Genomic DNA, 72089 nt, shown 5'->3' with positions numbered 1-72089 from the left:
GATGCTTCTCCGATCCTTTGGGTATTTCATCCTTTAAACTTCCCTCTTTTAAAACTCCTTGTTGCGCCTCCTTTATTTGAGTAGTAATGTTATTATGAATCATTATATTCATAGATTTTACTCGAATGGGTTCTCTGTCCTTCCTGCTCAAGGCATCGGCTACCACATTTGCCTTCCCCGGGTGGTAACGAATCTCAAAGTCGTAATCATTCAACAATTCAATCCACCTACGCTGCCTCATATTCAGTTGTTTCTGATTAAATATGTGTTGAAGACTTTTGTGGTCGGTATATATAATACTTTTGACCCCATATAAGTAGTGCCTCCAAGTCTTTAATGCAAAAACAACCGCGCCTAATTCCAAATCATGCGTCGTATAATTTTGTTCGTGAATCTTCAATTGTCTAGACGCATAAGCAATCACCTTCGTTCGTTGCATTAATACACAACCGAGACCTTGCTTTGATGCATCACAATAAATCACAAAATCATCATTCCCTTCAGGCAATGACAATATAGGAGCCGTAGTTAGCTTTTTCTTCAATAACTGAAACGCTTTCTCTTGTTCATCATTCCATTCAAATTTCTTCCCTTTATGCGTTAATGCAGTCAAGGATTTTGCTATTCTGGAAAAGTCTTGGATGAACCTTCTGTAGTAACCAGCTAGTCCTAAAAATTGGCGTATGTGTTTCGGAGTTTTCGGGGTTTCCCACTTTTCAACAGTTTCTATCTTTGCCGGATCCACCTTAATACCTTCTTTGTTCACTATGTGTCCGAGGAATTGAACTTCTTCCAACCAAAATGCACACTTTGAAAACTTAGCGTACAATTCTTCCTTCCTCAATAATTCTAACACCTTTCTCAAATGTTCACCGTGTTCTTGGTCATTCTTTGAGTAAATAAGTATGTCATCAATGAAAACAATGACAAACTTGTCAAGGTATGGTCCACACACTCGGTTCATAAGGTCCATGAACACAGCTGGTGCATTAGTTAAACCAAACGGCATGACCATAAACTCGTAATGACCGTAACGTGTTCTGAAAGCAGTCTTTGGAATATCATCTTCTTTCACCCGCATTTGATGATACCCGGAACGTAAGTCAATCTTTGAATAAACAGACGAGCCTTGTAGTTGATCAAATAAGTCGTCGATTCTCGGTAGTGGGTAGCGGTTCTTGATGGTAAGTTTGTTCAACTCTCGGTAGTCGATACACAACCTGAATGTACCATCTTTCTTCTTGACAAACAAAACAGGAGCTCCCCACGGTGATGTGCTTGGTCGAATGAAACCACGCTCTAAAAGTTCTTGTAATTGGCTTTGTAGTTCTTTCATCTCGCTGGGTGCGAGTCTGTAAGGAGCACGAGCTATTGGTGCAGCTCCTGGTACAAGATCTATTTGAAATTCAACGGATCGATGTGGGGGTAATCCCGGTAATTCTTTCGAAAATACATCAGGAAATTCTTTTGCGACGGGAACATCATTGATGCTCTTTTCTTCAGTTTGTACTTTCTCGACGTGTGCTAGAACAGCATAGCAACCTTTTCTTATTAGTTTTTGTGCTTTCAAATTACTAATAAGATGTAGCTTCGTGTTGCCCTTTTCTCCGTACACCATTAAGGGTTTTCCTTTTTCTCGTATAATGCGAATTGCATTTTTGTAACAAACGATCTCCGCTTTCACTTCTTTCAACCAGTCCATACCGATTATCACATCAAAACTCCCTAACTCTACTGGTATCAAATCAATCTTAAATGTTTCGCTAACCAGTTTAATTTCTCGATTCCGACATATATTATCTGCTGAAATTAATTTACCATTTGCTAATTCGAGTAAAAATTTACTATCCAAAGGCGTCAATGGACAACTTAATTTAGCACAAAAATCTCTACTCATATAGCTTCTATCCGCACCCGAATCAAATAAAACGTAAGCAGATTTATTGTCAATAAGAAACGTACCCGTAACAAGCTCCGGGTCTTCCTGTGCCTCTGCCGCATTAATATTGAAAACTCTTCCACGGCCTTGTCCATTCGTGTTCTCCTGGTTCGGGCAATTTCTAATAATGTGGCCCGGTTTTCCACATTTATAACAAACTACATTGGCATAACTTGCTCCGACACTACTTGCTCCGCCATTACTCGTTCCGACACCATTTGTTCCTTTCGTTCTATTAACCCCTGGTCCGTAGACCTCACACTTCGCCGCGCTATGACCATTTCTTTTACACTTGTTGCAAAATTTGGTGCAGAACCCCGAGTGATTCTTTTCACACCTTTGGCATAGCTGCTTCTGATTGTTGTTGTTGTTGCGGTTATTATTGTTGTTGGGATGATTGTTGTAGTTGCTGTTGTTGTTGTTGTTGTTGTTGTTGGGCCGTTTGTTGTAGTTGCGATTGATGTTGCGATTGTTGGGATAATTGTTGCGATTATTGTTGTAATTGCTGTTGTTGTTGTATTGGTGATTCTTATCACCGTTTTCCTCCCACTTTCTTTTGACTTGCTTCACATTGGCCTCTTCAGCAGTCTGTTCTTTAATTCTTTCTTCAATCTGGTTCACGAGTTTGTGAGCCATTCTACATGCCTGTTGTATGGAGGCGGGCTCGTGTGAACTTATATCTTCTTGGATTCTTTCCGGTAATCCTTTCACAAACGCGTCGATCTTCTCTTCCTCATCTTCGAATGCTCCCGGACACAATAGGCACAATTCTGTGAATCGTCTTTCGTACGTGGTAATATCAAATCCTTGGGTTCGTAACCCTCTAAGTTCTGTCTTGAGCTTATTGACCTCGGTTCTGGGACGGTACTTCTCGTTCATCAAGTGCTTGAATGCTGACCACGGTAGTGCGTACGCATCATCTTGTCCCACTTGCTCTAGATAGGTATTCCACCATGTTAACGCAGAACCTGTGAAGGTATGCGTAGCGTACTTTACTTTGTCCTCTTCAGTACACTTACTTATGGCAAACACCGATTCGACCTTCTCGGTCCACCGTTTCAATCCGATCGGTCCTTCGGTTCCATCAAATTCCAAAGGTTTGCAGGCAGTGAATTCTTTGTAGGTGCATCCTACACGATTTCCTGTACTGCTAGATCCAAGGTTATTGTTGGTATGTAGCGCAGCCTGTACTGCGGCTATGTTTGAAGCTAGAAAAGTACGGAATTCCTCTTCATTCATATTCACGGTGTGTCGAGTAGTCGGTGCCATTTCCTTCAAAATAGTTAAATGGAACAAGTTAATCATACAGAATATTAAGAGTAGTTAATAGTATTTCGTAGCATAATATGAACTCATTTATAAAAGCTTTTTCTTCATATTAGCGTTTTATAAGTTTAAATTCGGGTAGTACCTACCCGTTAAGTTCATACTTAGTAGCTAATATACAATTCAACTACTACAATTCTATATGAAAAACTGATTATAATAATATTTCGCGTTCAAACTTTTATACAATATTTTACAAACTTACAATACCGCTTATTTTACATAAAGCATGAAATATAGCACACAATAACTTTGATACAAGATAGTTGTGAAGATAATTCTAGCTAGTACACAAGTCGTTCAGCAAAGGCAATAAAGACACGTAATTCATACGTCCAGAAACAAGTCATGCATTCTGGTTTTACTAGGACTACTTCCCATCCTTGGTCTTGTGCAACATAACCGTTATGGCCGTTGATAAGACAGCGTGTTGTAATGTCGTCAAAGGGACGAGGGTTACGTAATGTCCAACAGTCCCGTAATAATCTAAAAACCTCATTTCTTACCCCAATTACCGACTCCGTCACTTGTGGAAACGTTTTGTTTAATAGTTGTAGCCCGATGTTCTTGTTCTCACTTTGGTGAGAAGCGAACATTACTTATCCGTAAGCATAACATGCTTCTTTATGTTGCATGTTAGCCGCTTTTTCTAAATCACGAAGTCCAATATTCGGATATATTGAGTCAAAATAATTTCTTAACCCGTTGCGTAAAATAGCATTTGGGTTCCCCGCAATATATGCGTCAAAGTAAACACATCGTAACTTATGGGTTTCCCAATGTGATATCCCCCATCTTTCAAACGAAAGTCTCTTATAAACCAAGACATTCTTGGAACGTTCTTCGAATGTCTTACAAACTGATCTCGCCTTAAATAGTTGTGCCGAGGAATTCTGGCCGACTCTAGACAAGATTTCATCAATCATGTCTCCGGATAGGTCTCTTAAAATATTGGGTTGTCTATCCATTTTGTGTTTTTAAACTGTAAAATAGACAAGAGTTAGATTCATAAAAAAAAAATACTTATTAATACAAGCAATTTTTACATATATCATAAAGCATACGAACACTATATTACATATATTACACCACACGAATACAACTATCTTATTCCGACTCGCTCGTTTCTTCTTCTTCAGTTTTGGTTCGTTTTGCCAAGTTTCTAGGGTTATATGATGATCCCCTAATACGAGCAGTCGTGATCCACATTGGTTTAGAAAAACCTGGTGGTTTAGAGGTTCCCGGGTCATTGTTACAACTTAAGGACTTCGGGGGTTGACGATACATATAAAGTTCATCGGGGTTGGAATTAGATTTCTCTATTTTTATGCCCTTTCCCTTATTATTTTCTTTTGCCTTTTTAAATTCAGTTGGGGTAATTTCTATAACATCATCGGAATTCTCGTCGGAATCCGATTCATCAGAGAATTGGTAATCCTCCCAATATTTTGCTTCCTTGGCGGAAACACCATTGACCATAATTAACCTTGGTCGGTTGGTTGAGGATTTTCTTTTACTTAACCGTTTTATTATTTCCCCCACCGGTTCTATTTCTTCATCCGGTTCCGATTCTTCTTCCGGTTCCGATTCTTCTTCCGGTTCCGACTCTTCTTCCGGTTCCTCTTCGGGAACTTGTGAATCAGTCCACAAATCATTCCAATTTACATTTGACTCTTCATTATTATTAGGTGAGTCAATGGGACTTGTTCTAGAGGTAGACATCTATCACATAATATCAAACGTGTTAAGAGATTAATATATCACATAATATTCACATGTTAAAAATATATAGTTTCCAACAAAATTTGTTAAGCAATCATTTTTCAAGTAAACACGGTCGAAGTCCAGACTCACTAATGCATCCTAACAAACTCGATAAGACACACTAATGCAAAATTCTGGTTCTCTAAGACCAACGCTCGGATACCAACTGAAATGTCCCGTTCTTATTGATTAAAAACGTTCCATATTAATTGATTTCGTTGCGAGGTTTTGACCTCTATATGAGACGTTTTTCAAAGACTGCATTCATTTTTAAAACAAACCATAACCTTTATTTCATAAATAAAGGTTTAAAAAGCTTTACGTAGATTATCAAATAATGATAATCTAAAATATCCTGTTTACACACGACCATTACATAATGGTTTACAATACAAATATGTTACATCGAAATCAGTTTCTTGAATGCAGTTTTTACACAATATCATACAAATATGGACTCCAAATCTTGTCCTTATTTTAGTATGCAACAGCGGAAGCTCTTAATATTCACCTGAGAATAAACATGCTTTAAACGTCAACAAAAATGTTGGTGAGTTATAGGTTTAACCTATATATATCAAATCGTAACAATAGACCACAAGATTTCATATTTCAATACACATCCCATACATAGAGATAAAAATCATTCATATGGTGAACACCTGGTAACCGACATTAACAAGATGCATATATAAGAATATCCCCATCATTCCGGGACACCCTTCGGATATGATATAAATTTCGAAGTACTAAAGCATCCGGTACTTTGGATGGGGTTTGTTAGGCCCAATAGATCTATCTTTAGGATTCGCGTCAATTAGGGTGTCTGTTCCCTAATTCTTAGATTACCAGACTTAATAAAAAGGGGCATATTCGATTTCGATAATTCAACCATAGAATGTAGTTTCACGTACTTGTGTCTATTTTGTAAATCATTTATAAAACCTGCATGTATTCTCATCCCAAAAATATTAGATCTTAAAAGTGGGACTATAACTCACTTTCACAGATTTTTACTTCGTCGGGAAGTAAGACTTGGCCACTGGTTGATTCACGAACCTATAACAATATATACATATATATCAAAGTATGTTCAAAATATATTTACAACACTTTTAATATATTTTGATGTTTTAAGTTTATTAAGTCAGCTGTCCTCGTTAGTAACCTACAACTAGTTGTCCACAGTTAGATGTACATAAATAAATCGATAAATATTATCTTGAATCAATCCACGACCCAGTGTATACGTATCTCAGTATTGATCACAACTCAAACTATATATATTTTGGAATCAACCTCAACCATGTATAGCTAACTCCAACATTCACATATAGAGTGTCTATGGTTGTTCCGAAATATATATAGATGTGTCGACATGATAGGTCGAAACATTGTATACGTGTCTATGGTATCTCAAGATTACATAATATATAATACAAGTTGATTAAGTTATGGTTGGAATAGATTTGTTACCAATTTTCACGTAGCTAAAATGAGAAAAATTATCCAATCTTGTTTTACCCATAACTTCTTCATTTTAAATCCGTTTTGAGTGAATCAAATTGCTATGGTTTCATATTGAACTCTATTTTATGAATCTAAACAAAAAAAGTATAGGTTTCTAGTCGGAAAAATAAGTTACAAGTCGTTTTTGTAAAGGTAGTCATTTCAGTCGAAAGAACGACGTCTAGATGACCATTTTAGAAAACATACTTCCACTTTGAGTTTAACCATAATTTTTGGATATAGTTTCATGTTCATAATAAAAATAATTTTCTCAGAATAACAACTTTTAAATCAAAGTTTATCATAGTTTTTAATTAACTAACCCAAAACAGCCCGCGGTGTTACTACGACGGCGTAAATCCGGTTTTACGGTGTTTTTCGTGTTTCCAGGTTTTAAATCATTAAGTTAGCATATCATATAGATATAGAACATGTGTTTAGTTGATTTTAAAAGTCAAGTTAGAAGGATTAACTTTTGTTTGCGAACAAGTTTAGAATTAACTAAACTATGTTCTAGTGATTACAAGTTTAAACCTTCGAATAAGATAGCTTTATATGTATGAATCGAATGATGTTATGAACATCATTACTACCTTAAGTTCCTTGGATGAACCTACTGGAAAAGAGAAAAATGGATCTAGCTTCAATGGATCCTTGGATGGCTCAAAGTTCTTGAAGCAAAATCATGACACGAAAACAAGTTCAAGTAAGATCATCACTTGAAATAAGATTGTTATAGTTATAGAAATTGAACTAAAGTTTGAATATGATTATTACCTTGTATTAGAATGATAACCTACTGTAAGAAACAAAGATTTCTTGAGGTTGGATGATCACCTTACAAGATTGGAAGTGAGCTAGCAAACTTGAAAGTATTCTTGATTTTATGAAACTAGAACTTTTGGAATTTATGAAGAACACTTAGAACTTGAAGATAGAACTTGAGAGAGTTCAATTAGATGAAGAAAATTGAAGAATGAAAGTGTTTGTAGGTGTTTTTGGTCGTTGGTGTATGGATTAGATATAAAGGATATGTAATTTTGTTTTCATGTAAATAAGTCATGAATGATTACTCATATTTTTGTAATCTTATGAGATATTTCATGCTAGTTGCCAAATGATGGTTCCCACATGTGTTAGGTGACTCACATGGGCTGCTAAGAGCTGATCATTGGAGTGTATATACCAATAGTACATACATCTAAAAGCTGTGTATTGTACGAGTACGAATACGGGTGCATACGAGTAGAATTGTTGATGAAACTGAACGAGAATGTAATTGTAAGCATTTTTGTTAAGTAGAAGTATTTTGATAAGTGTATTGAAGTCTTTCAAAAGTGTATAAATACATATTAAAACACTACATGTATATACATTTTAACTGAGTCGTTAAGTCATCGTTAGTCGTTACATGTAAGTGTTGTTTTGAAACCTTTAGGTTAACGATCTTGTTAAATGTTGTTAACCCAATGTTTATAATATCAAAAGAGATTTTAAATTATTATATTATCATGATATTATGATGTACGAATATCTCTTAATATGATATATATACATTAAATGTCGTTACAACGATAAACGTTACATATATGTCTCGTTTAAAAATCATTAAGTTAGTAGTCTTGTTTTTACATATGTAGTTCATTGTTAATATACTTAATGATATGTTTACTTATCATAGTATCATGTTAACTATATATATATCCATATATATGTCATCATATAGTTTTTACAAGTTTTAACGTTCGTGAATCACCGGTCAACTTGGGTGGTCAATTGTCTATATGAAACATATTTCAATTAATCAAGTCTTAACAAGTTTGATTGCTTAACATGTTGGAAACATTTAATCATGTAAATATCAATCTCAATTAATATATATAAACATGGAAAAGTTCGGGTCACTACAACTAGTACATTTTGACCCATTTTATCTCACTTAAACTCACAATCAAGTCAAACTTACCCATTAACCCTTCTTTCATAAATCTTAAAGTGCATTAGTGACTAACAACACCAATTGACACTTACAACCTCAAATCACAAGGCCAATACCCTAGATTATGGCTATTAGGGTTTAATTACAACAACATAACCCAGCCTCACCCATTTTACCCTCAAATGGGTCATACAAATCTCTAGTAACCCAAACCCTAGCCATTAACCAATTAAAACTCGAAACATAAAGTTAGAATTTACCGAGACTATCTTCTTGTAGCTAGTAACAAGGAGAACAACTTTAAATCTCGCTCCTAGGTTTGGTTCACAAATCTCCAACTCCAAATCTCAAGATTAAACTAAGTTGGTTTTGTGTTTTGGGAGAGAAATAGGAAAGAAAAAGGAAAAGGAAATGAAATAAATGAATATGTGGTGGAGAGTTAATGCTCCCATCAGATCCACATGTCAATTTACCATTTTGCCCCTTGAAAACCCTTAAAATGAGCTAAATTCGACACCAGTTCAGCAGAACTGTCGCGGCGCGACCTTACTCGTCGCGGCGCGACACATAAAGGGAAATTAGACCCTTCTTAAACCAACTTCTGATCCAAATTTGCTTGTTATGCCGCGGCGCGGACCCAAATGTCGCGGCGCGGCCTAAGGCTAGAACTGGACAGCTCGACCAACTTAAACACTTTTCGAGTTTATTTAATTTGTTCAATCCAAACTCGCTCCCTATATTCTCCTAGACTTAAACAATAGTCTCACAAGACTTAACGCTATCAAAGCCCATGTATAAACTTGTAGGCGCACACATTATCAAGTATACATATATGTGTGTGTATACATATATATATATATATATATATATATATATATATATATATATATATATATATATATATATATATATATATATATATATATATATATATATATATATATATATATATATATATATATATCTACACATTTATTCATACATTTGTGCATAAGCTAACGAGTTATAAACGTACAAATGATTAAGTATGTACCTTTCGATACGTACGAGAAAACGAGGTGTTATAACCGAACCACCCTTCACGCACATGTGGTCTCCATCGCACAAAAGAGTAGTGAATCCACACGCCCAGATAGCACTATAGTGAATCCACACACCTGGATAACACTAACCACAAGCCCGCAAGCAAATACACTATATACGCATATATATAATTATTCCACTCACCTCAACGCCTTCGATGAATGAGAGATCAAGCTTGCGACCTTCAAAGTAATGTTCCTATTACATTACGCATATAATCAATCACACAATCAAGTTGGTCAACCAACTCACTCACTATCTTAGTGTCATTTTGACCCATAGTGCAAATCTTGACCCATTTGCACTCTTAACCCTAGATTAGGTCAACTTCGCCAAAACCCTAACACTAGCCAAATATGGTCTTAACACACTTATTAATGCAAGGTTATCGCATCCACACACTCATTTTACAACTTAGGTCACCCAAGACTCATTTGACCCATTTCAAGGTTAACACACTCATTTGGGTCACACACAACCCAAATAACACCCATTTACTTACCCATAAAGTGTGCTAGTAATTAACTAACCAATTTAAGACTCGAAAACACATTTATTACCTCAAAACCCTAGGTTAGTCATCTTTGAGTCCTCATGGCCCAAACTTACCCAAAAACCCCCAAATCGCTAGCAAATGGGTTTTATGCTCATCACTAACCCAAACCCTAACCCTTAAACTAATTTAAAGTAAGGAAGTCAAGATTAGGACTTACCACAATAATCACAACGTAGCTAGGGACTAGACGAACAATTTTAAAACCCGTGCTTTGACCCGAAACAACCTTCTTCCTCCTTGATTTAAGCTCTCTCACTCTAGAACTATTCTCTCTCTATAGAATTTAAGTGGAAAGATGAAGGTAGGTGATAATGGAGTTATGACACCCCACTAACTGATCTTGTGGCCTTAAATTCGTCCCAAGTGTGAAATTACCAAAAAGCCCTTTTTTATAACTTAAAATAAAACAGCTGGTCGCCAGTTCATCTAGACGGCATCCTATATTCTGGACGGCGTCCAGTCCTTCAATGTTGGACGGCATCCTCTGTCTTGGACGACGTCCCACTTAGCTGGAAAAACAGGATCTTACAATCCATTAGAGTTCTAAGGTGATTTGGAGGAAGAAAGTTCAAGTTTCATCTTCATTATTGCCAGATCTTTCTATTGTCATCATTTTTTGGTTGTAATCTTCACTTTACTTTTACATATTTTGCATCAATTAGTTGTAATCTTCACTTTATCTTCATCTAGTTTGAATATTTGCTTGTAATCTCTCAAGATGATGTTTATTGATGTTTTTATGATTATTGCTAGTGTTTTTTTTTGCTATGAGTAGCTAAATCACTTGTGTTTGTTTATCTATGAATCTTTAATGCATAAGATGTGCCCTTAATCTATTTAATGAGGTTGTTTTGAATGAAAATACATGAGCTAGTGTTATTGAGTTAGCCATGAGGTCCATTGCTATGTTTGTTATTGGTTTTACTTTGATTACATAGGTTGAGTAGCTCTCTAAGTGATTTGAGAAGTGAATCAATTTGTGCTTCAACACCTTTGGTGATCTAGACAACTAGATTAGGAATTTCAAGTGACTGTGCTTCTAGGCTAAGTTGGTTTTCAATTGACCTTTGTTCATCATAGTGGTTTTTGACTATCTTAGGTGACTTTGATGGTTAAAGGGTTTTAAGTGATTTTAACCCGGTCATAATCTCAATAATCAACTCATACATTGCTTGATCTTATGATACTAAGTTTATGTGAATTTGCAAGGTAAAATTGGTTTAAGAATATTTACTAGTTCAAACAACTTAAGTGATAACAATTTGGATAAAACAAGGGTCATCTAAGCATAAAGAGGATTAGATAAGTGAACACTCTCTATCATATTGCTTTATTCTCATTTCGTAATTACTTGCTACTTGTTGCTAGTTAAGTTTTAGTTTGTCCATTATAAAGTTTAGTTGTTAGTTGAGATCTCTCGCAAAACCCCCCCAATCAAACAAACCCCCTAGGATAACTATTAGTTTCAAATACATAAACTTACACCGCTCTCACGGGAAAAACTTGATAAGAATACTTACATTAAGTGCTATAATAACCGGGTTTTAAGTGCTCTATAGATTGTGCGTGCTTTTTGTATAAATTTAGAGAGTTATGTTTGGTATATCCACGCCCCATCACACTTCAAAGGGAGTTGGGTTTGTTTTAGTTAACTGAGGTCCCATATACCAGATCGTGGTGTCTTGCCACAGATGGTTTGTTCTTGGTCAGTTGTACTAGGGCCTACAACGACGAACATAGCCTTCCAAGGTCGGACGTGTGTACTACATGGTCGAAAATCGTCCCCAAAATGATCAATATTTTTTATTGGTGTTTATCAATTGACATGTTACCGTCTAGGAAAAATCTTTCAAGACGGGTCTTGGAAATCAATGACATTTCTTGCCCGATTTTTAGGTTCACCACTGAATCGATTAGCCACATTTTGTTTCATTGCGAGGTGGTTGGTGATATTTGGAGGAAAGTAAAGCTTCGAACGATGATGAACTTTTCATTTTTCCCTAGATTGGGCTTTATACAACCAGTGGCTAGATGATTGGCGCACGTCCAATAGAAGGAAGGAAAAGCTTCATAGTATCTTTGCAGCATTTGTGTGGATGCTTTGGAAACACGGGAATGGGGTTGTATACCCATCGTCTCAAGTCAGAAGAGCGACTATGTTTGATTTTATTTGTAATTTTTCACACTTTGACTTAAGTATAGAGGTAGTTTTTATGTTAATTGGAATGATTGGATTGTAAATCCTTTGTATTATTATAGCATCTTGCTAGTACTTGATTTTAATAAATTGGTTGTAATAAAGGAAAAGCTTCATACGACCTTTGCAACGACTATGTGGATGCTTTGGAAACACAGAAACGGGGTTGTATACCAATCGTCTCAAGTCAGAAGAGCGACCGTGTTTGATTTTATTTGTAGTTTTTCGTACTTTTGACTTAAGTATAAAGGTAGTTTTTATGTTAATTGGAACGACTTGATTGTGAATCCTTGTATTGTTATAACATCTTGCTAGTACTTGATTTTTAATAAATTTGTCGTAGTAAAAACTAATTAGCAATACTTTCAAGGTAGATAATCTAAAACTAAGCTTTTCTAAAAGAAAAGATACTATAAAATTTACGATTTAATTATAACATATAATACTATAAAATTTAGTAGGTAGAAACTGTTAAGCTAAATAGTAGGAGAAACAAATATACCTCTATGTGGCTATGCAGATTCTTCCGCGATAATTCGGAGCTACTCGCAAAGCCGGTGATCGTCTTGAAATTAGTCGGTTTGCAAAATAGTCGTCCCAAGATTAAATGACTTATGCGTCGTCAGTGAAATGTATATATATACCATACATTTAATAACCACTTTTAAATTATTTAATATTGAGATATGCATGCTAATGATATTATAGTAAAAAAAGAAAAAAGTTATCCTTATACTTTTTTTTTGAACAGCAATTGGGATCACCCGAAGGGAATTAAACCACTCGTTGCGATCATCTCCCGTTTTGACTATGCCGATGCAGCGATAATAACCCCGTCCCCACCGCTGCCCGAGAGGAAACCTTGAAACCGATCCAAGGGCACGGCCAAGTAAAACCCCCTCCCCTTTACCTCCCAAACAATATGAGAAAAGTGCCAGAGGTGGATACTTCATGGCAAGGATGAAATTTAGTGTTCATTGTTTTTTTTTTTTATTGTTCTAAATTAATTATTCATTATTATAAATTGATAAAAATAGTAAGGCAAATTTTGTATCTTTATTTTATATATGTAAAATAAAAGTTAAGATAAAAAGTAAAGGTAACCATCATTTTTTTTGGAGGTGATTCTCACACACCACTTTTTAATCCATACACATTATTTTACATGAAATTCCAATCCTACCCTTATATTAGTTAACATTATCATCTTTGAAATGTCCCGTTCTTATTAATTAAAAACGTTCCATATTAATTGATTTCTTTGCGAGGTTTTGACCTCTATATGAGACGTTTTTCAAAGACTGCATTCATTTTTAAAACAAACCATAACCTTTATTTCATAAATAAAGGTTTAAAAAGCTTTACATAGATTATCAAATATTGATAATCTAAAATATCCTGTTTACACACGACCATTACATAATGGTTTTTACAATACAAATATGTTACATCGAAATCAGTTTCTTGAATGCAGTTTTTACACAATATCATACAAATATGGACTCCAAATCTTGTCCTTATTTTAGTATGCAACAGCGGAAGCTCTTAGTATTCACCTGAGAATAAACATGCTTTAAACGTCAACAAAAATGTTGGTGAGTTATAGGTTTAACCTATATATATCAAATCGTAACAATAGACCACAAGATTTCATATTTCAATACAAATCCCATACATAGAGATAAAAATCATTCATATGGTGAACACCTGGTAACCGACATTAACAAGATGCATATATAAGAATATCCCCATCATTCCGGGACACCCTTCGGATATGATATAAATTTCGAAGTACTAAAGCATCCGGTACTTTGGATGGGGTTTGTTAGGCCCAATAGATCTATCTTTAGGATTCGCGTCAATTAGGGTGTCTGTTCCCTAATTCTTAGATTACCAGACTTAATAAAAAGGGGCATATTCGATTTCGATAATTCAACCATAGAATATAGTTTCACGTACTTGTGTCTATTTTGTAAATCATTTATAAAACCTGCATGTATTCTCATCCCAAAAATATTAGATTTTAAAAGTGGGACTATAACTCACTTTCACAGATTTTTACTTCGTCGGGAAGTAAGACTTGGCCACTGGTTGATTCACGAACCTATAACAATATATACATATATATCAAAGTATGTCCAAAATATATTTACAACACTTTTAATATATTTTGATGTTTTAAGTTTATTAAGTCAGCTGTCCTCGTTAGTAACTTACAACTAGTTGTCCACAGTTAGATGTACAGAAATAAATCGATAAATATTATCTTGAATCAATCCACGACCCAGTGTATACGTATCTCAGTATTGATCACAACTCAAACTATATATATTTTGGAATCAACCTCAACCCTGTATAGCTAACTCCAACATTCACATATAGAGTGTCTATGGTTGCTCCGAAATATATATAGATGTGTCGACATGATAGGTCGAAACATTATATACGTGTCTATGGTATCTCAAGATTACATAATATACAATATAAGTTGATTAAGTTATGGTTGGAATAGATTTGTTACCAATTTTCACGTAGCTAAAATGAGAAAAATTATCCAATCTTGTTTTACCCATAACTTCTTCATTTTAAATCCGTTTTGAGTGAATCAAATTGCTATGGTTTCATATTGAACTCTATTTTATGAATCTAAACAGAAAAAGTATAGGTTTATAGTCGGAAAAATAAGTTACAAGTCGTTTTTGTAAAGGTAGTCATTTCAGTCGAAAGAACGACGTCTAGATGACCATTTTAGAAAACATACTTCCACTTTGAGTTTAACCATAATTTTTGGATATAGTTTCATGTTCATAATAAAAATCATTTTTACAGAATAACAAATTTTAAATCAAAGTTTATCATAGTTTTTAATTAACTAACCCAAAACAGCCCGCGGTGTTACTACGACGGCGTAAATCCGGTTTTACGGTGTTTTTCGTGTTTCCAAGTTTTAAATCATTAAGTTAGCATATAATATAGATATAGAACATGTGTTTAGTTGATTTTAAAAGTCAAGTTAGAAGGATTAACTTTTATTTGCGAACAAGTTTATAATTAACTAAACTATGTTCTAGTGATTACAAGTTTAAACCTTCGAATAAGATAGCTTTATATGTATGAATCGAATGATGTTATGAACATCATTACTACCTCAAGTTCCTTGGATAAACCTACTGAAAATGAGAAAAATAGATCTAGCTTCAAAGGATCCTTGGATGGCTTGAAAGTTCTTGAAGCAGAATCATGACACGAAAACAATTTCAAGTAAGATTTCCACTCGAAATAAGATTGTTATAGTTATAGAAATTGAATTAAAGTTTGAATATGATTATTACCTTGTATTAGAAAGATAACCTACTGTAAGTAACAAAGGTTTCTTGATCTTGGATGATTACTTGGAATGGATTTAGAAAACTTGGAAGTAAACTTGCAATCTTGGAAGTATTCTTGATTTTATGAAACTAGAACTTTTGGAATTTATGAAGAACACTTAGAACTTGAAGATAGAACTTGAGAGAGATCAATTAGATGAAGAAAATTGAAGAATGAAAGTGTTTGTAGGTGTTTTTGGTCGTTGGTGTATGGATTAGATATAAAGGATATGTAATTTTGTTTTCATGTAAATAAGTCATGAATGATTACTCATATTTTTGTAATTTTATGAGATATTTCATGCTAGTTGCCAAATGATGGTTCCCACATGTGTTAGGTGAATCACATGGGCTGCTAAGAGCTGATCATTGGAGTGTATATACCAATAGTACATACATCTAAAAGCTGTGTATTGTACGAGTACGAATACGGGTGCATACGAGTAGAATTGTTGATGAAACTGAACGAGGATGTAATTGTAAGCATTTTTGTTAAGTAGAAGTATTTTGATAAGTGTCTTGAAGTCTTTCAAAAGTGTATGAATACATATTAAAACACTACATGTATATACATTTTAACTGAGTCGTTAAGTCATCGTTAGTCGTTACATGAAATGTTGTTTTGAAACCTTTAGGTTAACGATCTTGTTGAATGTTGTTAACCCATTGTTTATTGTAACAAATGAGATGTTAAATTGTTATATTATCATGATATTATGATATATAATATATCTTAGTATGATATATATACAGTTAAATGTCGTTACAACGATAATCGTTACATATATGTCTCGTTTCGAAATCATTAAGTTAGTAGTCTTATTTTTACATATGTATTTCATTGTTAATACACTTAATAATATATTTACTTATCATTTAAAATAATTAACCAAGTGTATCAATATCTTAATATGATTCATATGTACCTAGTAAGACGTTGTTATAACGATAATCGTTATATATATCGTTTTCGAGTTTCTTAAATTAATAGTCTCATTTTTATGTATATAACTCATTGTTAAAATACCTAATGAGATACATACTTATAATAAAATCATGTTAACTATATATATAATCATATATATGTCATCGTATAGTTTTTACAAGTTTTAACGTTCGTGAATCACCGGTCAACTTGGGTGGTCAATTGTCTATATGAAACCTATTTCAATTAATCAAGTCTTAACAAGTTTGATTGCTTAACATGTTGGAAACACTTAATCATGTAAATAACAATTTCATTTAATATATATATAAATATGAAAAAGTTCGGGTCACTACAATACCTACCCGTTAAATAAATTTCGTCCCGAAATTTTAAGCGGTTGGAGGTGTTGACGTATCTTCTGGAAATAAATGCGGGTATTTCTTCTTCATCTGATCTTCACGCTCCCAGGTAAACTCGGGTCCTCTACGAGCATTTTATCGAACCTTAACAATCGGTATCTTGTTTTGTTTAAGTCTCTTAACCTCACGATCCATTATTTCGACGGGTTCTTCAATGAATTGAAGTTTTTCATTGATTTGGATTTCGTCCAACGGAATAGTGAGATCTTCTTTAGCAAAATATTTCTTAAAATTTGAGACGTGGAAAGTGTTATATACAGCCGCTAGTTGTTGAGGTAGCTCCAGTTGGTAAGCTACTGGTCCGACACGATCTATAATCTTGAATGGTCCAATGTACCTTGGATTTAGTTTCCCCCGTTTACCAAATCGAACAACGCCTTTCCAAGGTGAAACCTTAAGCAAGACCATTTCTCTAATTTCAAACTCTATATCTTTTCTTTTACTGTCCGCGTAGCTCTTTTGTCGACTCTGGGTGGTTTTCAATCTTTGTTGAATTTGGATGATTTTCTCGGTAGTTTCTTGTATTATCTCCGGACCCGTAATCTGTCTATCCCCCACTTCACTCCAACAAATCGGAGACCTGCACTTTCTACCATAAAGTGCTTCAAACGGTGCCATCTCAATGCTTGAATGGTAGCTGTTGTTGTAGGAAAATTCTGCTAACGGTAGATGTCGATCCCAACTGTTTCCTAAATCAATAACACAAGCTCGTAGCATGTCTTCAAGCATTTGTATCGTCCTTTTGCTCTGCCCATCAGTTTGTGGATGATAGGCAGTACTCATGTCTAGACGAGTTCCCAATGCTTGCTGTAATGTCTGTCAGAATCTTGAAATAAATCTGCCATCCCTATCAGAGATAATAGAGATTGGTATTCCATGTCTGGAGACGACTTCCTTCAAATACAGTCGTGCTAACTTCTCCATCTTGTCATCTTCTCTTATTGGCAGGAAGTGTGCTGACTTGGTGAGACGATCAACTATTACCCAAATAGTATCATAACCACTTGCAGTCCTTGGCAATTTAGTAATGAAATCCATGGTAATGTTTTCCCATTTCCAATCTGGGATTTCAGGTTGTTGTAGTAGACCTGATGGTTTCTGATGTTCAGCTTTGACCTTAGAACACGTCAAACATTCTCCTACATATTTAGCAATATCGGCTTTCATACCTGGCCACCAAAAATGTTTCTTAAGATCCTTGTACATCTTCCCCGTTCCAGGATGTATTGAGTATCTGGTTTTATGAGCTTCTCTAAGTACCATTTCTCTCATATCTCTAAATTTTGGTACCCAAATTCTTTCAGCCCTATACCGGGTTCCGTCTTCCCGAATATTAAGATGCTTCTCCGATCCTTTGGGTATTTCATCCTTTAAATTTCCCTCTTTTAAAACTCCTTGTTGCGCCTCCTTTATTTGAGTAGTAAGGTTAGTGTGAATCATTATATTCATAGATTTTACTCGAATGGGTTCTCTGTCCTTTCTGCTCAAGGCGTCGGCTACCACATTTGCCTTCCCCGGGTGGTAACGAATCTCAAAGTCGTAATCATTCAACAATTCAATCCACCTACGCTGCCTCATATTCAGTTGTTTCTGATTAAATATGTGTTGAAGACTTTTGTGGTCGGTATATATAATACTTTTGACCACATATAAGTAGTGCCTCCAAGTCTTTAATGCAAAAACAACTGTGCCTAATTCCAAATCATGCGTCGTATAATTTTGTTCGTGAATCTTCAATTGTCTAGACGCATAAGCAATCACCTTCGTCCGTTGCATTAATACATAACCGAGACCTTGCTTTGATGCGTCACAATAAATCACAAAATCATCATTCCCTTCAGGCAATGACAATATAGGTGCCGTAGTTAGCTATTTCTTCAATAATTGAAACGCCTTCTCTTGTTCATCCTTCTATTCAAATTTCTTCCCTTTATGCGTTAATGCGGTCAAGGGTTTTGCTATTTTGGAGAAATCTTGGATGAATCTTCTGTAGTAACCAGCCAATCCTAAAAATTGACGTATATGCTTCGGAGTTTTTGGGGTTTCCCACTTTTCAACGGTTTCGATCTTTGCCGGGTCCACCTGGATACCTTCTTTGTTCACTATGTGACCGAGGAATTGAATTTCTTCCAATCAAAATGCACACTTTGAAAACTTAGCGTACATTTTTTCTTTCCTCAATACTTCTAGCACTTTTCTCAAATGTTCTTCGTGCTCTTGATCATTCTTTGAGTAAATAAGTATGTCATCGATGAAAACAATGACAAACTTGTCAAGATATGGCCCACACACTCGGTTCATAAGGTCCATGAACACAGCTGGTGCGTTAGTCAATCCAAACGGCATAACCATAAACTCGTAATGACCATAACGCGTCCTAAAAGTAGTTTTTGGAATATCATCCTCCTTTACTCGCATTTGATGATATCCAGAACGTAAATCGATCTTCGAATAAACCGACGAGCCTTGTAGTTGATCAAATAAGTCGTCAATTCTCGGCAGTGGATAACGATTTTTGATGGTAAGTTTGTTCAACTCTCTGTAGTCAATACACAACCTAAATGTACCATCCTTCTTCTTGACAAACAAAACAGGAGCTCCCCATGGCGATGTGCTTGGTCGAATGAAACTACGTTCTAATAGTTCTTGCAGTTGGCTTTGCAGTTCTTTCATCTCACTGGGTGCGAGTCTATAAGGAGCACGAGCTATTGGTGCAGCTCCTGGTACAAGATCTATTTGAAATTCAACAGATCGATGTGGAGGTAGTCCCGGTAATTATTTCGGAAATACATCGGGAAATTCTTTTGCGACGGGAACATCATTGATGTTCTTTTCTTCAGTTTGTACTTTCTCGACGTGTGCTAGAACAGCATAGCAACCTTTTCTTATTAGTTTTTGTGCCTTCAAATTACTAATAAGATGTAGCTTCATGTTGCCCTTTTCTCTGTACACCATTAAGGGTTCTCCTTCTTCTCGTACAATGCGAATTGCATTTTTATAACATACGATCTCTGCTTTCACCTTCTTCAGCCAGTCTATGCCAACTATTACATCAAAACTCCCTAACTCTACTGGTATCAAATCAATCTTAAATATTTCGCTACCCAGTTTAATTTCTCGATTCCGGCATATATTATCTGCTGAAATTAATTTACCGTTTGCTAATTCGAGTAAAAATTTACTATCCAACGACGTCAATGGACAACTTAATTTAGCACAAAAATCTCTACTCATATAGCTTCTATCCGCACCCGAATCAAATAAAACGTAAGCAGATTTATTGTCAATAAGAAACGTACCCATAACAAGCTCCGGGTCTTCCTGTGCCTCTGCCGCATTAATATTGAAAACTCTTCCGCGGCCTTGTCCATTCGTGTTCTCCTGGTTCGGGCAATTTCTAATAATGTGGCCCGGTTTTCCACATTTATAACAAACTACATTGGCATAACTTGCTCCGACACTACTTGCTCCGCCATTACTCGTTCCGACACCATTTGTTCCTTTCGTTCTGTTAACCCCTGGTCCGTAGATCTCACACTTCGCCGCGCTATGACCATTTCTTTTATACTTGTTGCAAAATTTGGTGCAGAACCCCGAGTGATACTTTTCACACCTTTGGCATAGCTGCTTCTGATTGTTGTTATTGTTGCGGTTGTTATTGTTGTTGGGATGATTGTTGTAGTTGTTGTTGTTGTTGTTGTTGTTGTTGTTGTTGTTGTTGTTGGGCCGTTTGTTGTAGTTGCGATTGATGTTGCGATTGTTGGGATAATTGTTGCGATTATTATTGTAATTGCTGTTGTTGTTGTATTGGTGATTCTTATCATCGTTTTCCTCCCACTTTCTTTTGACTTGCTTCACATTGGCCTCTTCAGCCGTCTGTTCTTTAATTCTTTCCTCAATCTGGTTCACTAGTTTGTGAGCCATTCTACATGCCTGTTGTATGGAGGCGGGCTCGTGAACTTATATCTTCTTGGATTCTTTCCGGTAATCCTTTCACAAACGCGTCGATATTCTCTTCCTCATCTTCGAACGCTCCCGGACACAATAGGCACAATTCTGTGAATCGTCTTTCGTACGTGGTAATATCAAATCCTTGGGTTCGTAACCCTCTAAGTTCTGTCTTGAGCTTATTGACCTCGGTTCTGGGACGGTACTTCTCGTTCATCAAGTGCTTGAATGCTGACCACGGTAGTGCGTACGCATCATCTTGTCCTACTTGCTCTAGATAGGTATTCCACCATGTTAACGCAGAACCTGTGAAGGTATGCGTAGCGTACTTCACTTTGTCCTCTTCAGTACACTTACTTATGGCAAACACCAATTCGACCTTCTCGGTCCACCGTTTCAATCCGATCGGTCCTTCGGTTCCATCAAATTCCAAAGGTTTGCAGGCAGTGAATTCTTTGTAGGTGCATCCTACACGATTTCCTGTACTGCTAGATCCAAGGTTATTGTTGGTATGTAGCGCAGCCTGTACTGCGGCTATGTTTGAAGCTAAAAAAGTACAGAATTCCTCTTCATTCATATTCACGGTGTGTCGAGTAGTCGGTGCCATTTCCTTCAAAATAGTCAAATGGAACAAGTTAATCATACAGAATATTAAGAGTAGTTAATAGTATTTCGTAGCATAATATGAACTCATTTATAAAAGCTTTTTCTTCAAATTAGCATTTTATAAGTTTAAATTCGGGTAGTACCTACCCGTTAAGTTCATACTTAGTAGCTAATATACAATTCAACTACTACAATTCTATATGAAAAACTGATTATAATAATATTTCGCGTTTAAACTTTTATACAATATTTTACAAACTTACAATACCGCTTATTTTACATAAAGCATGAAATATAGCACACAATAACTTTGATACAAGATAGTTGTGAAGATAATTCTAGCTAGTACATAAGTCGTTCAGCAAAGGCAATAAAGACACGTAATTCATACGTCCAGAAACAAGTCATGCATTCTGGTTTTACTAGGACTACTTCCCATCCTTGGTCTTGTGGAACATAACCGTTATGGCCGTTGATAAGACAGCGTGTTGTAACGTCGTCAAATGGACGAGGGTTACGTAATGACCAACAGTCTCGTAATAACCTAAAAACCTCATTTCTTACCCCAATTACCGACTCCGTCACTTGTGGGAACGTTTTGTTTAATAGTTGTAGCTCGATGTTCTTTTTCTCACTTTGGTGAGAAGCGAACATTACTAACCCGTAAGCATAGCATGCTTCTTTATGTTGCATGTTAGCAGCTTTTTCTAAATCATGAAGTCCTATATTCGGATACATTGAGTCAAAATAATTTCTTAACCCGTTGCGTAAAATAGCATTTGGGTTCCCCGCAATATATGCGTCAAAGTAAACACATCGTAACTTATGGGTTTCCCAATGTGATATCCCCCATCTTTCAAACGAAAGTCTCTTATAAACCAAGACATTCTTGAAACGTTCTTCGAATGTCTTACAAACTGATTTCGCCGTAAATAGTTGTGCCGAAGAATTCTGACCGACTCTAGACAAGATTTCATCAATCATGTCTCCGGGTAGGTCTCTTAAAATATTGGGTTGTCTATCCATTTTGTGTTTTTATACTGTAAAATAGACAAGAGTTAGATTCATAAAAAAAAATACTTATTAATACAAGCAATTTTTACATATATCATAAAGTATAAGCACACTATATTACATATATTACACCACACGAATACAACTATCTTATTCCGACTCGCTCGTTTCTTCTTCTTCGGTTTTGGTTCGTTTTTCCAAGCTTCTAGGGATATATGATGTTCCCCTAATACGAGCTGTCGTTTTCCACAACGGTTTAGAAAAACCTGGTGGTTTAGAGGTTCCCGGGTCATTGTTACAACTTAAGGGCTTCAGGGGTTGACGATACATATAAAGTTCATCGGGGTTGGAATTAGATTTCTCTATTTTTATGCCCTTTCCCTTATTATTTTCTTTTTTCTTTTTAAATTCAGTTGGGGTAATTTCTATAACATCATCGGAATTCTCGTCGGAATCCGATTCATCGGAGAATTGGTAATCCTCCCAATATTTTGCTTCCTTGGCGGAAACACCATTGACCATAATTAACCTTGGTCAGTTGGTTGAGGATTTTCTTTTACTTAACCGTTTTATTATTTCCCCCACCGGTTCTATTTCCTCCTCCGGTTCCTCCTCTTCTGGTTCTGATTCTTCTTCCGGTTCTTCTTCGGGAACTTGTGAATCAGTCCAATATATATTCGACTCTTCGTTATTATTAGGTGAGTCAATGGGATTTGTGCTAAAGGTAGACATCTATCACACAATATCAAACATGTTAAGAGATTAATATATCACATAATATATACATGTTAATAATATATAGTTTCCAACAAAAATGTTAAGCAATCATTTTTAAAGAAAGCACGGTCGAAGTCCAGACTCACTAATGCATTTTAACAAACTCGATAAGACACACTAATGCAAATTTCTGGTTCTCTAAGACCAACGCTCGGATACCAACTGAAATGTCCCGTTCTTATTGATTAAAAACGTTTCATATTAATTGATTTCGTTGCGAGGTTTTGACCTCTATATGAGACATTTTTCAAAGACTGCATTCATTTTTAAAACAAACCATAACCTTTATTTCATAAATAAAGGTTTAAAAAGCTTTACGTAGATTATCAAATAATGATAATCTAAAATATCCTGTTTACACACGACCATTACATAATGGTTTACAATACAAATATGTTACATCGAAATCAGTTTCTTGAATGCAGTTTTTACACAATATCATACAAACATGGACTCCAAATCTTGTCCTTATTTTAGTATGCAACAGCGGAAGCTCTTAGTATTCACCTGAGAATAAACATGCTTTAAACGTCAACAAAAATGTTGGTGAGTTATAGGTTTAACCTATATATAACAAATCGTAACAATAGACCACAAGATTTCATATTTCAATACACATCCCATACATAGAGATAAAAATCATTCATATGGTGAACACCTGGTAACCGACATTAACAAGATGCATATATAAGAATATCCCCATCATTCCGGGACACCCTTCGGATATGATATAAATTTCGAAGTACTAAAGCATCCGGTACTTTGGATGGGGTTTGTTAGGCCCAATAGATCTATCTTTAGGATTCGCGTCAATTAGGGTGTCTGTTCCCTAATTCTTAGATTACCAGACTTAATAAAAAGGGACATATTCGATTTCGATAATTCAACCATAGAATGTAGTTTCACGTACTTGTGTCTATTTTGTAAATCATTTATAAAACCTGCATGTATTCTCATCCCAAAAATATTAGATTTTAAAAGTGGGACTATAACTCACTTTCACAGATTTTTACTTCGTCGGGAAGTAAGACTTGGCCACTGGTTGATTCACGAACCTATAACAATATATACATATATATCAAAGTATGTTCAAAATATATTTACAACACTTTTAATATATTTTGATGTTTTAAGTTTATTAAGTCAGCTGTCCTCGTTAGTAACCTACAACTAGTTGTCCACAGTTAGATATACAGAAATAAATCGATAAATATTATCTTGAATCAATCCACGACCCAGTGTATACGTATCTCAGTATTGATCACAACTCAAACTATATATATTTTGGAATCAACCTCAACCCTGTATAGCTAACTCCAACATTCACATATAGAGTGTCTATGGTTGTTTCGAAATATATATAGATGTGTCGACATGATAGGTCGAAACATTGTATACGTGTCTATGGTATCTCAAGATTACATAATATAAAATACAAGTTGATTAAGTTATGGTTGGAATAGATTTGTTACCAATTTTCACGTAGCTAAAATGAGAAAAATTATCCAATCTTGTTTTACCCATAACTTCTTCATTTTAAATCCGTTTTGAGTGAATCAAATTGCTATGGTTTCATATTGAACTCTATTTTATGAATCTAAACAGAAAAAGTATAGATTTATAGTCGGAAAAATAAGTTACAAGTCGTTTTTGTAAAGGTAGTCATTTCAGTCGAAAGAACGACGTCTAGATGACCATTTTAGAAAACATACTTCCATTTTGAGTTTAACCATAATTTTTGGATATAGTTTCATGTTCATAATAAAAATCATTTTCCCAGAATAACAACTTTTAAATCAAAGTTTATCATAGTTTTTAATTAACTAACCCAAAACAGCCCGCGGTGTTACTACGACGGCGTAAATCCGGTTTTACGGTGTTTTTCGTGTTTCCAGGTTTTAAATCATTAAGTTAGCATATCATATAGATATAGAACATGTGTTTAGTTGATTTTAAAAGTCAAGTTAGAAGGATTAACTTTTATTTGCGAACAAGTTTAGAATTAACTAAACTATGTTCTAGTGATTACAAGTTTAAACCTTCGAATAAGATAGCTTTATATGTATGAATCGAATGATGTTATGAACATCATTACTACCTCAAGTTCCTTGGATAAACCTACTGGAAATGAGAAAAATAGATCTAGCTTCAAAGGATCCTTGGATGGCTTGAAAGTTCTTGAAGCAGAATCATGACACGAAAACAATTTCAAGTAAGATTTCCACTCGAAATAAGATTGTTATAGTTATAGAAATTGAATTAAAGTTTGAATATGATTATTACCTTGTATTAGAAAGATAACCTACTGTAAGTAACAAAGGTTTCTTGATCTTGGATGATTACTTGGAATGGATTTAGAAAACTTGGAAGTAAACTTGCAATCTTGGAAGTATTCTTGATTTTATGAAACTAGAACTTTTGGAATTTATGAAGAACACTTAGAACTTGAAGATAGAACTTGAGAGAGATCAATTAGATGAAGAAAATTGAAGAATGAAAGTGTTTGTAGGTGTTTTTGGTCGTTGGTGTATGGATTAGATATAAAGGATATGTAATTTTGTTTTCATGTAAATAAGTCATGAATGATTACTCATATTTTTGTAATTTTATGAGATATTTCATGCTAGTTGCCAAATGATGGTTCCCACATGTGTTAGGTGACTCACATGGGCTGCTAAGAGCTGATCATTGGAGTGTATATACCAATAGTACATACATCTAAAAGCTGTGTATTGTACGAGTACGAATACGGGTGCATACGAGTAGAATTGTTGATGAAACTGAACGAGGATGTAATTGTAAGCATTTTTGTTAAGTAGAAGTATTTTGATAAGTGTCTTGAAGTCTTTCAAAAGTGTATGAATACATATTAAAACACTACATGTATATACATTTTAACTGAGTCGTTAAGTCATCGTTAGTCGTTACATGTAAATGTTGTTTTGAAACCTTTAGGTTAACGATCTTGTTGAATGTTGTTAACCCATTGTTTATTATAACAAATGAGATGTTAAATTGTTATATTATCATGATATTATGATATATAATATATCTTAGTATGATATATATACAGTTAAATGTCGTTACAACGATAATCGTTACATATATGTCTCGTTTCGAAATCATTAAGTTAGTAGTCTTATTTTTACATATGTATTTCATTGTTAATACACTTAATAATATATTTACTTATCATTTAACATAATTAACCAAGTGTATCAATATCTTAATATGATTCATATGTACCTAGTAAGACGTTGTTATAACGATAATCGTTATATATATCGTTTTCGAGTTTCTTAAATTAATAGTCTCATTTTTATGTATATAACGCATTGTTAAAATACCTAATGAGATACATACTTATAATAAAATCATGTTAACTATATATATAACCATATATATGTCATCGTATAGTTTTTACAAGTTTTAACGTTCGTGAATCACCGGTCAACTTGGGTGGTCAATTGTCTATATGAAACCTATTTCAATTAATCAAGTCCTAACAAGTTTGATTGCTTAACATGTTGGAAATACTTAATCATGTAAATAACAATTTCATTTAATATATATATAAACATGGAAAATTTCGGGTCACTACAATCTTTGTCTTTATGTTAAAAGTAAGGGCAAACTTGTCAATTTATGTAAAGCAAGTGTGTATGGATAAAAAATGGTGTGTGAGGATCACCTCCCTTTTTTTTTTTAATGTGATTTTAGTAGTTAATACATTTTTGTAGTGAATAAATATGAGAGTAGTATTATTTTAGGAACAAAATAATCGTATCTATCTAAAGTCTAAACCAACAAATTCATGTAGGAAGAATTTTCAAAGTAAACAAATGTCAAAATTATAATTTCTGCATTTTTGTGACTTCTGTCGTCTTCCTTCCGCGCGAAATTCACCTTCGATCATATTTTAACAAATCTTTTTTTAATTAATTTAGTACGATTGATCTACTTGTATCTCTTGAAGAATTGAACGCACAGGATTCAAATATTTGGATCCACAGTACAATATACGTAAGTATTGCTCTGTTATTACCATTTCAATACTTCATTTTTCAAAATTGACCAATTATATGTGATTGATTTGTAACTTATCAATATATTGAATTTTTCTTACAGCTATTGACGTAATTAGTACGTATTAGTATCGTGAGAATGTGATACTTGGATCTAGGGCTTTTGGTGTTAACAAATGTAGGTTTTTTTTATATGATGTTGTAATCAAGTTAGGGTTTTTATAATTTGTTGGAATAAATTTAGGGTTTTTGTTTATGAATACAACGTGTATAGCTAGGGTAGTTGAGGAGCTTGTACATTGTTCTGCATTTTGATTTATGAAAGTAGTTAGCTTGAGATATGTTTCTAAAATTGAAATATTATTATGTCTACTTTAATTTTGGATGTTTACAGATTTATATGTTTGTGTAATATAATTGATTTAATTTATGATTAGTGTTCGAAGGTTGTTTAAGAAATTTACTTATATGATGAGTTCAACCTTCAATATTGTTATCCTGATGGCCAACGAAGCATTGTTTCAACGGCATCCCCTTCACCTTGTGTGTTGGGGTTGGGGGTTAGGTCATGGGTTCGAGCCTCGCTCTGCCCATCCTATTAATTAATCTGCATGAAATATGGAAATATGGATATCCAGATTGACCCCGGGGGGTTTTCTCCCGGATCCATTCAGGATTCAAACCCGGTCCGCCTGCCCCTCGGGATGGTTAAAGGATCGGGTCACTGTAATGCGATTCGGGTTTCCTTCCGAACGCGCGTGTGTGTGCAAATGATGAGTGTCGTCGAAATAAATGATACACTAATGCAAGCTTGCCGTTCAAAAAAAAAATATATATTGTTAACCTTATGTTATTCACGTTAACTAAAATGTGCCAAATTATTCCATCTCGAATTTTTGATTCTTTATATTTTATCTGTAGTTTTACCTTTTTGTTCGTTCCTTTCCTTACGAGATTGAATTTGCATTTCATGTTTATAAACTACTTTTTTGTTTTTTACACAATTACTTCATTGTTGCAGGACAACTAAGGATCTTGAGATACGCTCAGTAGTTGGTAGAGGTGGTAGGAGAAATATGTCCTCACCGGACGTAACTGTAATTTTAGATCAGTCAAAGGAGCTTGATCGTCTAAGGAAAGATCAGGAGGTGATACTTCTCGAGATCAACAAAATGCATAAAAAGCTGCAGTCAAGTAAGTCCGATGTACACTTTTTTTTATCATGATCATATGATTGTTGTTTGTTTATGTTTTTAGTATAACATTTGTTTATGTTTTACCATTATATATATATATATATATATATATATATATATATATATATATATATATATATATATATATATATATATATATATAATGGTAACAACAACAACAACAATACCCAATCCCACAGAAGTAGGGTATGGGGAAGGTAGGGTGTAGACAATCATTCCTCGTACCCTAGATTAGAAGGAAGTCACTACTCCACCCTCGGGTATAGAACCCGCGACTAGATCAGGTCTTCCCTCCCTCTACTCTAGAAGCAAAAGAGATTGCTTCCTAAAGGACCTCCGGCCAGAAATGCTCATACAAACAAAAAGTGAGGGCAAATGATACGTACCTGTAAGAGTTAAGTGCGCCTAGGAAGATGCAACCATACAAAGTAGCCATAAAAAGAGGACACATATAGCAAGTAAAGCATAACAATAGGACAAATAGCATGGATAATATAGTGCGCAGAGCCATGTAATTTCAAGTATGCCTACAAACAAGCAAAATAAACACCCACCCGCACACCCACACACCCATATACACAAACACATACACACACATATATATACCCCCACACACACAAAGGCAGGTATAAATACCAATACATAAACGAATATACATAAAGGTATTTTCATATATATATATATACCTAAGTAAGGATACAGACATATATATATATATATATATATATATATATATATATATATATATATATATATATATATATATATATAATGGTAATGGTCAAATATTGTACATGTAAAATTTCTTTCTGATGCAGCTCCTGAGGTGGTTGAGAAGCCGGGTGACAATTCTCTTTCAAGGCTTAAGACGCTATACATTCAAGCAAAAGAACTATCAGAAACTGAAGTAGCGTATGGCTTCTATCCTTCAACTTTCATTTTGCGTTTTATCATATGCTACATTCCCTTTCTAAATTTCCGCTAAACTATTATTTCAATTTTTACGTTTTCATAGAGCAGCAGTTCTTAAGCTATTTTTGTTTGATTGGATGCAGTGTTTCGAGTCAGTTGTTAATTAATTTGGATGCTCTGATACCTTCTGGGCCCCCTGGGCAACAACGAAGAAGGATGGGTGGGTGCTTCAAAATTTTTATCACCATTCTGCCTTCTATTGGGTGACTAAATGTTTTTTTTTTTTCATATATGCAAAAATATAAGTATATTACATTCTCTGTTTCTCTAGTAGTCTAATCCTTAAAAAAATTTGTTTTATGAAGTCAGAAAGCTATATATATATATATATATATATATATATATATATATATAGGGGCAGGATCAATGGGGAAGTAACCAATCGAGGGGGAAGCAAATTTTTTTTTTTTTCCGTTTTTTTGGAATTCTTTTTTTCACGCCTCAAGATCACACGAAAATATGAACATTTAAAAAAGACACTTCGTGATGAATGTTATTATTTAGGCGGGAAAACGATCGACAAAAATAACATTCAAGATAATATTGATCGTGAAGAATGTTAACGTTTTTTTTTTCATGTTTTGTGAAGTAAAATTTTAGCCCGATTTAGAGTTTAGGGTTTAGGGTTTGGGGTTTTGGGTTTAGGGTGTTTTGGGTTTAGTCTCTAAACCTAAAACCCCAAACCCTAAACCCTAAACCCTAAACTCTAAACTCTAAACCGTTCGTGTTAAAAACTCAATCTAAATCCTAAATCTAAACCCTAAACCCTAAACCCTAAATTTCTAAACCCTAATATCTAAACCCTATAAATCCTAATATCTAAACCCTAATAGAGTAATATCTAAACCTCAACATACGCTCGAAAAACACGATAATTGTTATATATTACTTCTTCGATCGTTTTCCCGCCAAAATAAAAACATTTATCACAAAGTGTCTTTATTAAATGTTCATATTTTCATCCAATCTATAATGTTCGTGAACAAAGTTTTTTCAAAAAACGAAAAAAAAAAAAAAAAATATTTGCTTCCCCCCGCTTCCCCCCGATTGGTTACTTCCCCCTTGATCCTACCACTATATATATATATATATATATATATATATATATATATATATATATATATATATATATATATATATATATATATATATATATATATATACATTTTATTTTAAGAAGTCAGAAAGCTGTATGTGTTTTTTCTTTCTATGCTGCAGAAGGTAATGAACAGAAGAAGAAAAGAATGAAAGTTGATCCAGATGTGCCACGGCTTTCTCCTTCGCTTCGTAATCATCTTGATCATCTCGCAAGCTTAAAAGGGGAACAAGTATGTGACATACTCTTTACAATTCATTAAGTTTACTGTAATAACATATAAGCCTTTGACATTGTAGTAGCTCATTTTACTTTTAGTATGCTTGAATGTAGATGTGGCAATTTTTACCCTTTTACTTACAAATAAGTCGTTTACTAGATTTGGGTTGGCTCTATAATGCGGATCTAATGACCAAACACACACTAATCGACAATTGTAAGTTAAAATACGCATAGGTTAATAAACCCAGAAAAATGGCTACAACCTTTTTTTAATGATATTAATCAAAACATAAAAAAAACTGAATGAAACGTATAAAGATATGTCCTTTATATAGATAGGACTAATAATAATAATAATTTTAAATAAGGAAAACAAAATAAATTAAGAAAACCAATTAAGCTAATGGATACTATTATCCTTATTTAGAAGATTGCTGGAACTTTCTGCTTGTTTCTCAAGGCAGATCTTAACCATAATCACCATGACCATTATTACCCAACCCATAAACCTGCAGCCCATCATAACCTTGAAGTCCAGTTTGTTTTTGGCCCCATTTGTTAATATACTCGACACATGCATCATCCCCTCCTCCTTCGGAGAGACTCGTCCTCGAGTCAAGATCTTTCGCACTATCGTCCATGAATGTTGTTACAAGTGGCCTGACTTCATATTGTATTTTGGCAGTTGGGTCAGTAATTTCAGCCACTACCCGTGCGTCATCTATATGACTTGTTTTAATCTCATTCTCGAACCCATTACCAAATACTTCAGTTGAAAAGTTGCAGCCACCACCATCACCATCACCATCACCATCACCATCACCTGCTGCGACAACTAGTGCATTTATAACATCGGGTGGTGTTGCCTCGCGTTCGAATTCAGTACGACTAAGAAATAGATTAGGGTCGATGACTGTTTTCTTGCGCGTGTCCAAAGGTGCAAGTATGATATTTATGCCATCTTTAGAAAAGCTATAAGTATTACGAAACCCGTCATGGCGCGTTTTTCTATCGAATTGCCAAGGTCGTCCCAACAGTAAGTGACAAGCGTCCATGGGGATGACTTCACACCACACTTCATCACTATACTTTAGACCAATAGTAAACTGCACTAAGCATCGTTTGTTTACTTTTACATGATTACCTCGTTTAAGCCAAGTGAGTTTATACGGTTCCGGGTGCTCTTCAGTTTTTAATCCAAGTTTTTCCACCATCTCCATTGATACAACGTTCTCGCAACTCCCACCATCAATTATCATTGAACACACTTTGCCTTTAGATGTTACTTTTGTTCGAAAGATGTTACGTAACCAAGAATTTGCGTCGGTCGTATTGATTGAAGCACTTAGGGATCGGTGGACAAATAGTGCTTCACCTTGATCAGCGTGTATGACTTCAGTTTGATCAGTGGGCTCGTCACTTTCTTTTTCAGTATCGTAAACATCATAAACAGGAAGACCATCATAAATAGTTACTGTTCGCTGATTTGGACACTCACGACTCAAGTGTCCTTTACCTTGACATTTAAAACATGTTGGAATTCGATTGCTTCCACCACCCTGTGACGATGATGCAGTACGCTGTTGTTCGTTTTTAATTTTATCTGTGGAAGTGGTATTAGGTTTGTCAAATGGAGGAGTCTGATCACGATAATAAGGGACTTTACCCTTTCCTTTTGCCTGTTGTTTCTCAACTTTTAACGCCAAACCACATACATCCGTGTAAGTCCAGTATGGCTGGAGGTGCACAACATCAGCAATCTCGGGTTTCAAAACCCCCAAGAAACGTGCAATTGTTTGTTCTTCTTCCTCTTGAATGTCACACCGCATTCTCAACCGATTGAATTCATTAATTATTTCTTCACACTTTGATTATGTTGTCTCAAATTGTGGTAATCCAAGAAGGCTTCTTGGCGAAAATTTTTTGGTAAGAATTTGTCGCGCAAAAGCTTCTTCATCTTCCCCCATGTCTCTACCTTTGATTTTCGGGCAGCAGCCCTAGACTTTCGTACATGATCCCACCACAAAGACGCGTGCTTTTTTAATTTAATCGCCACGAGTTTGACTTTGAGGTGGTCGGGGATGTCTTTTATGTCGAAAATTCTTTTGACTGTACTTATCCAATCTAGGAAATCGTCTGGATGCATTTGTCCCGTAAACTCCGGGATTTCAATCTTCATTCCTAGGTTGCGCAAGGGATCCACCTGTTGTATTCGATGATGACCCCTTGGAGCATGAGCAAAGGGATTCCTTTCTTCCCCACGAGTTGGGGTTCGATCAGAATCACTGTACTCGTAAGCTAAATTGCGATTCAACTCCAACTCTTCGATTCGGCGATTTATTCTTGCAATCTCAGCATCTCTTGGATCTTGATGATGGTAGTGTTCGGCCATCCCTGAACTACTGATACCAAATAATGCGGATCTAATGACCAAACACACACTAATCGACAATTGTAAGTTAAAATACGCACAGGTTAATAAACCCAGAAAAATGGCTACAACCTTTTTTTAATGATATTAATCAAAACATAAAAAAAAAACTGAATGAAACGTATAAAGATATGTCCTTTATATAGATAGGACTAATAATAATAATTTTAAATAAGGAAAACAAAATAAATTAAGAAAACCAATTAAGCTAATGGATACTATTATCCTTATTTAGAAGATTGCTGGAACTTTCTGCTTGTTTCTCAAGGCAGATCTTAACCATAATCACCATCACCATGACCATTATTACCCAACCCATAAACCTGCAGCCCATCATAACCTTGAAGTCCAGTTTGTTTTTGGCCCCATTTGTTAATATACTCGACACATGCATCACTATATCTCAAACATGTTGAATCTTTTAAATTAGCTAAATAGGAAACAGGTCAAATGGGTGGAACGGGTCGAAATTGCACAAAATGTAATATTGATGCATAACACCTCCTAAATCTTTGATCCAAGAAATTAGATTATTACTGGAACAATATACTTTTTTGTATATATTTGACTCACTAAATGTAACTATTCATACAAACTTCAACATTTTTTTACATAAAGTTTTTACCTGACCCTATGTGTTAAGTGTTAACCCATCTCTCTTCCTCTACTCTCATTTGTAACACGTGTGTAATATTTGTCAGGTTGCTGCTAGAGTCACACAGGAGGATGCTGATAAAGACGAGTGGTTCATTGTTAAAGTAATTCACTTTGACAGGGAAATAAGAGAGTAAGTTTGACTTTGACCGATTTTTGACCGAGTTTGACCGAACGTTGAGAAAGTTTTCTAAACTTTCCTGCTTCTTAAACCCTCTACATTTTCCCCACTCTATATGCAATTCATTGTTTGCTATTTGTTGGTAAAATGGTGTGTAGTTGGTGGATTCTAGAACTTCCTTTGTGGTACCAGTACCATGAAATTCTTAAATTTAATCATATCGTCTGGTTGCACATTGGCAATAACTTATAACTTATTAAATATATATGATGAAGTATTTTAGTCAACAAGATGTTCTTGGTTGGTCATGATCTGTTTATGATTAAATAAATCAAGGAGAATTTAATTTTAATTGATCCATCAAATCAAATGATAGTTATTTAAAAAACACAATTCGTATGTTAGCTACTTGAGTACATATGTGTCACTTTTTTGGTGCTTCATGTTTTGTTTATTATCCTCACATATGATTTGCGACTTGATGCAGATTTGAAGTTCTTGATGAGGAACCAGGTGACGATGAAGAACCAGCGGGACAGAGGTATATATTATTTTATACTTATAAATCCTAAATTATATATTAAATTTTACTTACAATGGGCCGAAATGGGTAAACTAAGTATCTACCTAAAAACATATGTTCAAATTTTAGTCCTCTCAAACCCAAAGCATGCAATCTTGGATCGAAGTTTCTAGTTTTTCTTTAAAATAAATATTTATGTTGTTGATGTTTTTAGGAAGTACAAGTTGCCTATGTCACATATTATACCTTTTCCCAAACGAAACGATCCATCCACTGCTCAAGATTTCCCTCCTGGAAAACACGTATTGGCAGTTTATCCCGGAACTACTGCTCTTTATAAAGCAACTGTCGTGAATACTCGCAAGGTACTTTCATCCACGTACCTTTCTATCGACAGTTTTCATAATACGAGTTCTATTAATTAATTGTACCAATTCCATAAAAACTAACACCTCTTATTTCCTGTTTTTCTGCTTCTGCTGCTGTGTCCTTTTGTATTGTGGATTATCTACAGAGGAAAACTGACGAGTAAGTATAAACTCGTAACTCATTTGCCTTGGTTTTAATTGATTACTAAATTCTTAAATTTGTTTTGTTTGGTTTATGGCAGTTATATTTTAGAATTTGATGATGATGAGGAAGATGGATCCTTGCCACAACGAAATGTGCCGTTTCACAAGGTAGTTGCCCTTCCTGATGGGCATCGGCAGTGAGTTACGTTACGTAATAAGATTAAACTGCGTCAAGTTATCAAGGTACCATCAGATTGTAACTGAACTCCTCTTGTAACATAAATATTTATATTTATTGTAATGTCTTCTGTTATTGTTATTCGAAAACTACGTAGCCAGTTATGTAGAGTGATAAATTAGTCGATGTAGACCTTTTTTTTCTGTTATTCTGTTGTGGTAATGAATATTACTTGTTGTATGTATATAACTAGTTATAATATAACCTCTTAATATTCTCATAACATAACATTCTGTAGAGAAATAATGTGATTATGACTTGTAGTTCATGTCGCGAAAGTCGTATGTTAGCCGTTGTATTGTCGAGTGAGTACTGGAATTTGCTGTTTTTTTGTTGAATTTTATAATTTTTCATAGCCATTGTTGAATTTTATACATATGATAAGTGTAGAGAGTAGCAATGAGCAAAAATCCCAAAAAACCGAAACCGAAATGGTACCGGTACCGAAAATCGGTACCAATAGGGATTCGGTATCGGTTTTGGTACAATCGGGATCGGTACCGGTTCGGTACGGGGAAACCGATTTTGAATACCAATTTCATCCCTAGTAGAGAGTATATAAACTGGTCTTCCAACAACTGAACTGATCACTGGTTGGGTTCTTGATGTAATATTTTCTTCCTAAAGCAATTTTTGATTTGTTTAGGAATTTGAATTAGACAGCTTTTTGTTCTTCTAGGGTTTTGTTAAATGACAGCTCCTAAAGATGCCATTATAATATTCGAACATGCGTACATTATTATCCTTAACCATGGGTTTGTAGAAATGATTTTGCTGATGAAGAAACCTAAGATATTAAGTTGGGTATATGGCTTTGTTTTAGTAGTCATTTTCTGATTATGCAACACTTAAAACCCATGGAAATTTGTTACACCATTTTCATGGCGTCGACTTTTACTTTTTACGAGTTATTTATTTATTTATCAATTTTTTTTTTCATCTTTGTGGCCGGAGGTCCGTTAGAAGCAATCTCTTTATCCGTCGAACATAGAGAGGGAGGACTTTCTCTACCCTTGTGAGTGTTTCACTCGGGGTGGTGAAATGACTTCTCTTTGTCCTAGGGTAGAGGAAGGATTGTCCAAGTCCCACCTCCCCCATACCCTACATGTGTGAGATTGGGTATTGTTGTTGTTGTTGTTGTTGTTTCTGATTATGCAAAAAGTACCACAAAATCTTGCATCCCTTCCGTCCAACAACATGTCACAGCAGGACTAGCAGAGAGACGAGGTGCATCTGGGCGGACGCCTGGATGGCTTGCTGCCATTGGGGTCCTTGTCGGCGAGCTTCTGGGCGGAGTGCAGGATATCACCATTGGGAGCCGTCTAAGAACAAATCAATTAGAGTGGTATGTTTCCAAATAGAGTTTTGCTTATGGTTTCAGACAGCTGGTTTTGTTAGTTCTCATATAGCTTTAAATGGCAAACAATTTCGATCAAACGAAATCATATATCGTATTCCCTAATATGGTGTAGTAAATTTTGCGATTTGAACTTGGTTCATCAATAAAGGGAAAATGGCACCAAAATGCATTCAACTTTCATCAAAATTCTATTGTATGCATTCAACTTTCAAAAGTCCTATTGTATGCATTCAACTTTGTATTTTCTAATATTGTATGCATTCAACCTGTAATAACAGGTTACCTTCTAGGTCACCTTCTAGATATTTACATCTTTAGTCCCTCATATTTGTAAACTCTAATTTCATTAGTCCTTTTGTTTGACAAAACATTTATATTTATATTTATATTTATATTTATATTTATATTTGTATTTATATCTTCATACAATCATCATCTATGGAGTATTATTCATCATCTATTCATCTTCATCTTCATCATCTATTCATCTTCATCCATTAGCTTATTTGAAATGAAACAGTACATACCTGTTAATTTTAATAAGAAGATGAGCACTTTAAATATGCAGTTCTAAAACACACCTTCAAAGCTAGTTATAGAATTAATATTACTTCTGTTAGGAATGTGGTAAGTAGTTAACACAAATAAATGCATTTTCGAGGCTTGTTACTGATTGTAAGCATTAGCCGCATTATTATTTTTTCTTCCTGCAATAATTACTAGAGTTCATTACTAATTCTTGCAGTTATAAGAAGACTAATGGGACTGATTAAAGATGGGTCGATATCAGGTATTTTACCAAGCAATTTGGATGGTGGTGTTATGGGTTATAATAGGTAATTTCCAAATGGGCCGGGTCAACCTCCCAATACAATTTTCCATATTTCGTGTGATTATTTATACTTTAGAGTTTTGTTTACAAAATCCATCTATTAGAATAATAAGATAAATTTTACGGGAAAAAAGTACGTCTTAGGCAACATTTGATCCATTTCTTTCTGGCATTGCATCCGGGTAACACCTTACTAAAATATGATTTTCTTCATTTATTCTCTATACACTTACAAAAATAAAGATAGAATTTGAATTTTTGAAAGGAGTTAAAAAAACTTGTTTTACCCTCAGGTTGAAAAATAGCTGGAAGGATTTACGTACGTTCAAAGTTTTCGCATATAAATGTCAAGTTTCCCTTCAGCTTTTTGAAATTGATGATGATTACATTCAACAAGAGATATAAATATAAATATAAATGTTTTGTCAAACAGAAGGACTAATGAAATTAGAGTTTACAAATATGAGGGACCAAAGATGTAAATATTTAGAAGGTGACCTAGAAGGTAACCTGTTATTACAGGTTGAATGCATACAATAGGAGAAAATACAAAGTTGAATGCATACAATAGGACTTTTGAAAGTTGAATGCATACAATAGGATTTTGATGAAAGTTCAATGCATTTTGGTGCCATTTTCCCATCAATAAAGTTGCTAGGAAAACCATTGTTAGTTTATTAAATTATGATACAGTGATCTAATAACAAGTTGTTTTCCAACTCTTTCTATCTAAAATTACAAGTTGCTTTCAACTTTCTATCTAAAATTATACATGCACAAAAAAAAAAATGACTTCCAGTTTCAACCACCAAAATAGATCCAATATAATAGAAGCAACTTACAATCCCAAAAGTGCTGAGATCCGATCTGACCCACTCTATTTGACCAGCAGCAGGTAAACCTTCCCCTGTTTTGACCCAACCTCATTTAACCCATTACCTGCCCCTCATACACCACTACCTCATTTTATTTTTTAACGAAGAAAAAGTATATTATATTTAACAAAGTAGCAAAAAAGCTACAGATCTTTACCAGTACCTCATTTTGACAATTATACTACATAATTTTTTCGTCCTAAAATTATTGTCCATCTTTCTATTTTGATACGTCCCAAATTATTAACCACTTTCAAATTCTAACAAAAAAAAACCTTCTGTATGCGCATTTTTTTTTTTTTACCTGTGATTAACTTTGAGACAGGGAGTAATGTACAAGTCGAACAATACATATATTCGTATATTACAATGATTATAAATATTATAAATATAAATCACTGAAAAGATTAGCTCAACCAAAAAATATTTTAACATTTCAGAGATAAACAAAAAAGTTTCAATAGAATTCTTAAATACACAGTAGGAATTGAACTAACTCAAGACTTGCTGCTTAAAGATGTTACCTATAGCCTGCCTGCCCATTACATAGCTGCTGCTTATATTCTCTTCTTTAATCAAATGGCAGATGATTTACAAAACCTTGACCTTTCGAAATATTTCTAAACAAAATTATAGCCGATATACACAATGCAATCAATCCGCACCCATCTTTCAGTCCTAAAAACTACCGTCCCCGTCTTGATAAATGGATCCCAAACAATCTTGAAATACATCCATAATACGTTTGGAATCAGCATGTGAAAATCAAGTATAAAATCAAGTTACCCAATTAAGAAAGAATATTCAAAATCTTGAAGCCTCATCTTCATCATCATCTCCCCATAGCTGTTTTCTAGCGATCACAACTCTTTCGTCCTTTAGTGAAAGCGCGTCTGTTTTTGGTTCCACCTCAAGTGAATACCCATCCCATCTTAAAGCACCCAAGAATTTTCGTATGTGATCGACTACAGATGACCTATCTCTAATGATCACAAACCCTTCTGGTCTTAGCATACGATCCATCTCGATCAGTAAATCTTCCACACTACAGCCTCGATCCTCAACCTCCGAAAAAACACTCCAAGCATGAAGTAGGTCGTAAGTTCGTGGATATGTTGAAAACGATTCACACCTGCATTTTCATACTCATTAGAAGTTTTTTAAATCCTTATGATTTTTTCAGATACAATTAAAATAACGCAACGTTGCAAAAATCGCGACTTGGGAGTACTCGGTCGGGACTTTTTCAGGAGTACTCGGCAACTCGGGGAGGGGTGTACTCAGATATGTTGATCAAGTTTGACTTTGACCACTTTTGACCGAGTATTGACCGATTTTCCGAGTAATCCTGAGTTTTGACAGATTTTTCAAGTAATCCCGAGTTTGATTGAGTTTCAACGAGTTCTCGCAGAGTACTCCCCGAGATGCAAAAACTGAGTACTCGCCGAGTAAATCCAAGTTCTGCAACACTGAAAAAAAAGATTGGCAAATTTTCAAACGCAATATAAGACGAGTACAAACCAGTCATGGACTGTTCCAATCAAGCCCCTGTCATATATAATTTTCAACCTAGAAGACGCATTGACCGGAGCAACATTCATCACCCAAACATCTTTGTCTTTGAGTGCTGCAGCAAATCCACCAAGGTTTGAGTTCATATCCATTACATTTCTAATAGAATCCTTTTGTATCACAGATCTCATTTGCTTCCAATACTCAACCACTCTATGATACCATGTGTTCTGCATTATAGCATTAATTATAAGCTATCGGACACTCGACTATCATCAAACAGCAAAAAAACAGATTGTTTGTTCCATATAAATACTTACAGTGTCTTCTTGAAACTGATCAGGACTAACACCAATTTCATCAAGCCGAGGAGGAGGCCCAGTTAGCCTACTTGGCCATGGTTCAAGCCCGCTCCCTTTTCCCTTATGCATCTCTGTATCACCATTGAAATTGAATAAACATGGCCCATTTTCAAATGTTATAGTGCATTGTGATTCTCATTATTCTAAAGGATATGTACAGTTGAATACGACTTACTTGTAGAATATGGGGTAATGCATGCCTTCATCTGCACATTCCAACTCAGATCAGGATCAGTATCTGTGCTGCAAAGCAGAGGATTGGTTCCCGGAGCTCTCTTATGGTAACAACTATTACTCACCGACTTGGCCCATATAACCGTTTGATCTCTCCTCGATACAACTCTCCAACACATTCTTCTCAGTAGATCATGCATAGCATTCCAAATTCTACGATTTTCAGCATCATGTGCATATGCCTCTGGTGAAGAGTAAACAAAATAACCGCCTGGTCTAAGCAATCGATCGAGTTCCAAAAGTAGAATACCGTCCCTTTGGAGCCAATCGATCCTACAACGTGAACAATGGGCCATTTCAAATGATCTACTTGGATATGGAAGTCTTTTGGTACCCAACACTCCTAACGCAGATGGTATCCCACGTTCAAGTGCGAATTGAATTTGATTCTGATGAACATCGTTCGGCGCTAAAGACATTGCTATTATGCCTAGAGGTAAAAGATAGGCCCCAAAACTTGCAACACCACAACCCACATCAAGAACAGTTCGGATATTTCCTCCGTTATTGAGTTTATCACCAGGTATCTTCAACATCTACACAAATATGACAATTAAGCAAACTAATTACACAAATTGATGCATTAATTTCCCTAAATGACTACTTAAACTAATACACAAACGATTTCAAGATAACCAACCGATGCAATGGTAGCAATGTACTTATCAGCACCAGAATGAAAATGAGTTCCACCACCAGGAAACCTTATTCTTTCTCCAACGACAGTCATCCAATTTTGATCCGATTTCTCCTGTGCAAGATGAGTGTGTGGTATATTTGCCTTCCATACCTCATCTCTACTTTCTGGCCACCTAATTGGAAGCTGTAATCATCAATCAAACTAATCTCATTACACAATTTGATAAACACATTACAGTGCCATTACTTGATACAGAAGCTAATGTAATAACTTCAACAGAAGAGAAGCTAAACATGAACTAACCTTGTATCCAATAGGAGGTGGAATAAGACAATTAAACCGCCTTTGAGCAGGCGGACAATGCCGTTCATAATGCTCCATTAAACTCAAATTAAGCTTCAATTTCATTTGATATATAAGATGTCTATCCAAACAAGGTATCAACTCAGAGTACCTCATATCACAGACCTTTATCACCACACATAAACAAATAAAAACATCAAAAAAAATGAAAATTAACACTAATTTTAGCAATTTTTACATCATCATTAATAAAAACTTACAGGTAAGCTTTTAGGAACATCATAATTAAGCTCTTGATCTTCAAACAATTCATCAAAATAATCACGTTTCGGAAAATATTTTCCGATGACCGGATCCGTACCATCGTCTAACGAAACAACTTCTTCAGCTCTCGGTAATAACTTCGATCCATTATATAAACAAATTAAACCTAGCAATATAATTAGCCCTAACGTGACGTGTTTCAATAACTTTTTCCGGCGAATGAGTTCACCGGCAGTTGACCTCATTTTCCGGTTAGATTCAATACTTCAGGAAGCTAGGGATTGAAATTGGTATTGGTATAGGTATATTAATGAAAAGTGAAAACCCTAGGTGTGAATTCTCATTCATATTCATATATTCTTGTGAAAGGAATCAAAGTAAAGAATCTATCAGTTCACTGTCAGTGTGATATATATAAATCCAAATTGCAAGTGGATAATATATATATATTCACATATACATATATTTGTACCAGTAATATAAAATTTAGAAATACGAGTGTATCTGAGTATGTGTGAATCTGTGTGAGACTGGTTAAGAGAGATGCGGGGTGGAAGATGGACAGCCAATGTGTGTGTGTATTGATCTAGTTTGGAAATTGTAATAAAAAAAATTTGGACTTTTCTTTTGATTTTTATAGTTTTTCTCCCTTAAGTTCAAAAGAATGATGTTTGTTGCCTGAAATGTATAAACACAGTTTTAAGATGCGTCGAATTTATAAATAAAAGACTTTTTGCTCCGTTGGTCCGTGTATTATATCTCATATTGCTAACAGCGTCCCTCGAGCTTTTTTTGCCTTACAATCCTTTGTTTTTCAAAAATTTGTAATCAGCATCCCTCCGTCAAGCTGACGTTAAAAAAATCCGTTAACACTTGACATATGCGTGACATGTGAAGGTAAATTCATCCTTTTACTATTCATCTTCGTCACTAAAAACGAGGGACCTGGCGCAAAATTTTTATAATTTATATATATTTAATTTATAAAATTATAAATTTATAAAAATAAAAATAAAAATAAAAATTTTAAATACTTTACTCTTCATCTTTATGATAATCATTGTGTTCATCTTCAACCGACTCCTGAGTTCTTCATGATTGTGACACATGGAGTTAAAACCTTAAAATCGATTGCAACAGATTATTAAACCAGCGACTAATAGATTTCGTGAAGAGTTAAGGTCCAAAACATCTTCAAATTAACATAATTTATGATGAGCAGTTGTCGAAAAACTACATAAGAACTCGAAAATCATAAATGATATCTAGATATTTTCAAATAAAGAAATCTGAATCAAAGTTGCTTAATATCATTACACGAATGCTCGCTACCAACTCTTAAAGTATGAAAGTTAGTAATTCGTTCCAATTGATTCGTTGACTTTTGTTGACCGAATAAAGAACATCATATCTCTCTGGAATTTTTTTGCTTGTTTTTGGTTCGACTGAAGTCTCACGAAGCTTGAGAGAGTAATTAGGAACTAGAATCCATGAATATATACCCTAATTAATTCCAAAACCAGTCATAAATCATAACCATTTATTCCAAATATAATTAAAAAAAAAAATACTTTTAAAATGTGAGTAAGATCCAAGAAGTAAGTAGCATTCAACAACTTTTCTTTTTAAATATTTTGAAATATATAAACAAAAATGAATGTCTCTGAAATATATCACACAATGACACAAATATTATAAATGTCGTCGTATCAACAATTAACAATATTAATGAACATGAAAAGATAAAAGGTACTTTCATTTTTTATTTTTCTTTCGAAAATGGCTCGTATATTTAGAGAAAACGATGGGGAATAATATGATTATATGTTTTATAATAGATAGAATAGATATAGGAACGGATTATATGTTTTGGGGATATATGCATACACATCATAGTTCTGTGTTTACAAATTACAGAGTATGTGTTTTTATATATATATATATATATATATATATATATATATATATATATATATATATATATATATATATATATATATATATATTATCTATATGTGATAAAAAAAAATTAATAATATATAATTATAAGAATTTTTTGCGCCGGTGGTCCCTCTTTTTTAGTGAAGAACAAAGTAAAAAAGACAATTTTACTCTCACATGCAAAGTACATGCCAAGGGTTAATGGACCTTTTTAACGGAATTTATACATAGGGACGCTGTATTTTATTCACCCTCTTCTCGTTATCAACTAGATGAATGGGAGCCACATGAGAATACGGCAAAAATCTACATCGTCGCGTCGATCACGCATCTAACACCAATCAAGCTAGATCTTGCAAAACTTGATTACACGTAGTGGAGCACACTTTTCTCCACCCACTGTGTTGTGTTCAATGTACAAGTTTCATCACTCTCCAAGTTTCGTATTCATCTTCATCAAACTTGAGTGGTCTATTGGTAGAACTTGTAAGTAATGACAGGGCCAAATACGTATGAATATCGTGTATATTGATACGAATGTTGAGAGAATTAATCAAAGAGTCAAGATTGACTAATTCCACAACTCTCTTGAACTCTCTTAGGTGCTTTGGCTATGTGTGATGGCTCACTTCTAAGGATGCCTTGGTAGGATATTTATAGCCCTCGTCATATCCCACCACTCTAAGGCTTTGCACACTATCTATGCAATTTCTGGGGTTCTAACAATCTCCCCTTTGCATCGATAGTGTGCAAAAATTTAGCTTCCTTACAAATTACATACAAAAAAAATTAAAACTATTACTCTAGTTTTCGATTATGTTGCCGTTGTTGACGATCTTAAATTTCTTGAATTCTTGGAACTTCAACGGACTTCTTGTGAATCTTCTTTAAATTTGCAATTTGGTGAAGACCTCATACTTTCCCTTATATCTCTCCCTAAAAATGTGATTAACTCTTAAGCATATTTTGATCTGAGAGGGAAAGGATATCAGAGCCCATGCAAAAGTAATCGGCATTGAATCTTCATGCATATCTCCTCCTTGACTAATGCAGAAACTTAATCAAGGTATCAGAGTCAGGAATCATGGTAAGCATGTGTTCACTCCCCCTAGAAAGAAAAACCGTTGCTCCCCCTATGCTCCCCCTAGAAGTAAGAACACTTTCTCCCCCTTGACAAGTTACGTCAGTCAAGGTACATGTGATGTTTAACATCTCTTTGAAGAGCGGGTCCCATACAGAAGTATATGGAAACTGTAGTGAAGTCAAATCATCTTCATTTATAATACCACTTATAGGTATTATCAATTGCATCTATGGATTCTTCACTCCACTTTGTTGGAATACTTGGTTTAGCTTGTGAAAATAATTCCGGTGGTACTGAAAGAAATGAAGTTTTAGCCATAATCACAGACCTTGGCTTATACTTGAGTAACTCTTGAAAAGAGTATTTGGTTGTTGTTGAAGAATCGGGTGTGGTGTCACTTTTAGTTGCGCCTTTATCACTTGACACTTGTTTTGGAAACTGAAGCTTTGAAGTTTTAGAAACTAGGTCAACTTTGGTGCGAGGGGTTTTTCTCGGACCTATGAATGGCTTCTTGGGTTTGTGTGAAAACCAACCATATTGATCGCGATAACCCGTAATTTCTCCATTCTCCCCATATGTGATTTTCAGAAATGGACGATTCACATTGGTCTCGTAACTGGAATAAATATTTTTGCATGAGGAAAATGATTTCTTGGGTTTAGGAACTGTAGAAGAGTGGATTCCGTCTTGATGACCTTCTTCTCAACCGTTTGAGGAGAATCCGAAATCGTAGTCTTTGGTTTATCCACTACTTTCGTTAACTTTGAACTAGTGAAAACTGTTGCACAGTTAGTCCAGATTCAGTAATGGACCACCCTTTTAAATTATGATAATTTATCAGGGACTAAAAGTGTCAATTTCCCTGTCAGATTCGGTAAAGGACTAGTCTTGCAAAAGTCTGAAACTTTTCAGGGACTGAACTTGTAAAATTCCCAAACTTTAAACCTACTTGAGCTTGTTGGACTTAAGAGAATAAGGGTAGCCCAATAAAGAGTTTCAGCTTGCTGGGCCTGAGACAGATTCGATTAGTAAAGTGTTACAAAAGCCCAATAACAATCTTCAATCAATACCGAATTAGATCCATCTCAGCTATACCGAATGATCGAATCAGACTAAACTCATCAATACCGAATGCAAATTGTAGTAATCATACCGAATCAATATCAACAACTTCAAATACCGAATCAGATTGTGAATTAAAATCAACTACCGAATCATCATCAAGTGCCTGAACTGAAAGCAATTCAATAGTTATACCGAATGTGTTCTTGAGGAAGATGAACACCAAAATTCGCCAAAAAATGCAATAGTTGAAATTAAAGCTTGAAATTGAGTTATAAGGTTTCCAATAGCAGCGATTAAGATGTATGATGAAGGAATTTAATCCAAAACAGCATCGATTCCTAAAACTTGATCACACACAGTAGCTTGTTCTTCATATGAGCTCCAAAAACGATTTTGAGATTCAAGGACTTTGTGAACCGATTTCTTCATGAAACTTGATCCAAATCCATCTAGTAACACTCGTCAATCTTTCTCTATACCTATAACAACACAGTTTTCTCGAATTTGATCTATGAAATTGGTGTTGACTTTTTAAATTGAAGTTTGACCTTTGAATTCAAGTTTGATTCTTCGAGTTATGATTTGAGAATCTACAGAAAGCTTCACGAGATTAATCTAAATGTTTCTGCACTTTTACTTTTAGTCAATTGATTCTAAATCAATCCGAAGCTCAAATCGGTTACGTTATCGGTTTTGAATGAACTCGATTCGAATCTCTGAAAATCTGTAATTGTTGATAAAAAAAAAAGAATGATTCACGAACGTTTGGTTTACATTCTGGATCACAAATATGTCTTCAATTTGATGTTTGAAGCTCAATTTTTTTTTTGAACAGCGATTGGGATCACCCGAGGGGGACTTTTTCACTCGTTGCGATCATCTCCTGTTTCGACTATGCAGATGCAGCGATAATAACCCCGCCCCCATCACTGCCCGGGAGGAAACTTGAAACCGATCCAAGGGCACGGCCAAGTAAAACCCCCCTCTCCTTTACCCCCCAAACGATATGGGAAAGGTGTCATGGGTGGATACTTCATGGCAGGGATGAAATTGTGTTTTTAATATGTAGCCAACGGGGTTCGAACTCCTGACCTCCCCTAAAGGAAGCAGGCCACCAACCGCTGGACCACATCACAACTTCTTAAAGCTCAATTGTTGATTTCAAGTTTTGAGATGATGATGAATCATGAAGACGATCTGTAGCAGTTGCAAATGATTTTTGTGATTAAATGATTTTGATAATCTGAGATGATGAACGAGATTCGGTTATGAGATTATTATGTTCACTGATTTGTATTGTTGATTATGAATACGATGATATTGAAGAAGAAGGTTGAATTTTATGATGAAGATGAGATAGATCGATGTACAGTGCAGATAGTGGATAGGATTCTGTATATATATTTTTAATTGTATAGCAGATAAGGATTTAATATGAAAATGAATTATTTATTTTGTTTTTGATTTGAATTATGTTGAGATTCGGTAAGGTTTAAATGAAATTCAGGTTCGGTAATTATTTTTTTTTTTTTTGAAGATTCGAAGATTCGGTTTGAATATTCGAAGACGTGTATGAACATTTGATGAAGAATTGAAGACTCGGTTGAAGGTGGTTTGAAGATACACATGATATTCAATAAGGATCTCCTTCGTTTCGTTGAAGGGATGGCTCGGATACCAATTGACAGGGCCAAATACGTATGAATATCGTGTATATTGATATGAATGTTAAGAGAATTAGTCAAAGAGTCAAGATTGACTAATTCCACAACTCTCTTGAACTCTCTTAGATGCTTTGGCTATGTGTGATGGCTCACTTCTAAGGAAGTCTTTGTAGGATATTTATAGCCCGCGTCATATCCCACCACTCTAAGGCTTGGCACACTATCTATGCAATTCCTGGGGTTCTAACAAGTAACTAGAGGGGGTGAATAGTTACTTAGTGGTTTCTTAAAACTTTTTTGAAATCTTTAACAATCAAAACGTAAGTTTTAAGTGTGGAAGCGTTTGTGTTTGTTAATGCACAAACACAAGGATTTATAGTGGTTCAGGAGGATGTTAGCTAATCCTCCTTAATCCACTCCTCGATACACCTTATCGAGAGTTTTCTTCACTAAGTTTCTCCAAACCCGGTGGAGATCCGTTTACATCGATTGATCTTCAATAAGCCGCTACTTATGAATTCGTACATCCCTTTGAAGAATTCACAATCACCAAATGTTCTTACCACAAGAACAACAACTGTAATGACCCGACTTTTTCGACTTGCTTTTGTGCTTGTTACTTTCTGTGAAACTGCGTATTTGTGCGTACTGAGCTATATTATATTCTGGGATCTTATTTCATGATTAATTACCTTCGTTTATACCATACAACGTGCCATTAAGTACTTAGTTACTTAACTTGATCCCCGATTGCTTTTACGACCGTTAGTGTCACTTGACGTTGAGAACGAGCTATATGTTTTGGTACACGTTTAACTTTTGTTGTAATTGGAATATTACGACTACGAAATACTAATTGTTATTTTCTAATAACAATTACTTGGGCTTTTGGTTGCTTAATTATGCTTAGTAATTCACTTATTGAAACGACCCGTCCATATTACTATAAACGCAGTACGTTCTCATTGGTCCCATTGCTAGGTATTTGACCTCTATATGATACGTTTTAGAAAATATTGCATTCGTTTCATAAAAAGCACATCATTATTATACATAATGAATGTTTTAAACAAGTGGGCGATTATTTAAGAAATAATCCCCAAAATACATCGGTTTCCAAATACTACACACGTGACGTAACAGTTGAATATAATACATGACAAAGGTTTTATTGAATGCAACACTTTATTTAAATAAAAGTATGAGACTCCATGTACAGCTTGCTCAGATAATGCAACAGCGGAAGACTTTCTTAAGGACCTGAGAATAAACATGCATAAACAGTCAACACAAAGGTTGGTGAGATATATAGGTTTATCATCGATATAAATATAGACCACAAGATTTCATAGTTATAAAAATATGTACACTCGCAAGTGTATAAAAGTATTCTATAAGTTGTTGAGCGCTTCGGTAACCATACTTAACCATTAATGTGGCATATTTCCTTTATTATGAAATCTCCCTACACTGTACCAAGTGTAGTAAAAACGAAGTACTATGCAACCGTTTACGATACTAGAGCGACTAGCCCGGTTGGGGTTGTCAAACCCGATAGATCTATCAATAGGATTCGCGCTTACATGTTCTTCCAACATGTAAATATTAGTTACCAAGCTATTAGGGAAGATATGCAGGGTGGTACAACTCAACGTAGAATATATTTTAAGTACTTGTGTCCATAGCGTAAAATATAAAATGCATGTATTCTCATCCTAAAATATTTTTAGAGTTTAAAAATGGGACTATATACTCACAGTAGTAAAAGTATATTAATAATAAGTTTTCAACTTATTAAAAATATGACCGTCGTCCTTGGATTCACGAACCTATAACAATAATAACGATTCAGATAATAATACGACATATGAATAAAATAAAGCAAGTTCATAGAATACATATATAATAATTTTTAACATTTTATGTTACTAGTCCATTGTTAGTAGTCCAAAATAGTCCGAAAAGTCCAACAGTCCAATAATCGGTATATATATATATATATATATATATATATATATATATATAATCTTAGAATTACCCCACGACGTATTGTATACGTATTGTCTTTGCATCATCCCAGAGACGTATTGTATACGTATTGTCTTAGAATTAACTAAGACGTATTGTGTACGTATTGTCTTAGGATTTATCAAAACGTATTGTATACTTATTGTGTTAGGACGTACCAAGAATATTATTATACATATATACAATCACAGAATTAACCAAGATTATAATATTTTGTTATACTGCTGATAACATGTCCAAATATATATAGGATATAGGAAAAGTTAACAAGGATATGGTTAATATAGTTTTTATAATATAAATTTCATCCATACAACGTTAATTTTAGCAGATTTTGTTTTGCTCGCTAAATATTCATTACAACTCCGTTTAAAGTGAATCAAATTGCTATGGATTCATTAAGAAGCAAATTTTACAAAACCAATTCGAAAAGTTCATTCCAAGTAGTAATTTTTAGAGATTTACCCTCTTTTTGTGTCGGTGGACAGATTTGGAAAAATCCCAGCATCCACCCAATATATGATTATTGATAAAATACTTCCACTTTGTCTAAAATCATGAAAAAAAATACTGGAAGTCTTATTTACATATATTAACATATTTCTAAAGTCTTAGCATCGAAATCAAAGTCTAAGATAGGTTTTTAATTCCCAACCCAAAACAGCCTGCTTTTTACCGAATGGAGATTAAAGGATATATGTTAAGTTTCAAGGTGTTTTTCATATGTACAAGTTATAAGTTCTTATATTAACTTAATATAACATAATAATACATATAAATAAGTGTTATTAGAGTTAAGTTAGAAAGATTAGATTAGTTTTTCAAACAAGCTTGGTGTTCACCAAAACAAGTTCTAGCTTTTACAAGTTTTATAAGTATAATAAGATAGCAACTATACAAGAAATTGAACAAGGATTTTGAGAAGTATTTTACCTTGATTATGAAGAGGAAAGTTGCTGAGATTAAAGTATGATATGAGAGCATTCAAGTGTGTGTTTTTAGTTTAAGAAAATGTGGAGTAAAAATGAGTTAAAATGGTCCTTATTTATAAGCTTATAATTTTGGCTTTTAGTGAAAATATATAAGATAAGTTATATTGTATTAAGTCATGCATGACATATTAAATTGATTAGGTCATGGATGACATATTACACAAATAATTGCATATTTCTATTGGTATATACCAATAGTAAATACTTCTAGAAGCTGTGTATAATACGGGTAAAAATACCTTATGAATGCGAGTAGAATTCTTGAGGAAATTGAACGAAAATACGAGTATAGCTATCCTTTATATGTATTGGTATATTATAAAGTGTATTCAATACTTGTATTCAATACTTGTAAGGATTTATTTACACTCATAATACATTATATGTAAATACATTTTAACATAAGTTAATTACGTCATTTAAATAGTAATATATATATTGTTTGAAAACTCTTTAAATTAGTAGTATGAAAATATATATATAATACTTTGTTAATATACTTAATGAGATATTTAATTATCATATTTTCAAGTTAAATATATATAAATCCATATATATACACAATAATTAAACAATTAAATCAAGTTATGACGTTCATGAATCGTCGGAATAAAAGGGTGACCAAAAGCTTGTGTAAAACTCTTTTCAGAGGTTCAAGATTTATTAAAATTCATTTCTTATCAAGTCGGAATTTTATAAAGATTAAGTTTAAATTTGGTCGGAAATTTCATGGTCGTCACAGTACCTACCCGTTAAAGAAATTTCGTCTCGAAATTTGATCGAGGTCGTCATGGCTAACAATAAGAATGTTATTATGACAAATATAAGTTGATTCATAGGGTTTTATCATGATTGAGAAATATGGATAAAATAATTCGATTACTCGAAACGTATGAGTGAAGCTATCGTAAAAGAGTGAAATGAGAAAACAGGGATTCTTCTTATCTTTTGACGTCATCACGGTTGATCTCTGGATTAAAGAAAATCTTTGTAATCTATATAAGATTTGATTCTTCGGTGATTAAGGAAATTATGATCCTCTTTGATTTAATGCAATAATCTGTCTCGATTTCTGTGTCGGATATTTTACTATAAATCAACCTCCTACGTTTCCTTATTTCCACATCTCCCATCTTTTATACTTTCTTTCTTTCTTTGTACTTTCAAAACATTCGTCAATATGCTCCATCCAGTTTTAATTCTTGATATATTCTTGACTATCACATCTGTCATTCTTCTTTTTCATCTTCCACTGGAGGAATCCGTTAATTTCTACTATGCTCTTGGGTTTATAGTGTTCTTAGTTTTCCCGTGTCTTTATATTGCAATACGCAATGATATACACGGTTTGTAATTTCTGCGTTGTCTTCGTGCTTATATTTTTCCTTATATTTTGAAGTTTCATGCTTTCGTCTTCTTTTTCCGACTTCAAGTCAAGTGAATAATGGTCTAGAATTCATAGATATGAAATTCGGAATGAACATAGCTAATGCTCTAAGAGAGAAATTGTAATAGCACAATTTAACTTGTGAAATTACCAGAATCCAAAGGAAAAGAGAGAACTATCAATAGAATATGTTCTTGATATGTTTAGAGATTAGATTGAATGTAAGAGTCATGTAACATGGCACATGATGATGTTATGGTCTGTGAATCATTACGTTCCATTTAGAAACTCAGCATGACTTACTGTAATATAATCACGTTGATCAAGTGCCATTATATTATACTAACTCATGCTTCAGTTTCCAACATTACTTCAAAAACATTCATACTTTACACTCAGAGGTTTCAGATGTTTAGAAACTAAAATAGTTTTCTTTATGATGTGATACAGATAACGCGAAGGAATAAATGATTTCAGATAAGAATGGTTATGAAAATATCTTCAGAAATATGAAGGATATTTATAATGGAAGATACGATGATATCTTAGAATATTTAAGATAAGAGGATGATGAAGAATATTGTCCGCAAGGGTTTTAGAGTAAGAAGCAAGGTATTTGCTAAGGATTTTAACAGACACCGAATCATTTGAATTCTTTGAAAGTAGATTTCGTCCTTGTGATTTGTCCATAGCCTCCTTCAGGGTTTGCTCAATCCGTTTTCCAGTTCCAAACCTTCTCTTTTTATGTGCTTTGCTAACACAATATTCTTTATCATCAACTTTTGATTGTTACGGTTGTCTACAGTTTCTGCTGCTTCATTCAGCTTTTTCAAAACTTCATAGTACTGATTCGTAGGCTGAAGTGCTATTCCGGATTTCAGAAATATAATTCCAGGAAATAACGTTATATATATATGCAGAAATGATGTGAGATTCAAGAATAATTATTGATGCTTCCTGGGGTTTGGTATGACAATTACTGTTACAAGATGTAGATGGGTACATGACAAGGTTTTATAGCGATCTTTCAGAAAGATTTAAGTCAAAGAGCAATAAAGTTGCTGGTAAGCTGTAACGACCCGGAAATTTCCGACCAAATTTAAACTATAACCTTTATATATTTCCGACACGATAAGCAAAATCTGTAATGTTGAGTCTAGAAAGTTTGAAATCTATATTCGGATAATCAATTACCCTTTGACCAAGCCCGATGATTCACGAACAAGTTATGTAAATAAAATATATAAATATATAGAGAAATATAAGTGTATATAATATTTTTAAATAAAAATATATATATATATATATATATATATATATATATATATATATATATATATATATATATATATATATATATATATACTTTTTACAATTGGAAATTTAAAATGAAGTTATATATAAACATATATGTACTATTTGTTTTATAAAATGCATAAATAATAAAATCCTAAGAAAAATTATTATAATCATTAAGTAATAATATATATGTGTAAATATACATATAGTTGTCTTATTAATATTATTATTACTTTCAAAATAAATATCAAAATTAATATTATTATGTTCTAAATATGAACATTAATGTATACGAATTGTTATATCATTATTGATGTTATGGACAATAATATTACTACCGCCTTATAGTTAGTATCATTAATAATATCAATATATTTATTTTATTATTTTTATATTATTATTATTATTATTAATATCGGTTCTATTATTTATACTAAAAATTAATGTATAAACGTAATAAATATTAATACGTTTTTTTATATATATGTAATATACCAGATATATAAATAATACGGATACAGTATAGATATATATATATAAATATCGTATATACTTATATAAATACAGATATTTTGAAACCAGTTTATAAATCGTTATCATTCTGTGTAATTTGTCTGCTAAATTAAAAAGCAAGTCTTTATCCAGTTTTATATTTTTCCTCCTGGTTTTATTCTCATTTAATTCCATCTGTCGGTCTAAATTCTTTATATAGTTGATTAATTCCTGAGATTTAGTGTATCTGATAAAGTATTTTTTTTAAAAAAAAAAACAGCCGACGGTATCTGTTCTTGCTTCCTTCTGCCATTCGTTCGAAATTGAAATCAATTTGAAAATGTGTTTAAACCATTTTGTTAGGAATCTTTAAAACGAACTTTCTGTAAAATTTCAACCCTTAAATCTTTATATCGAGTTTTAATTGCTGAGTCAAAGTTTAGGAGTCAAAAGTTAAACGATGGAGTTCATAGCAAAATTCGTATTTGTTTTGACGTTTCTGGTAAAATTGATGAACTATAAAGTTTCTAAGAAAAGTTTCCAATCTATTCCATGTTGAAATGATGAGCTAAAACGTTCTCGAAATCAAACTTCAATAATTTTTTTTTTTAAAGTAACAGCGACAGCAGCTATGCTGTTATTTTTTTTATTTTTTTCGTTTCAAATTAATTCAATATAAATATAGGTTGATTATAATTTGTATGAAAGTCTTGAAAACGTTTAAGTAATTGATTAACATGTTAGTTTGACTCTGAGCCGATTTGGAATTGAGGAAGAAGAAGAACAAAGGTGAAAAACAGGAAATGGGTTAAGTAAATTTAAGTCTAGAAATAAAACAGAAAAGCAAACGGGTTCAGATGGTTGGGTGTTGTATTGTGTAATCGATTGGTTGAGTGTTCGATCCACAGCTGGGTCATTTTTTTCTTAAAAGGAGCCTATTTATTAAGGTAGTCACTTTATTATTACATCTATTATTATTATTATTATTATTATTATTATTATTATTATTATTATTATTATTATTATTATTATTATTATTATTATTATTATTTGAAATAAAAATTATCATTTTACTATTATTATTAACAAAAGTATTTTATTAAAATTATCATTTTCATTATTATTACAAGTATTATCATTCTTATTATCAATATTATCATTATTATTATTATTATTAGTAATATTATTATTATTTTTTTTAAACTATCATTTTTATTAAGATTAACATTATTATAAAAAAAAACTATTATACTTGTTAAAAACCATTATTATTAATACAACTATATCATTATTATTATAACAATAAGAGTTAGACATACAAAAATATACTTAATAAATATTAATATTTTTTATATAAAAATTATTTAAAATATATAAAATAAATATATTTAATTAGATTAATAATGAAACCTATAAATCAGTGAAATATAATTAATAATAAAATATATAAATTTGTTTGATTTCCATTATATGTGTTAATAGATATATAACTGATATAGGTTCGTGAATCCGAGGCCAACCCTATATGTGTTCAATGATGTTATATGTATTTTTACTACAAAATACATTAGGTGAGTATATAGTCCCTTTTAAATTCTAAATATTTTGGGATGAGAATACATGCATTTTATGATTTACGTTATGGACACAAGTGATCAAAAATAAATTCTATGTTGAGTTGTACCATGGCATATTTCTTTATACTTGGTAGCTAATATCTACATGAGGAATGTAAACGCGAATCCTGTTGATAGATCTATCGGGCCTGACAACCCCAACCGGGCTGGACGACCAGTTTTCAACGGTTGCACAGTACTTCATTTCTGTATACTACACTTGGTAAGGTGTAGCGATTATTTAAGAATATGCTGCGATGATTTAAATGTTAAGTATGGTTACCAAGTGCTCAACTACTTTTACATACACTTGCGAGTGTATTATGTTTAAATATATGAAATCTTGTGGTCCATAGTTATAACGCTGCTAGCATCAAACCTATATCTCACCAACTTTATGTTGATGTTTTAAAGCATGTTTATTCTCAGGTACGAATTAAGTCTTCCGCTGTGCATTAGCTCATACTAAAGACATTACTTGGTGTCGATCATCGCAATGGAACTAAATGTTGATGACTTCGTCCAGGTGGATAAGGACGGGTCGTTTCAGTTGGTATCGGAGCGGTGGTCTTAGCGAACCAGGTTTGCATTAGTGTGTCTAACTGATAAGTCGTTAGGATACATTAGTGAGTCTGGACTTCGACCGTGTCTACATGTCAAAAGTTTTGCTTATCATATGTAGTCGAAAATCATCTACTTATCATCCTTAGGAAATTGCCTGCTCATCATTCATAAGTCTAAACACGTCTTACTGCATTTACTGCATTGATAGTGTATAGACAAAATTCATATCTTAGCGTATCTGATAATTCATATCTTAGCGCATCTGTAGATTTGCCTGACATATGCCGTAGGTTCCTCTGTAGTCTACGAAATCTTTAGTATTACATATATAGATATTCTATATAGTTAGAATATCATCCGATATCTGAAAATCATTTCACATCGAGGATCCTTTCCATCCACCAAATTGCTCTCTTGGCGATGAACCTGAAGCACTTACCGGCGAACCTGTTCGAGAAACCATTTTCTTTCTCATTTCTAGAGTATCTCGCACGATTATATATTATCCCATATTTCGAATCTTGTTCATTCGCCCGCTCCGACCGCAAATCATTCCGGTGTACTAGCATAAATTAACGAACTTCGCGCTCGCGTGACGGCTTTGGAAAAAAAAAATGGTGCGAAGGTTACAAACACCAGCAGCAGCACCAGCGGCATAAACCGTACCACCATCATCAACGCCAACAGTACCCTTATTACCCTCAACCACAACCACGTCGTAAATTTCAACATCACAATCGGTACCTCGGATATCAACATCACACGCCTCAATATTACCATCTGTACTTCGAGTATGATCTTCGTTTTACATATCGTTCTGCATCAATTATCTTCGCTTTACGTATCATTCTACCTCATTTATCTTCATTTGACATGGTGATTATGTAATCTCTAATGTTTTAGAGATCATGTAATCTAGTAAAAACGATAAATCAAATGAGTTTAATATCCTATTGACTCATTAAATTCATAATTACATCCGAAGAAAATATATATGCAAGTATATTTTCATAAAGATTGTAATTAAAAATTCTTTCGTACAAACTATTAACGATGAAAATATTTTAACGGGTAGGTAGTACCCGAGGAATATTTAGATTTCACATTAATAAGTTACACTGTATATTCTTCGAATCTGATTTAACGATCATCTACTATCCTACTTACAACTAACGATATAAGTACCCGTTCACCACAGAACAATCATTTTCATTCAAATTTCATATCTGGATTTTTACCTATCAGAATCCAACAAGTGGCATAATGAAGAAAACATTGGACATGATAAAATTTGTTAGAAACAAACGAACTAATTAATTAAAATATTGATAAGAATCCACGCTAACTGTTCCAGCTAACTGTTCCTAGCTAACTGGTTACATTTTTATTTATCGCAATTTAATTATCGCAATTTTATTTATCGTCATTTAATTTCTGCACTTTACATACCGTCTGGACACATGTACACAATACGTCGGATTAATTCTGAGACAATACGTTGTACACGGGTCATGATATATATTTATTTATTTTACGCACTTTAAATAACGAGACACGTATACAAGGTTTCGACCTATCATATCGACCCATCTATATATATATTTCGGAACAACCATAGACACTCTATATGTAAATGTTGGAGTTGGCTATACAGGGTTGAGGTTGATTCCAAAATATATATATAGTTTGAGTTGTGATCAATACTGAGACCGGTACACGGGTCACGATACGTATTAATTAATTCGAATAGTATATATATAACTGTATATGAATCATTGGACTATTGGACTATTAGACAACTGGACTATTGGACTGCTAACTTTGAACAATTAAAATGAATTAAAATATTGATTATAACATATGAAACTAAACAATTCTTCAAGTTTGCCACTTGATTTCATCTTAAACCTCCTTTGTACCTCGACAATTACAATCCACGTTCAAATCTTTCATGATTTTTGAAAACACCTCGATTGGAAGGATGAACCAGCCGCACTTCATCCACGGAAGAAAAGATTTATGCACCTGAAAAGCTCTCGGAACCTGAGTAAACGTTTAACACATATCTGTGCTAGTTCCTTTAGCGTTATTATTACCCAAAATAACATTGCAATTCCTTTCCAAATTTTTGTCACAGCTCCAGCAGAACAACTTCGACCTTTCATTCGAATAAAGTCTTATTATAACTTTGATATATACGATTGGCTTTTCTCATCGTTACCGGGGAACCTTTCATATTCCATCATGTTATCATCAGCGTTTAATCATCTAAAAACACAATTCTCCTGAAACCACCTCGGTTTGATAACCAATGACCCAGACCCGTTAACTTTGAAAATGCTGACGAAGCAGCATGTTGTAGATGATCTTAATGGTCAAAAGTTGATGATGAAGAAGAAAGTGTTGGGAACATTCAATAGAAAATTTAGCACCGAAAAGTGGATTATGCGAAACTATGAAGAAAACCATGAATAAATCACAAAGAATAAGCTTGACTTCAAAGGATCCAAATAATTCAGTATCTGCTGAAACCGTTAGTAAGAACCCTACTCCTTATTCTAAACCTTCATAGACAGATATTCTTTATTATCATATCTTGAACATTCTAAGATATCATCGTATTTTTCATTATAAATATCCTCGATATTTCTGAAGATATTTTCATAAGTTTTCTTATCTGAAATCATTTATCTTTTCGCAATACCTGTGATTCAATATAAAAGAAACTATGTTAGTTTCTAAATTCTGAAAAATTCAAAAAAATGAATGTTTTAAAGTAGTGTTGGGAACTGATGCATGAATTAGTATAATATAATGACACTTGATCAACGTCATTATATTACAGTAAGTCATGTTGAGTTTTTAATGGAATGTGATGATTAACAGTACCATCATCATGCGGCATATTACACGGCTCTTACATTCTATATAAATTCTAAAAAATATCAAGAAAATATTTCTTGATGATTCGGTCTTTTCCAGGATATTCTGGTAATTTGACAAATCAAAATCGTGCCATTACCATTTCTTTCTTAGAGCATTAGCTATGTTCATCCAAAACTATATACCTACGAATTCCGGACCATGACTCGTTTGACTCGAAGTCGGAAAGAGAAAACGAAAGCATGAAGCTCCGAAAAATAATAAAGAATATAAAGCCATAATAACCCCGAAATTACAAACCGTGTATATCGATGCAGATAGCAATATAGAGACACGGGAGAACTAGGAACACTATAAACACAAGAGTATAGTAGAATTAAATAGAATCTTCTGGTGGTAGATGAAAAAGAAGAATGACAGATATGGAAGTTAAGAGTATATCAAGAATCAGAATGGGATGAAGCATATTAACAAATGCTTTAAGAGTATGAATCGAGGAAAAAGAATAGAAGGTGTGAGTTGTAAAGAAACGAAGGAAGTGGATTTATAGTGAAATATCCGATAGAGAAATCGAAACAGATTGGCGCATTAAATCAAAGAAGATCATAATTTCCTTATTCGCCGAAGAATCAAATATTTTAGATTTCCAAGATTTTCTTTTAAATCCCTTAAATTCCAAAAATTCACTGTGACTACGTCAAAAGTTAAATCTCTATCTCAATCTCTTATGACAGCTTCACTCGTACGCTTCACATAATCGAATTGTTTTACCACCATTACTAAATGATGACAAAACTCTAGTTATCAATTCATATTCGTCATAAAGACATTTTATTGTTAGTCATGACGATCTCGATCAAATTTCGAGGATGAAATTTCTTTAACGGGTGGGTACTGTAACGACCCGGAAATTTCCGACCAAATTTAAACTATAACCTTTATATATTTCTGACACGATAAGCAAAATCTGTAATGTTGAGTCTAGAAAGTTTGAAATCTATATTCGGATAATCAATTACCCTTTGACCAAGCCCGATGATTCACGAACAAGTTATGTAAATAAAATATATAAATATATAGAGAAATATAAGTGTATATAATATTTTTAAATAAAATATATATATATATATATATATATATATATATATATATATATATATATATATATACTTTTTACAATTGGAAATTTAAAATGAAGTTATATATAAACATATATGAACTATTTGTTTTATAAAATGCATAAATAATAAAATCCTAAGAAAAATTATTATAATCATTAAGTAATAATATATATGTGTAAATATACATATAGTTGTCTTATTAATATTATTATTACTTTCAAAATAAATATCAAAATTAATATTATTATGTTCTAAATATGAACATTAATGTATACGAATTGTTATATCATTATTGATGTTATGGACAATAATATTACTACCGCCTTATAGTTAGTATCATTAATAATATCAATATATTTATTTTATTATTTTTATATTATTATTATTATTAATATCGGTTCTATTATTTATACTAAAAATTAATGTATAAACATAATAAATATTATTACGTTTTTTATATATATATGTAATATACCAGATATATAAATAATACGGATACAGTATAGATATATATATATATATAAATATCGTATATACTTATATAAATACAGATATTTTGAAACCAGTTTATAAATCGTTATCATTCTGTGTAATTTGTCTGCTAAATTGAAAAGCAAGTCTTTATCCAGTTTTATATTTTTCCTCCTGGTTTTATTCTCATTTGATTCCATCTGTCGGTCTAAATTCTTTATATAGTTGATTAATTCCTGAGATTTAGTGTATCTGATAAAGTATTTAAAAAAAAAAACAGCCGACGGTATCTGTTCTTGCTTCCTTCTGCCATTCGTTCGAAATTGAAATCAATTTGAAAATGTGTTTAAACCATTTTGTTAGGAATCTTTAAAACGAACTTTCTGTAAAATTTTAACCCTTAAATCTTTATATCGAGTTTTAATTGCTGAGTCAAAGTTTAGGAGTCAAAAGTCAAACGATGGAGTTCATAACAAAATTCGTATTTGTTTTGACGTTTCTGGTAAAATTGATGAACTATAAAGTTTCTAAGAAAAGTTTCCAATCTATTCCATGTTGAAATGATGAGCTAAAACGTTCTCGAAATCAAACTTCAATAATTTTTTTTTTAAAAGTAACAGCGACAGCAGCTATGCTGTTATTTTTTTTTTTTATTTTTTTCGTTTCAAATTAATTCAATATAAATATAGGTTGATTATAATTTGTATGAAAGTCTTGAAAACGTTTAAGTAATTGATTAACATGTTAGTTTGACTCTGAGCCGATTTGGAATTGAGGAAGAAGAAGAACAAAGGAGAAAAACAGGAAATGGGTTAAGTAAATTTAAGTCTAGAAATAAAACAGAAAAGCAAGCGGGTTCAGATGGTTGGGTGTTGTGTTGTGTAATCGATTGGTTGAGTGTTCGATCCACAGCTGGGTCATTTTTTTCTTAAAAGGAGCCTATTTATTAAGGTAGTCACTTTATTATTACATCTACTACTATTATTATTATTATTATTATTATTATTATTATTATTATTATTATTATTATTATTTGAAATAAAAATTATCATTTTACTATTATTATTAACAAAAGTATTTTATTAAAATTATCATTTTCATTATTATTACAAGTATTATCATTCTTATTATCAATATTATCATTATTATTATTATTATTAGTAATATTATTATTATTATTTTTTAAACTATCATTTTTATTAAGATTAACATTATTATAAAAAAAAACTATTATACTTGTTAAAAACCATTATTATTAATACAACTATATCATTATTATTATAACAATAAGAGTTAGACATACAAAAATATACTTAATAAATATTAATATTTTTTATATAAAAATTATTTAAAATATATAAAATAAATATATTTAATTAGATTAATAATGAAACCTATAAATCAGTGAAATATAATTAATAATAAAATATATAAATTTGTTTGATTTCCATTATATGTGTTAATAGATATATAACTGATATAGGTTCGTGAATCCGGGGCCAACCCTATATGTGTTCAATGATGTTATATGTATTTTTACTACAAAATACATTAGGTGAGTATATAGTCCCTTTTAAATTCTAAATATTTTGGGATGAGAATACATGCATTTTATGATTTACGTTATGGACACAAGTGATCAAAAAAAAATTCTATGTTGAGTTGTACCATGGCATATTTCTTTATACTGGGTAGCTAATATTTACATGAGGAATGTAAAACGCGAATCCTGTTGATAGATCTATCGGGCCTGACAACCCCAACCGGGCTGGACGACCAGTTTTCAACGGTTGCACAGTACTTCGTTTCTGTATACTACACTTGGTACGGTGTAGCGATTATTTAAGAATATGCTGCGATGATTTAAATGTTAAGTATGGTTACCAAGTGCTCAACTACTTTTACATACACTTGCGAGTGTATTATGTTTAAATATATGAAATCTTATGGTCCATAGTTATAACGCTGCTAGCATCAAACCTATATCTCACCAACTTTATGTTGATGTTTTAAAGCATGTTTATTCTCAGGTACGAATTAAGTCTTCCGCTGTGCATTAGCTCATACTAAAGACATTACTTGGTGTCGATCATCGCAATGGAACCAAATATTGATGACTTCATCCAGGTGGATAAGGACGGGTCGTTTCATAAGCTTACTACTAATGTGGTGGAATATAAAAGGTTCCCCAGTAACGATGGCAAAAAGACAACGTATATATCAAGGTTATAATAAGGCTACTCCGGATGAAAAGTTGAAGTTGTCTTTTTAGAGCTGTGACAAAATTCGCTATTTTGAAAAGGGATTGTAAAGTTATTTTGGGTAATAATAATGCTAAAGGATCTGACACGGATACGTGTTGAACCTTTGCTTAGGTTCAAGTGTCCTCCGAATGCATATCTATATGCATATATTCTTCGTATGTATCGTGTGATTGGTTCATTCTCTCGATTGTTCCTTAGTTGAGATGTTTTCAAGAATTTTGAAGGGTTTAGACGCAGGTTGTCATCGTCAATATCTGTATAATGAATTTGTCATGAATCTTGAATGATACGAATATCTTTATGAGTTCTGTGAATGAAAGTGATGTTCTAGTATAGTTTGAATTTAAAGTATGATTTTGAAGGATGTAGGAATTTAAGATTGATGGCACTTCTTAAATCTCGACTTGGATTTTGATCTGTCAAAATCAGAATACATAATTGAATTGGTATGGAAAATGGTTTTCTTGAATTTTGTGAAATGATGTATATTGCTATGAAAGGAGAGAGTATAATTAACGATTGTCGAAACATCATTGAAAATGTACAGTGTAACATATTAATGTGAACTTAAGTATTTCTTGGGTATTACCTACCCGTTAAAATAAAATTTCAAAAGTAATATTTTGTACAAAAGAATTTTTATTACAGTCTTTATGAAAATATATGTATGTATATTTTCTTCAGATGTAATATGGATTTAATGAGTTAATATTATATTAATCACATTTGGTTTACGGTTGGAAATAGAAATGAATAATCCATAAAACTTTAGAGATTACATAATCGCCGCGGAATATTTCTTCAACGTAAATGAAATAATGAATTAATACTTCATCACTCAGTATTGTTGGTATCCCTCAGTGCCTGCGGTGCGTATGATGTTGATGCTCGTAATGCGGCTTGTGATGTTGAGGATTGTGATGTTGTTGGTACTACTGCTACTGGTGCTGGTAGTGGTTTGATGTGAGTATAGATGATAATGCTAAAAACGAACATATATTTCATAGCATTATCCCTCAAGAAAGATAAGCTTTTAGTTGCAATTGTTCTATTTACAAGTAATATTCGTTTAAATAATAAAAGGTGAAGACAAAAGACAGATTCGATGAATTGAAGACGCAAACGACCAAAAAGCTCAAAAGTACAAAGTACAATCAAAGTGGTTCAAATTATTGATGAGAAACGTCTCAAAATTACAAGAGTACAAGACGCAAAACGCAAAGTACAAGATATTAAATTGCACGCAAGGACGTTCGAAAATTCGGAACCGGGACCAGAGTCAACTCTCAACACTCGACGCAACGGACTAAAAATTACAAGTCAACTATGCACATGAATATAATATAATATATAATTAATTCTTAAAATTATATATATATTATATTAATTAATAAAACCGTCGGCAAGAAGCAAACAAACGAATGTTTGACTTCGGGTATAAGGATAATTTGACGAAGACTCTCGCACTTTATATTTATGACTGATGGACTATTATGGACAAAACCGTATGGACATATCAAATAATCCAGGACAAAGGACAATTAACCCATGGTACTAAACTAAAAATAACACGTCGAACATCATGATTACGGAAGTTTAAAAAAGCATAATTCCTTTATTTCATATTTAATTGCACTTTTAATTATCGCACTTTAATTTATTGTCATTTTAATTATCGTACTTTTTAATTATCGCAATTTTATTTATTGTCATTTTATTTATTGCACTTTTATTTATAGCGCTTTAATTATTGTCATTTACTTTACGCTTTAAATTAAGTCTTTTATATATTTAATATTTTACATTAGGTTTTAACTGCGACTTAAGTTTTTAAATCGACAAACCGGTCATTAAACGGTAAAAACCCCCTTTTATAATAATAATACTACTTATATATATGTTTATATTTATACAAATATAGTTTTAAAAATATAGCGTTAAACTTGGCTAGCTCCCTGTGGAACGAACCGGACTTACTAAAAACTACACTACTGTACGATTAGGTACACTGCCTATAAGTATTGTAGCAAGGTTTAGGTATATCCACTGTATAAATAAATAAATAACTTGTGTAAAATTGTATCGTATTTAATAGTATTTCGTAGTAAAAATATAACTATTTCGTATACACCTCTATGCATATCAATAGATGATGAGAATTTGTTTTATTTTGTATTGTGAAAGAAGATGTTTAAAGTTTCTTGAATAAAAAGAGAGGTCAAGAGCTTTATAAAGGGAATGAAATGATGTAGGATGCACTTGCTAATGAAGTTTTGCTTTTCATGACAGTAATTTTTTTTTTACTAAATAATTCACCATGCAAGATACGGAGTAAAGGTCGGATAGCCTCAATAATATTAGTAATATTATACTCGTTGCGGCATACCCTGAAAATGAGAGAGAAAATGGTGTTACGAACGGGTTCGCCGGTAAGTGCCTCATGTTCTCCACCGAGAGGCGAATTAGATTCATGAAACAGATCGCCTTCTTATTGTCTAAATTGATTAATTCGTCCACGAACCCACCCCCAATTCATCCAGAAGAGGTGATGACTAATTGGTTGGTTCATTACGGTTAGACTGCTCTCGGAGCTTAAATGAAATTCCATATCGGAATAGCTTTTAGAATCCGATGAACTCGAGCTTTGTGAAGAATCCGCCTTACACGTTCAGAGGAATGATTGTTGATATGAAAAAGATTTAGGACTTAGATTGGTATTCTTAATACATAATTTACATATGTATATTTAATACCAAAATCCCATAAGTTACAAAGGAATTTACAGAAGATGTCAGACAAAGTCTACCGTGATAGATATGATAAGATATGAATATGTGTCTATACACTACCTATGCAATAATTGCAGTAAGACGCGTCTAGACTTAAGATGATAAACAGGTAATTTCCGACAAGAATGATAAGCAAAACTTTTAATATGCAGATAAGGTCGAAGTCCAGACTCACTAATGCATTCTAACAACTATCAGTTAGACACACTAATGCAAGACATGGTTCGCTAATACCACCGCTCTGATACCAACTGAAACGACCCATCCATATTACTATAAATGCAGTACGTTCTCATTGGTCCCATAGCTAGATATTTGACCTATATATGATACTTTTTAGAAAATATTGCATTCGTTTCATAAAAAGCACATCATTAATATACATAATGCATGTTTTAAACAAGTGGGCGATTATTTAAGAAATAATCCCCAAAATACACCGGTTTCCAAATACTACACACGTGACGTAACAGTCGAATATAATACATGACAAAGGTTTTATTGAATGCAACACTTTATTTAAATAAAAGTATGAGACTCCATGTACATCTTGCTCAGATAATGCAACAGCGGAAGACTTTCTTAAGGACCTGAGAATAAACATGCATAAACAGTCAACACAAAGGTTGGTGAGATATATAGGTTTATCATCGATATAAATATAGACCACAAGATTTCATAGTTATAAAAATATGTACACTCGCAAGTGTATAAAAGTATTCTATAAGTTGTTGAGCGCTTCGGTAACCATACTTAACCATTAATGTGGCATATTCCCTTTATTATGAAATCTCCCTACACTGTACCAAGTGTAGTAAAAACGAAGTACTATGCAACCGTTTACGATACTAGAGCGACTAGCCCGGTTGGGGTTTTCAAACCCGATAGATCTATCAATAGAATTCGCGCTTACATATTCTTCCAACATGTAAATATTAGTTACCAAGCTATTAGGGAAGATATTCAGGGTGGTACAACTCAACGTAGAATATATTTTAAGTACTTGTGTCCATAGCGTAAAATATAAAATGCATGTATTCTCATCCCAAAATATTTTTAGAGTTTAAAAATGGGACTATATACTCACAGTAGTAAAAGTATATTAATAATAAGATTTCAACTTATTAAAAATATGACCGTCGTCCTTGGATTCACGAACCTATATCAATAATAACGATTCAGATAATAATACGACATATGAATAAAATAAAGCAAGTTCATAGAATACTTATATAATAATTTTTAACATTTTATGTTAGTAGTCCATTGTTAGTAGTCCTTTGTTAGTAGTCCAAAATAGTCCGAAAAGTCCAACAGTCCAATAATCGGTATATATATATATATATATATATATATATATATATATATATATATATATATATATATATATATATATATATATATATATATATATATATATATATATATATATATAATCTTAGAAGTACCCCCACGACGTATTGTATACGTATTGTCTTTGCATCAACCCAGAGACGTATTGTATACGTATTATCTTAGAATTAACTAAGACGTATTGTGTACGTATTGTCTTAGGATTTATCAAAACGTATTGTATACTTATTGTGTTAGGACGTACCAAGAATATTATTATACATATATACAATCACAGAATTAACCAAGATTATAATATTTTGTTATACTACTGATAACATGTCCAAATATATATAGAATATAGGAAAAATTAACAAGGATATGGTTAATATAGTTTTTATAATATAAAATTCGTTCATACAACGTTAATTTTAGCAGATTTTGTTTTGCTCGCTAAATATTCATTACAACTTCGTTTAAAGTGAATCAAATTGCTATGGATTCATTAAGAAGTATATTTTACAAAAACAATTCGAAAAGTTCATCCTAAGTAGTAATTTTTAGAGTTTTACCCTCTTTTTGTGTCGGTGGACAGATTTGGAAAAATCCCAGCATCTACCCAATATGATTTTTGATAAAATACTTACACTTTGTCTAAAATCATGAAAAAAATACTGGAAGTCTTATTTACATATATTAACATATTTCCAAAGTCTTAGCCTCGAAATCAAAGTCTAAGATAGGTTTTTAATTCCCAACCCAAAACAACCGCTTTTTACCGAATGGAGATTAAAGAATATATGTTAAGTTTCAAGGTGTTCTTCATATGTACAAGTTATAAGTTCTTATATTAACTTAATATAACATCATAATATATATAAATAAGTGTTATTAGAGTTAAGTTAGAAAGATTATATTAGTTTTTCAAACAAGCTTGGTGTTCACCAAAACAAGTTCTAGCTTTTACAAGTTTTATATGTATAATAAGACAGCAACTATACAAGAAATTGAACAAGGATTTCGAGAAGTATTTTACCTTAATTATGAAGAGGAAAGTTGCTGAGATTAAAGTATGATATGAGAGCATTCAAGTGTGTGTTTTTAGTTTAAGAAAATGTGGAGTAAAAATGAGTTAAAATGGTCCTTATTTATAAGATTATAATTTTGGCTTTTAGTGAAAATATCTAAGATAAGTTAAATTGAATTAAGTCATGCATGACATATTAAATTTATTAGGTCATGGATGACATATTACACAAATAATTGCAGATTTCTATTGGTATATACCAATAGTAAATACTTCTAGAAGTTGTGTATAATACGGGTAAAAATACCGTATGAATGCGAGTAGAATTCTTGAGGAAATTGAACGAAAATACGAGTATAGCTATCCTTTATATGTATTGGTATATTATAAAGTGTATTCAATACTTGTAAGGATTATTTACACTCGTAATACATTATATGTAAATACATTTTAACATAAGTTAATTACGTCATTTAAATAGTAATATATATATTGTTTGAAAACTCTTTAAATTAGTAGTATGAAAATATATATATAATACTTTGTTAATATACTTAATGAGATATTTAATTATCATATTTTCAAGTTAAATATATATAAATCCATATATATACACAATAATTAAACAATTAAACAATTAAATCAAGTTATGACGTTCGTGAATCTTCAGAATAAAAGGGTGACCAAAAGCTTGTGTAAAACTCTTTTCGGAGGTTCAAGATTTATTAAAATTCATTTCTTATCAAGTCGGAATTATATAAAGATTAAGTTTAAATTTGGTCGGAAATTTCCGGGTCGTCACACTTATGCTCACTAGTTAGTCTTGTTGGACTTTCTACCTTGTTGGACTCAAGCCCACCCTACTCTAGCTAATATACTATTTAATTAGCCAAATTTTAATAAGTTTATGACCCATATAAATGTAAGACAAATGCCCATTTATTAGAGGGAACATACTAGCATTTTTGTTAACTATAATCACAATTGTTGCATGGGATCCCAATATAAGCACCAACTTTAGACAACCATTAACCAAAAATCAAAAGTTTGTCCCCCTTGTCCCCCCCCAATGGCCGACGACCACTACCACCTTGCCACCCCATCATCTCCTATAAATACCATGCTAATTCCTCACATTTCACAATTGATCTCATTCACAAATTACACACACTTACTCTCTTATTCTCTCTCTAGTCTTTCTCACTCTAAAAATTATAAGTTTCAAGTTTTATACTTCTTCTTTTCTTCTTCTTGTAGTTGACATCATCATCATCATGTGGAGATCAAGCTTTTTAGCTTCTTGATCTTGTTATATCTTGTAGATTCAAACTTTGGTTTGAATCCTTCAAGAACATGAAAGATTCAAGCTTTCTAGCTTTGAATCTTCATTTACTTGTTAGATCTAGCTTAAGATTTCACAATTTTGTTATAAAGATCAAAACTTGTGTTTATGATCTTCATGTAACTTGAAGATCTAGTCTTTTGCTTTAAGGATCTTCAAGAGCATTAAAGATCCAAGCTTTCTATCTTAGGGTTTCATTATTTAGTTAAAGATCTTAGATTTTTAGCTTATGGTCTCATTACTTTTACTAGATCTTAGCTTTCTAGCTTATGGTCTCATTAATCTTGTAAAGATCCAAGCTTTCTAGCTTAGGGTTTTCTTAATACTTGAGATCTAAGTTATTATTGTAGATCTCACTTACTTGGAACCTTTTTGTGATTGTTGTGATGATAAAGATCAAGTCTTCATCATCACATATGATGAAGATGCATAAACTTGTGTAAAAATACAAAGGTTGAAGCTTTATTGGGTTTATGCAATAAAGAGGCAACCTTGATGTTCAAAACTTGTAGAATGTTAGCTTTTACTCTTAGTTGTGTGTTGATGGTTGAAAATTGGTCAAAGTGATGCTAAAACATCAAAGAGTTGTACACTTGAAGCTTACACGCATCAAGGATGAGAACCGTGATGAGCATCAAGCACCAAGAAACCCACTGGAGCACTTGTTTGCTGTTTTTCGAGGTCTGATCAGACTTCTGGACTTCTGGAAAATTGATTTTCAGATATTTCATTTCGATTAGATGACTTTTCGTTTAGGCCTCGCCTAAATCCAATATACGGTTTAGGATTTATAGCCTTCCGAAAGTCACTACGCCTTTGTAACGACGTGCTGAAAATTCTGACCTACTCGCACTTAAACCGTCGCCACGGTCAAACGAAGACGAGTTAGATTCTGAAAATTGGACAGCGGTTAGAGGACTCATATACGGAGCCTTGTCCACTGACCACGCATCTTTTCATTTTGCATAGAGGTCGTAGCAGCTGTCCGAATTCAGCCTTTTGTTTCGATCTCTATTTTTGATGAGAACTTACTTTATCTTTTACGAATGATGATGACGATGATGATGTTTAAGACTTTACTTACGTACTTTTAAACCTTTTGGGACAATATACTGACTTAGTAACCTTTGAGTTAGGTTGACGACCTTTCGGACCGACTTACTACCTGCATACTTTTCATATCGACTTTTACTGCTTATTCACTGTGAGTTATAGCTTCCCTTTTTACTTTACTATTTTTGGGACTGAGAATACATACGCTTTTTATGTTTTACATACTAAACATGAGTACTTAAACTTTACATATGTGTGGGTGATATAACGACACAAACATTCCCTTAGCACGGTAACGTTTAATCATTGGTTTTTGAACAAGTGAACGCGAATATTAGATATGGATCCATAGGGTTTGACATCCCCACTCGGGCTAGTTGCGCTAGCATTTAACGGGTGTTTGATACTTCGAGGACATACGCACTCGCCAAGTGTACTTTTAGAGGGTATTATTATTACGTGAAGTTAGTTACCGGGTGCCCACTGTAATGATCCTACTTTTTCCGTTATCTTTTACCGTTAATTATTTAACGACCGTTATCTGTTATTCGTGCCACGTCATTTCTATGACCTATATTATTATTTTTGTAATAATATATTAATTATTATGTGCTATGTGAATATTTGTATTCATATTTTAAGTTATACGTTTCTACGTGTCGCGGATTTCTATCCGGCGAATCTTTTCGGTTTTCAAACCAACGGTCAAACTTTTGGGATTTTTAAATTCAAATTATTTTAAATATGATATTTTAATGTCATATGGTTATATATAGTGTTTGTATATTTTATTCGTCGCGTATTTGTTATCTCTCCGAATTATTAATCGCGTAGTAGCGTTTTCGCGTTTAGGGCTTCGTTCGGGCGTTCGGGCTAAAATATTTTAGTCTTTCTATCAAGATGTCCCACCAAGGGGGCCCACCCTTTTGTTTTTGGCCGAAAATATCAAAGGGGGAGGGTATAGGCTCATTATTTCCTCATTTTTGATTTTAACATCACACTTACACATTTTAAGGAAATACCTAATACTCTCTCTAAACTTTCCTCCTCCCTTTATTTTTTTTCTTTGTGCCGTCACCAACACCACACCATATCATCATCATCTTTTGATTTTTGCAATGAAGATTTAGGGCTTTTAGTATAATCGGATTGCTCTCGTTCTCCTCTACGCGTTCATACCATTTGATTCTTGATTAGGGTATAAACCCTAACCCTAACTTTTTGTTTTTTCTTATATTTTACTGTTTTTATATGATATTTTGATAGTATTATGCTTATATGTTATTGTATTGTTGATTGTATCCGTAGAAATGCTCGTTAATTCATATTTTCGGTTTGATTAATTTGGGACAGCAGCTTGTTTGATCATTTCTATAAACTCAACTGTTATAAAAGTGAAATTAAAGTGTCTAGATGAGTTCCTCTCATCAAGACATTAATTTTAGACTCCGAATTCATGTCATTTCGATTCCCGGAGCTCTAGTTATGATTAAAATGGTGTTTTGTTGGAATTAAATTGTGAAAACGAATTTTTCCAGGTTTGGCCCGAGTTTATGACCATTTTTGGAGTCTTTAGGTGGAAAAGTGTGTTAAGATTGATGATGGTATGAACTTTCATGTTCGGGTCATCGAAATTCGAGCCACGGATCACCCGTTATGACTAAAACGTGTTTTTAAACGGATTAAAGCTCCAAGTTGTTTAATGGCTGATCATCACGACTTATGTTCTTGAGTACACCAATGTGTCGGGTGGTTTGATTAGGCGGAGATATATATAAGACTCGCCGAAAACCGACACACGGGGCTCAAGATATGACCCGATGAACTTATAATTAAAACTTATGGTTAATTATTAAAACTTATGATATAAGTAATGATTTACATTATTATTAAATTACTTATGATATAA

The 72089-nt window shown here is 33.2% G+C and overlaps 2 protein-coding genes across 2 annotated transcripts; one reads left to right on the top strand and one right to left on the bottom strand.

The window, feature by feature from the left end:
* The first annotated feature begins 27206 nt into the window (after positions 1–27206).
* Positions 27207–35580, top strand: LOC139866660 (SAGA-associated factor 29 homolog A-like). The gene is made up of 10 exons (XM_071854950.1): positions 27207–27396; positions 28420–28592; positions 29434–29527; positions 29671–29747; positions 30806–30915; positions 34038–34123; positions 34599–34652; positions 34849–34999; positions 35149–35162; positions 35245–35580. Exons 2-10 carry the CDS (start codon positions 28475–28477, stop codon positions 35345–35347), a joined length of 807 nt encoding a protein of 268 aa, XP_071711051.1. The 5' UTR covers positions 27207–27396; positions 28420–28474; the 3' UTR covers positions 35348–35580.
* Positions 35581–38829: 3249 nt separating this feature from the next.
* Positions 38830–42317, bottom strand: LOC139866659 (probable methyltransferase PMT9). The gene is made up of 7 exons (XM_071854949.1): positions 41763–42317; positions 41503–41667; positions 41200–41382; positions 40501–41095; positions 40284–40396; positions 39973–40193; positions 38830–39583 (listed from the first exon to the last, which is right to left on the bottom strand). The coding sequence occupies exons 1-7, from the start codon at positions 42009–42011 to the stop codon at positions 39256–39258; spliced, it is 1854 nt and encodes a 617-aa protein (XP_071711050.1). The 5' UTR covers positions 42012–42317; the 3' UTR covers positions 38830–39255.
* Between the last annotated feature and the right edge of the window lie 29772 nt (positions 42318–72089).

This window comes from Rutidosis leptorrhynchoides, chromosome 9 (assembly GCF_046630445.1).
Source record: "Rutidosis leptorrhynchoides isolate AG116_Rl617_1_P2 chromosome 9, CSIRO_AGI_Rlap_v1, whole genome shotgun sequence".
Classification (NCBI taxonomy): Eukaryota; Viridiplantae; Streptophyta; class Magnoliopsida; order Asterales; family Asteraceae; genus Rutidosis; species Rutidosis leptorrhynchoides.
This window is presented reverse-complemented; position numbering and strand designations above follow the sequence as displayed.

Bases quoted from the DNA above. Each gene is read 5' to 3' on its own strand.
- LOC139866660 (XM_071854950.1), top strand. From the start codon at position 28,475: ATGTCCTCACCGGACGTAACTGTAATTTTAGATCAGTCAAAGGAGCTT. The intron at 29,528-29,670 runs GTATGGCTTCTA...GATTGGATGCAG, and splicing joins CTATCAGAAACTGAAGTAGC to TGTTTCGAGTCAGTTGTTAA. The intron at 29,748-30,805 runs GTGGGTGCTTCA...TCTATGCTGCAG, and splicing joins GCAACAACGAAGAAGGATGG to AAGGTAATGAACAGAAGAAG.
- LOC139866659 (XM_071854949.1), bottom strand. From the start codon at position 42,011: ATGAGGTCAACTGCCGGTGAACTCATTCGCCGGAAAAAGTTATTGAAA. The intron at 41,383-41,502 runs GTTAGTTCATGT...TGATGATTACAG, and splicing joins CACCTCCTATTGGATACAAG to CTTCCAATTAGGTGGCCAGA. The intron at 40,194-40,283 runs GTAAGTATTTAT...GCTATAATGCAG, and splicing joins ATCAGTTTCAAGAAGACACT to AACACATGGTATCATAGAGT.